Below are 72,089 nucleotides of genomic sequence, written 5' to 3' on the forward strand. Positions count from 1 at the left end.
ATGCCCGGTCAGAGCCATCCATCAATATGTTGACATGAGTAGGTCTAAGGGGGTGACCCTTTCACCAGGTTTTCTTTTTCGATCTACCAATAAAGAGAGGGAAATTGTTAATGCACCAATTACGACAAATGCAGCGAATGCGAGGCTGCAACTTTACTTGCAAAGTTGGATATATTTCAGGGTGAAACCATACATGGATTTCGTAGTTCTTGTGCTATTACATTGGCGCTCTCAGGTACCCCACATGATGAAATTATGCAACATGTCGGATGGAAAAGGCCACAAACAGCATCATACAATACACAACTTTCAAAGGTAATGCTGCCGTCATCGACAGCAAATACTTTGAGCGATGCCTCTTTTGGCGAAATACAGAGGGTATCCACCACATGTAATGAATTGACGGGTGCATCTCAGGCTTTTCCACCCTTGTAATTCATCCTTTCTTTATGACGATCAGAGCTGACCAAACTGTGTTAGATATTAAATGTATATAGAGAGGAAGGAATTTCCTAGATAGAAGTTTGAAATGATTAACCAGTCAAATAAAATGATTCATGAGAAACTGATTCCTGGGCTTGCCTTAGTATGTTTAGTTATGTGTGTTGATGGGTTTGTTTTGATGAGATTTGGAGAGGAAGGCAATGGAATAAGCTAAAAACGTAGGGTGGAAGCAATTGGGCCCTCGCGACCACTCCACAACTATATCCAATGAAACATCACTGCGCAGTGGAGATAGGGAACTGTCAGCCTTATCCGAAGCATTCTTTGTAGTTTTATCGCCCTCGTTCACGCTGAATATTCATAGACGTGGGCACTATACGGTTCTCAGGGCCTAGACCGTATAGTGCCCACGTCAAAATTTGTATGGCCAAAAAATGGAATGTACCTTTTAATGAACAATCTCATTGACAATACAACACAGAAAGCTTTTCTACCTGGTATCAGTGGTTGCATTGAACATTCTCGATGCTTAACAGAAATTGTTGCTGATGCTAGATATAAAAAGAGAACAGTTCATGTAACATTCTTTGACTTAGCAGATGCGTTTGGTTCAGTTAGTCATCAGTTAATCAAACACACTCTTGAAAGGAATGGATTCCCGCCAGCTGTTGTACAATATGTTGATAGATTATACAGTAGACTTTCTGGTTATTTTCAAGGTCCAGGTTGGACGTCTGACCACTTTGCATTTAGAAAGGGCACGTTTCAAGGTGATCCATTTTTTAACCTGTTCTTTTCATTCTCGTGTTCAACCCAATAATACAGTATCTCAAACAATTTGAAAAATCCCATGGTTATGTTCTTAATGATCAAAAAATCATAACCCTTCCATACGCAGATGATTTCATTTTAGTAACAAATAATAAGCGTAAGCATCAGAAATTGATGGATGAGGTTCAGAGGATTACGAAAACAATGAATCTACATTTGAAGCCATCTAAATGTAAGACCCTTTCAATTTGCAGTGGTCAGGCTAAAGCTGTGCCATATTATATTGACGATAGTCAAGTAGCTCTGGTTAAAGACGCTCCCGAAAAATTTATTGGTTCATGGATTACTTATTCAGGTACATCACAAGCGGCTTTCGCCCTAGTAAAAGACAGAATTACCAGTATGTTATCAAATATTGATTCTTCATTAGTAAGACCTGAATATAAGTTGCATGTATATTCCAAGTATATGCTTTCTTCAATTAGGTTTATGTTAACTGTACATGATCTGACAAAATCACAAAGAAGCTTTCTAGATAGTATTACAACTAAATATATCAAAAAAGGTTAAATATTCCTTCTCATGGTGCCACTTCGGCAATTATTTACAGTCAACAGGGGCTTGCCATTCGGCTCATCTCCCAGGTGTACAGTGAATGTCATGCACATACTGTAGCACACTGTCATATCAGGGCAGATGACCGGGTTATGGCAGCCATGAATGCCACAATAGCACGGAAGGAATCTTATAGTAGGAAATCATATGGCAACATTGAAGCTGCTGCCATAGCAACAGATGCTGTTAATGCAGCAACAGGTAGTGAGTGGGACCATGTGAAGGAAAACATCAAACAAATCGTTACAACAAAATATCAGTGTCATTGGATGGATAAAATAAAATCTCTGGTTGTTCAGGGAAAATTCCTGGCGCTTCTTCCAGAAGAAAAGTCTGATATTACATGGAGAAGCATCATCTATAATATGCCAAAAAATCCTCAGCTTCGCAGTCAGAGCAGCTATTGACTGTCTTCCAACGTTCAATAATCTACATAGATGGGGTAAGAAAATTTCCTAAAAGTGTAAACTTTGCGGTAATACCCAAACCCTTCATCATGTTCTGAATGGCTGCAAAATCATGCTTGAACAGAATAGATACACGTGGCGACATAATAATATTCTGAATTATATTTTTCAAATTTGTGCTTCATCAGTTATGGACACATTATCTATTTACGCCGATTTACCAGGTCATACAAAAGGTACCATCCCGCACTATGTTTTATGTACACCTGACCGTCCTGATCTTGTTATTCTGTTCAGTAATGTAAAAAGAATGATCATTTTTGAACTGACAGTACCATTTGAATTTAATATCGAGAGACGTCATAATGACAAATGCATGAAATATTCACATCTTGTTAACTCTTTACAAGCTCAAGGTTATTTGACTGAACTCATTTGTTTTGAAGTCGGGTCGAGAGGACAAATAACGACAGACAATAAACTCAGACTTCTACAACTTCTTAAGGCACTGAAATTAAGTAAACAGCATAAAACCGTGATACGTGATATCAGTAAACTATGCCTTATCTCAAGCTATTGCCTATTTCATGCCAAAGATGAACCATCATGGTGTGAGGCTTCAATATTGTCTTCTTCCAAAAGTGCAACTACTAAATAGCATTGTATAATGTACATTTACCAACCAATCTATATGCTCATCTGTGTTACACAGATTTGCCTTTGTTTTGCGCAGGTTTTTCCTTGTCAAATATTTTATTGTTTGTTTTTTTTTCTTTGGCAAGATGTTATACGTTATGTTCTTCATTGTTATTGTATTGTTTTGTTTGCCCTGCCTCTTGCCAGTTCGAGGAACATTTTGACTTTCTCATGAGGACCTTGGTTTTTTTATGTATCTTCTTTTTATTGATTATGAAATAAAAAGTGATTTATAAAATGGCGATGCTTTGTGTTTGAATCCATCGTAATTGGCGGCTTCACAAAGGTTTCTGTCAGTCACTGTTCGAAAGTGATGAATGAAACACCTGGAGTCTGGGACTGTTTTGCTAAGCGCGCAGATACATTTGTACATTGCAGTGATGAGCACATGGCAGAACGAGACAAGTAAGACTCGAAAGTGAGGCAGGGACAAGAACATAAGGCAGCCAATGAATGAACTGGATTCGAAACAGTAAATATTAATGAGACTTGAGGCCATATAGGCAGCCAATGAATGAACGCAGATGGGACATAGGGACATAAGACCTACCAATCAACGTGAGCGACGCTGGGTTTAGGAAACAAATTTATGTCCTAAATATTATACGTCTAGACCACAGCAAACATATGTAGTGTGCAAATCAGTGCACAATTAGTTGGTCACGGTCCCGGACGAGTTCTGACGTCAGTTCGGCGTTCTTCTGATTTAGTTTGTTACCCTGTGTTTGTAAAAATGCACTGGAATGTATTGGCAGATGTGTTGATCATAGCATGGTGGCCTGGACGTCTAGATGTCGGCCTACCTCTGCCGTTGATCCATGTAATCTTGCTGGGATCATGTACGCCAAATAAATTAAAACAAATCGGATGTGTTGTTTTACGTATTGAACATTTTGATTTCTCTACAGAGTACGATTCAGGGTACGGATACAGATAGTTTTAAATATCCATAGGAACGTCAGACCTATTCGAGTGGGCCTGGGTTAGAAATATCAGAGATTGATATAGACTTGATTTTAGTCGGTCACTGTACAAAACAAAGTCATTTCAGCATAATAGAACACGTTAAGGTAATAAGCGTATGCGCCTCGCAGGTGAAAGACTTTAACTTTTGCTCAAACTTTCCTCAAGTATATCAGAAAAGAATTGTAAAAGTTTAGCATAAGTTTAGCATAACTGTCCCCGAGGCGCATTCTTCCTGAATATCATGCTTATGTGAAACGCTTTAATTTAGATTACATGACTTGTGTGACGTGAGCGCACGTACTGGGTAGAGCATTTGAGCACGCATCGAGTGAAAACGATCGGCAGCAAGTTTCTCCCGGAGTCATAGATCACACTACGTCGCAAATTATTCTACAAAATTGATTCATTAAATTCGTTTGTGTTCACAGACAACATACTAAGTCTGAGGGAGCCGTCATTATTCACTACCGGAGGGGCCAGAGAAATTTAAGCGGAAACTCTCCGAAATTTCAAATACTCTTCCACGGCAACGATGATGAATTTGAGTAACCCCCTCTCTAACACAGAAATTTTGACTGACACCCCTAGAAAAGTAAAATATAGATACAGATATTTGTAAAATTTACAAAAAATACAGCAATAGAAAAGACCTTTCGAATCCTGGTGTGCCCTGCTAGATAATCATTGATAATCTCATTACTGTTGAAAAAGGTGAAACCAAAAAAATTAAATGCAAACTGACAATAAAATATAGATATAAGCTCACGTATCCAACCGTGTAGTATTGTTTCATTTGGATTGGATATATGTCATGGGACAAGCATATCAGTATATCTGTTACAAAAGCAAGCCGTATGCTTGGACTGAGTACATGTGGCCACACCTGTTCCACTAAAATGAAACGCCAACTGTATTTATCCCTTGTCCGTAGTATTCTCGATTATTCATCCCAGTCATGGGCTGTCAGGACTAAGGAATCATTACTACATATTGAAGGTGTCCAAGAGACAGCCACAAAATATATTCCGGGATATCCCCAGGAGATGAATTACAAAGAGCGTATGAATAAATTGAATTTGCTCCCGTTGAGCTACAGGAGAGCATTAAATGACTGTGTCTTTTTGGCTAAAACATTGTTATATATGATTTAAATTTAAGCCAGTTTGTCACATTCAAACCCCCTGACGATACTTCCATGAAGATGCCACTCTTTAAAACAGAATGTTTTCGTCATTCATGTTTTAAAAGAGCTTTTTACTTATGTAGTGTAATACCCTTCCATGGCAAATCTTTAACAAGTGTTAGGTCATAGGAGTCTAATTTATCAAAACATTACACGGGTCTGTTAAACAATAAATTTTATCCTGATAACCCTTGCACTGGGGTGGGAAAGTGCCACTGTAAAAGTTGATGCCTCTGTTAATTTCTCTGGGCTTTTTGTGGTTTTTATAATTTTTGCATAGTTTCTATATTCATATCGTTATATTCTTGAATTTATCTTAATTCATTTGTCTTCTTTGTCTTTTTTGTTTTTCATTTGTATGTGTATCTTGTAAAATTTGTTCTTTGTGGAGGGTTGATTTCAATAGGTGTCAGTCCCCTGTGCAACTCATCCTGACTTCATGTCAAAGCTGAATAAATTAAAAAGAAGAAATAAATCACATGGTTTTCACTAGGATATCTGACTGAGCAGATTTTGAAAGTACAGGCAGGGAGAACACGAGAAAGGCAGAAGGAGAAATTGTCAGAGGGGAGTGGTGTCCCCCTATCTTGCATGGGACATTTTGAGAAATTGATGTGTGCAATGGTGCAGTCTGGTGCAATCTGAGAGGTGTTACGGTTACCATAACAACGACCTATAGGCATCACTAGACTGCACCAATAAGCTTAGCAATTTCTGTGCCAGTTTAAAATGCGAAGCTCTTTCTATCTCCAAAAATAGAAAAAAAAAAAACAAAGCAAAAAATTGACACGGACATATCATCAACCCACTTCAAAATTAGACAAAATAAACGCAATAAACTTCAACATCGCTACATCTCAAAAAAAACCCAAAATTTCTCAGAACACTCAGTCTAACATAACCATTGCATTACGTATGGATCATAAGTACTGGCATTTCTAGCCAACTGAGGAGAGAAACAACAACAAAAAAAAACAACTTCTGTACGCCTACTAATCATACAACAACAAAATTAAACAGACTTCATTAATAAAAACAAAAAAATTCAAAACACTTTAAAGAAAGAGAGATGCCTCATTTGCATACAAGTCCAGTGTATTGACCTCTGAAAAAGGCTGACTTCCGAAGTGTTTGTGCTTAGAAATATTTTACAGCTCAATTACCAGCATGGAGACGAGCAGTCCCTCGAGTCGCTACTAGGTAAAGTGTCAGGAGTAGTGTATACGAGACTCAATTCACATGCAATGACAAAGAACGCCTCAACCGAAAAAGCACTTTGATCGTGGTCAACTTTTTAAAATATTTTCATTGTGTTGCCTATTGTCGAAGACATTTGAAGTAATATTTTCCTTTGTCAAAGACAAAATATTGATTTAATGTCAGAATGGTCAAGGTGATACTTAAACCTTTGTAAGACAAGGACATAATGTGGTATTTATAGTAATTAAAATTCCCTTGCTTCAAACTAAATGACTCTTAATATTCTTTCTTCGTTGTGAAATCGATAAGTTTCAAAGATGTGGTACAAGAGATCAATGATAAGACTATTAAAACCTGTGAAGTACAGTTGGCTTGAGGCCTTGCAGTCCGCCGAAAGAAACACTAAATGTTAGGCCTACATAGTGACAATTCGTTTCGCAATACTTAGGACGGTGAAGGCATTTGCTCACTTCAGTCTAGTAAAGAATTTTTTAGGTTGTGTGTGTGCTGTACAGCACTGATATGCGCGTATAAACCGTTCTCTGCTCGGAAAGTGTGGCTAAAATTTCGCAAGACCGGTAAAATTCAATTCTAAAAATACTCACACGATTTAAATTGACCCAGGTTATTTTAGATGTGTTACACACCCGTACCTATAGGATATTCAATGAATCCCGGTTTATGCCCCGTTTTATTTATCAAACACATTTTCACGAGCTTAAACGATCCATATATCGAGTATTTGTCGTAATATATACTGATGCCCTTAATGCACTATCCTGATTGTTTTTATGTAACTAGCACTGCGGATATTTAGCAGTTAATAACGAAATACGCACGTTCAATCTCATCCCAATAAACGCCATTACTTAATGAATACCATTTCTCATCAAACTATAGACATAAATATATAATATATCGGTCTTAACCCAACACCACATACTCCTTGTTTTATATCAGCATGAGTGTTTTTTGTACTGCATCAAGACTTCGTCTCGTGTCTGACGCATCACAAATGACCAAAAGTGTCTCAAAATTATTGAAGTGCAAGGCACGTTTTGACAGTGGAAGATAACAATTTTTTATTTTCCGACACCGTAGCTACATAAAATATCGTGATACCAGATTTTTTCATTTTTGATATTAAGTCATATAAGATTACCGTCGTATATTAAAGATGGCGTTTTCAAAAGATTTAACGAACCTGTATAAGATTGAAACTTCCTATGGCAGACACCAATGTTAGTCATTATCACATGCACAAGCCAAGTTTGTCATCTCCGAACAAAAAATACGGGATTTATTCTCTGGTCGTTCTACGTCACGACAACCCGCGTCTATGTCATCAATTTTGGTGCGTCGGACCTTTTTTTTGTCGATCTTCGGTGTGCTCGTACACATGTAAACAAACAACATGGCGGCCGATGTTTCTCCCACGATCAAAAGTCATGTAATGAAATCGATATTTTCACAGACTACGACATAACTAATCCGAACAATGTAAACACAAGAGTGTAACGCCTGTATATTCCGAAGGAAATACGTGAATAATTTGCGGAAACAACGAACTCGAAGCTGGTCGCGTATAAGCTTACCGTGGGCCGTGGGTTCCGTACGCATTGCAAACAGGGTCAGGCGCGACGTTTACAGTGTTCGCGTCGTCGAGATTCAGTCGATATTTGTTCGCGAAAAATAGCGTATCTTCGTCTGTGATAAATTTCTAGGACTATGCTATCTTTGAAATAGAGTATAACTTTGCGGAAGGTAGCCTACGTGTAGTCCGAGAGCTGTCATTTGCTCCACACACGAACGAGCGTGAGCGCTATACTAACGCACACGACGGACGACAGGAAATGATTGACAACTTGTGCACGGCGTACTAATATTTATTCCTAAAGTAGTTCAAAAGTTTAAACGCGGAATCGTCATGGAAAACTTATTTTATTTTGCAAAAAATAACGAATTCTTGGCTTGTGCACCGTGTCACCACTCGTCATCGACTCGTGGTGACACGGTCATTACGTCACTCGTATTTTCCTTCGCTGAACGAAGAAAAATATTAGGGAATAATATCTAAAAGTAACGATTTTTTTGATATATCAACAATTATTACAATCTGTCGAAATTAAACTTGCCCAGAATATCAATAAGACATTGGAGGCTTTTGACATGATTTCACGATTCATTGAAAATTTACTTAAAACAGTATGCACACTTATTGACGTATAATGGTGCCGTGTATTTATTTTTTCCCACCTATCGATATACGAATCAAGCAAAAAGGCACCAATGGCTTTTTTAAATTTTTGTACTTAAGGTATTTTTTGATGAAATCCGCGGCTCACTACGCATGACACAATCAATTTGCAAGACTGGCACAAGTTATAATTTCATAGTTACAGAGTCAATCGCGATCAACTACTGAATACATCATAAACTAAGAAAAACTTTCCTGTTCCTTCAGAAGAGGCTTACAGATGTAAGTTATTACAGTGAACCAGCGACAACATCCGACATGTACATGGGCATTCAACAGACATATTTTGCATTAAATTATATTTCTAAACCGTATCAATAACGATTTTAGAACACTTTTGGCAACATCCTTAAATGGACTTAGGACATTTGTTAATGCTAACCGTCAAAACAACATAGACTAACTGCTCACGCACGCGCTCATTCACCATATGTTCACCAAGCTTCACTTGCCATGCAATGTACATATGCTTTATCGTTACCTAGGAACAAAGAGGAAACCAGCTGGCAAGTTCATCTTTCTCGATTGATTTACCATTCGGGCAAACGATCTACCAATACAGAACAACGCATTGAAGGCCTTTCACGGCAACTATCACATATTTACCTAGATTCTATACATACCATCCCAAAGACATACAAGGTAAAACAAAATCACGAAATTCTTAATGGTGTTTTCCTCAAACATTTACACAGTTACAAGTCAATCATGTGCACGGAGCATTCAATGGTAATGTTTTCATTTCTGTCAATAAAGTGTGATGTAAATGGCCTGGCAAGAAACGCAACCCTTACGGCAAAGTTTGTCTTAACTGTTCAAGCAGAGTATTTGTACGATAGTAATTACACATCAGGAATGAGCGCTTCCTATCTCCAAGATAGAAGATAATCAGCGACTCCGTCGTCACACAAGATGGTTGTCTAGCAGAACTTTCAGAAACTGATTTTGTTACTTTTCTATTTGAAATTATATTACTTTATTTTTGAAGTAACCATTTTCGGAAATATCGGACGAATCTATCTTGTTTAATTTGGTTGGAAGATAATTATATCTTCAAATGTCCTCTGTTACTATGGTAACTTTGTAATCTATACCTGGGAACAGTGTGATAGTCCCTGCTTGGACACCCACGTAGGTCTGTCAGCAATCTTCGATGACTCTTGCTTTGCTTTTGTTTTGTTGTCAACTTTTCATCAACGGTACAGTAAAAATGGAAAATGACTTCATAAGCGCATTCTCGATTACTTGTATTACTTTCCAGACGAAAGAAGTCAGGCCTTGTTTGCATACAGACAATGCAATGTTTTCTCTATACTTGTTTGCTGTTTTTCCAGTTTATACAGATTAGGGTCTCTTACTTTTTTTGCTAGAACAACAAACGTGTTAATTTTATGACAAACTAGACTGGAAGATCCGTCGCTCGAGGGCGCTCTCTACACTCGGCCCTCTCATAGAAGAGGGGAGCGCAGACGGATCTTTCAGTCTAATGACAAACCAGATTGAAGCATGTTTCTTTAAACCAATGGGGACATAGAAGCCAATGAGTTCAGTTAACTCACACTCAACATCAAGACAGTTATTCCTATAGACCTAATTGATTGCGGTCTGGTACAGCGTAAACTTATTTTCGTTCTAGCATGGAGGCAGAAGCGAGAGATTGGTTTCATTACGCAATCCTATCAGTCACGATAAAACTAAAAAGTTATCCAATTTTTGAGTCGATCTTTACAGCTTTTAGTAAATTTTGCTCACTGCCGATAAATCTTGAATTAGACGTACCGTTGCCTTACTCACTTCCAATGAATCGCTGTCATTTACATGTAGCATGCAATCAACCAACAAGGGTTATATACAGTTCCTTCGGCGGAGAGACTGTTGTTAGATCACAGTAACTCTACCGTCGTTAGGTATAGAGTAACCGTGAGATGTAGTCTTTTTATCGTGTTTCGCCTAAGGACGTTTGACGGAGTGAATTGACGATCTACGTCATCGCTACTCCAAATTGCGTATGGATCGTGTTTTCTATGAGTGAAAAAAATGTTTTCATGTGTACGGCTTAACTTACAGCGACTCTGACGAAGACACAAATTCAAGCTGTTTTGTTGTCGAGTTTACCACGGTCGAACTGATTAACGACCAGTTGTAGACTTAGTACAAGTTTATGGATAATTAAAAGAGTGCACGATGTAGTAGACTAACTGCAACTGTTTTTCCTGACCGCGATGTGGTGGAGTTGTCTGGCGACATTCCTGGAGAAACTTTCTGCCGATCGCATCCTCTTGGCATGCGCAAATTCACTACCCAGAGTGATCCCGACACGCAGAGACAGTCCCTCCATATGTAATTCTCAGCCCGTGCCTCAGACCGACGCAAATGCCATGCTCAGCACAACTCAGTGAAGACAGGTCGTATTTCGATCACAACTAAAGCGTTTCACTTAAAAAGGCTGCCGTTCTTTGATTTTTGGAAAACCTACCAGTCACCTAGCAAAAAACAAACAAACACAGGTAAAACACAACATAGATCAATCGCATAAACTTTAACTTTCCCATCGGTTTATTGGTCACAAGTATGAAAAATCATCTGTTACATTTACAATGCAGTGTTTCTTGTGCTCTTCATCAAACACGTTGAAAGCAATGGTTGGAACACAAGAAAGTACAACAAGCATCCTTAGAGTTAGGTGACTGTGAGTCTGAACAAAAATTTCATAATAAACAATGACAATAAACACCATACCAGTACATAATGTACCACATCTACAGTGTGATAGTAATCAAATGGTTGTGTTATGAAGATAGATTGTCTCTGGTGTAGATTTATGCATTAGGTGGTCATAGGCACCAGCAAAAATTATTAATGAAAATAACAAGATCTCAATTATGAATACGAAGCATATTTGCGACAAATGCAAAAAAACGAGGATGTTTACGGAGTTTTGACGAAAACAAGAATATATTTGAATTATATTAAGAATGATGAAGGTAGTCAACACTTAATGAAGGAACATGGCAAGTTCGTGTAATGGATTCAATTTTGCAACGTGTCTCAGTGACATTTGCACATTCACTGTATTGATGTTTACGACTGGACGTATAATTTTATCTTAAATCATATCTATCGTATGATCAAAGCCAGTCCTTAACGTTTAATATCCCATTCTTAAATAATACGGGAAAGGGAATTCAAAGGACAACAGAGAAAAATACAACAGACAGGGCAGGAAGACAGAACGACCAAAGACTATAGTCCACGGCATTTAGACAATTGGAGAAGCCTATCTTGGGCGACGGTTCCTGTCAAGCTTGTCTACCTAGAAAGCCTATGTAGTACCAACGAACTCTGAACATGTCGTGTAGTCAATTGAAGATTACCACCAGTACCTCTCAGCAAGCTAAGACAGGCCCATGAGTAAATGCAGGCCAAGACGATATAACTTGATAAACAACACGGGAAAAACGAATAGTAATATTTATTTTGACGACCTGTACACTATGAACTTCAAAATATGTTGGGGTAGAACAAAAATATGCTCTTTCAAAACCTGACAATTCCAAATATTAAACTGTAATTACAATTTTTGCAGTAAGAAGAGTGGGTAGCTTAACAAATCATAACAGCCTTGAGTGCAAATCCTTCCAAGTGTCATATAATACTAGTCCTTAGCACTGTTCTTGTCGAGTTAAATGCCCCATTAGCTGTCTATTTATTCTGAATTCGGTGTATCAACTACTTTTTAGCAGACTTCCAATAGCGCTGATGTCGATGTCAGGTTTGTCACTAAATATAGCTGCATGCGCGACATCGGACACCGCTGCCTGAAATTCGGACAAGCGCGGCTGTTGTCGCAGCCTGTAGTGTGAGCTATAAATCCATATGAATTAGTGTGACTTTTAGTATGTATTATAACACGAGCTGATTTTATTTTCATCGTTCTCGCGGAAAATGCGGACAAATATTTATTTTGCATATTAATGAAAGGAAAATGACGTTCAGTGAAAATGCCAAATATTCTGCTAAGACAGCCAATGCTAAATGGCAATTGCTATTTTTTTGAAAAAGGACTTATAAATAAAATGACCTAATCGTTTGTAGCGGAAAAATGTTCAAAGTATGAGCAACTTCAACTGCCTAACTAATTATTTGGAGCATTCAACAACGAACATTTCACCGGCGGTACCTGCTTGCCCAGGTGCAGATCTAATATCGTGATCAATCGCGGATCTCGGAAAAGCTGATGGAAATTCAGTTCTGTTCCTTAATCGAAATTGAAACAGTCAAGCATTGTTTTCGATCCGTCATATATGGAGACCAAAACAATTCAACTTGTGAAACGGTCGATCGATCTTACGGTACACTGCAGTCCGCTACAACAGGAGGTGCACAGGTACTACGTACAGCGGTGATGATGTACTCCTTTACGATAGGTAGTCTGATTTATATTGAAACGATCGTACGACATTCGCGTTTCTGCAACATTTAAGTAAACTGCTGTGTAACGGCGTTCTGAACGTGTCATTACGGACAAAGGAAGGGCACAACGCGCAGTATATATTCGAGCAGACGATCGATCTGTGTTTGTTTTTCAGATTTCGTCCAAAAACCTACCCGCACGAGGATCGACGGCAAAGTTTAACAAAGAATTTATGTTACGGCGCCTTAATGCTGCATCATAACTTGGTGAAATTGCTTTATTTTTACACAATAACCGACTTGAACCAAGTCTAGGCTAGTTGTGGAAAAACCTTGCACTCTTCTCTGCCATTGCTGATAATGTATACACGATCAGCGTCAGCAGCTAAAACGTTAAACACTTCCTCGAGTTTTAATTATCAAGGAATCTATGTCAAGCCAAAGCGACCGTCAAGGTCAAGTTTTTTCGCATTCAGCAACTGCTGAAAACATATGCAAACGCTGCTATATCCAAACCAATAAAATGAATAAATATTAATGTTAATAATCACGCTTTCCGCATATTTTATCCTTTTTTTTAGCAATATTCCCTTAGTAAGCTATGAGTTCGGGCAGTGGCACTCAATAAGTAAGTGAACCTCACTTACTGTTTCTGAATTAGTGTTCTCATTCTTTTCCATATATGTATACACATCTAAATTCATACTCAGAGAAACACATGCAAACTAGGAACATTAAAAGATCCCTCCGTCTTTACATAAATACCTAGGTACAAACGAGGCAGTGAGACAAACAAGAAAAAACTTTCGTGTTGCTTCGGTTAAAACCACTTTCATGACACTCGTGTTTTGAATTTCTATCAATTCTTATTTAACACGAAGGAACTAATTTGGAATAATTGGATTTTCATATTTTTAAAATTTCTCAAAGTATTAGGTGCTACATAGTTGCATGTTGCAATAATACAAATTACTCATAAAAACAATTTCTGATTCGCCTACAGTTCCTTTGATGTCAAAGTGAATTTCAATTCGAACAAGTATGCCTTTGAGGCAAACGGACTGAGCCTTCACTGTCTAAGTTTTAGAGCCAGGGAATAATTGCACAGAAGCGTTTTCAAACACTATTTTCTTTGCCTTTGCAGGTAAGAGAAAACAGAATAACAGTATACCTTCGAAAAGAAGACCCGGTTACGTGGCGTGCTGGTGGCGAGGGTGTGCTCAAGATTCTTGCCGAATAACAATGCGTACAGTTTATCTGTCCCTCAACAACGGACCCTGCGGATTTCTTAAACAATTTACACCGATCCGAATTGACAAAAGACGCAAGGAAAATTGGAGATACCATGTCTGGTGTTTTAATACCACCAAAACAGTTTGACAAACACCTTACTAGATTTGCACCAGTTACTTATGTTTCAGTTGTGAAAGAAAATATTACCTTTTAAGTGAAGAGATGTTACGCAACTCCAAAATATCATATGAACCCTTTCCAAGGCAGATAACGAAATGCATTGAAACACCCAATTGTTGGGCTGTTACAATGATTAGAATCTGTTCAAACGAAACCTGTTCAAAATGAAAAGCTCGAGGAGGTTCAGAAGTTGTGCGCTAACCTGACCATTCTAACCTGGCACTCAAACTCGCAATTATTGTGAGGGCGCTATTGCATATGACAATGAAGAGTGACAACATTGCACTGCACCGATGGCTGTGCCATCCGATTGGCACGAATTGTAATTTCAACATTATGCGAATTAATTGACAAGTAGTTATGCTGTATCTTTATGTTGGAAGAATTGCATTTAACTAAGCCAGTATTTGTACTAATAAAATCGAAGGTTGTTATTTCACCAGCAGCTGTCTGCCCATTACTCGGAGTAGTAATATCACTAACTGATTGCACTCGTAAAGGAATAGGCTGAAATCTTGTTCAGTGTCATGTGGATATTTACTGTAGTCACAGGGGCTCACTTTCTCATTGTTTGTTATTTGTTTATAAATACAAACTTTGAGTAAATAAAAATATAGCCAATCATGACGATGTAATGTCCTTTGAAATAATGCAATAACAAAACATAAAGTGTACCAAATATGCACTGAAAATGCTCACGTGTTTCATTATATTGCAGTTACGTGTAAATTTGAACCTTTGCCACATGTTTGCAACTTCATTGAAAGTGTTATGATCAACATAATGAATAATACTCAGCTCAGAATAATTCTAAATTCAAGTATATATCCCCGATCGGGAAAGTTTATTAAAATATGCAAGATAGGAATTGACTGAAATGTTCTCATTAAATATGCAAATGAGTATTTGGCTGAAATAAAAATGCTTAATGAATTTCAAAAATGTTATATCATAGTATCTTTAATATACATAGCAAGTTTCATCAATTTTGGTCAAGTCAATTCAAATAAATATCCCTAATTTCAACGTTCATTAAATATGTAAATTAAGAGTTTGATGAAGTAAAAATGTTTAATGACTTTCAATAATGTCAAATCATAGTATCTTCAATATACATACCAAGTTTTGTCAATTTTGATCATGTCAAATCAGATATATATCCCTAATAAGGAAAGTTCATTAAATATGCAAATTGTCCATTATCTTTTATGTCAACCCTTAATATCTTTCACAGCTGATATATCTTAATGTGATAAACGTTTGTAGCGAATCTCATCAAATTCATTAAAGATGCAAATGAGCCCTAAATTAACTTGACAATGTTTAATGTTTCATAGCACAATTAAAGATTTATCAGATCAATATCTGTAGCACGTTTATCAAAATTTGGTGCCGTAATTTCAGAGTTATATACCTAATTACAAAGTTCATAAAATATGCAAATGAACCCTTATTTAACTTCACAAAACTAAATGCTTTACAACAAAGTTAGATGTTTATCGGATCAGTATATGTAATAGTTTTCAACACATTTGATGGAGTTATTTTAGAGTTATATGACCAGCAAATGAGCTATTTATTAACTTGACACTGCTCAATGCTTCTCAGTACGATTGGATATTTATCTGATCACCATCTGTAGCAAGCTTCATCAAATTTTAATGCTGTAATTTTGAGTAATATCACTAATTACAAAGTTCATTAAATATGCAAATGAAGCCTTAATTAACTTTACACAACTAAATGCTTTACAACACAGTTAGATATTTGTCGGATCAGTCTAAGCAGCAGTTTTCATCACATTTGATGCAGTTATCTCGGAGTTATATGACTAATTATCAAACTTCATGGTATATGCAAATGAGCTATTTATTAACTTGAAACTGCTCAATGCATCTCAGTACAATTGGATATTGTTATGTAGGTCATTCCCCCCACACTCATCATGACCTGAGTTCAATTAGTCTAGAACATTCTCAAGGTCACTGCCCTTGATGACCTCACAACCTTGAATTCAATTAGTCATGTTTGGAATGTTCTGGAAAGTTGATTAGTTGTGTAAGGGAGATAATTTTAGAACAGTAATTAGCATGTCAATAAAAGTTCTAGATTGTTCTTATATGCCTTTATAAAAGGGACGTGCTCAGCTTCCAGTCAGACTTTTGGGATTGTGTCTCTTGTGTGTTACTAAACTCCAGCAGTAGTCATTCTCAAGACTTTTCAAGACCTTCACTGCCAACGCTGGATTTATACTGTGGACTTTGTGCAGCTTCAAGCCTGCAAAGACTGTTCATTCATCCAACTGACTGTTACAACTCTGAGACTGGAGCTTTGCCGTCCCAGCTGAGATAAGTAGTCTGTACACTTTTAAAGCTTGTACTCTATCCCTGACTTAGCAATTAGTTTTATTTTTGTAATAAATTTTGTTTAAACGTTAGCTGCTGAGTTCACCCTTTTGTTCGTTTTCTCTGCACGTAACAAATTGGGGGCTCGTCCGGGAGACGAATATTTTGAGCCGTTTGACAACATTTTGCCTACCTTTTCAAAACTACTTTACACTGTGAACTCAGCGAAATTCAATCATGGCGGAATTCAAGCCAGACGAATTTATGGATGACCTCGATCAGGACACATTTAATTCCCTCAGAAAAGACAACCTCATAGCACTGGCAAATTTCCTTAAAGTAGATGTCAAAAGATCTATGCGCAAGCGGAAATACAGTTCAAGATTGCAAAACATTTAGTTAATTCTGGCCATTTTGAGGAGTCTGCCTTAAAAGATTATGAGCCTGAGTCCTCCTTCGAACTCAAAAATTAGAATTAGAAATACAGGCAGATTTGGAGCTTAAGAAATTGGAATTAGAAAAGGAAATGAAAGAAAAAGAATTGCAAATGGAAGAAAGACAGAAAGAAAAAGAAAGGCAGGAAAGATTAGAAATGGAAGAAAGACAGAGAGAAAAAGAATTGCGATTAGAAGAACAGCGATTACAGGTAGAAATAAAACGTTTAGAGCTTGGACAGTCAGGAAAATTCTTCCCTTCAGACAAGTTTGACATCACTAAGCATTTCAGGTTAGTTCCCCCTTTCCAAGAAAGGATGTTGATAAATATTTCCTTCATTTTGAGAAAATTGCTCAGAGTTTGAATTGGCCTAAGGAGTCCTGGTCTATGCTTTTGCAGAGTGCTTTGGTGGGTAAAGCCAGAGAAATTTACATTCAGTTGTCAGTAGAGCAGGCTTCAAATTATGATTCTGTGAAGGAATTAATTCTCAAGGGCTATGATTGGTGCCTGAAGCGTACCGTCAGAAATTCAGGGATTGTGAGAAGGCGAAAGATCAAACTTATGTTGAATTTGCTCGAACAAAAGAACAACTGTTTGATCGTTGGTGTTCTTCGGAAAAGGTCAGTCAGAATTATGACAAATTACGACAGCTTGTTTTGATTGAAGAATTTAAGAGGTGCATTCGGAGTGACATCAAGACGTTTATCAATGAACAAAAAGGCAGATACATTGGAGGTTGCTGCACGTTTGGCCGATGATTATTCATTGACCCACAAATCTTCATTTCTCAGCAAACCATCCCAGTTCTTTTCATACAGAAACAATGCAGGTAAATTTAACTCCTCCTTTTCATCCAAGAATTTCTCAAAGGAGAGTAGGAAATCAAATGACAACAGTTCACAAAATTCAAGTAACACTCCCACATCATCAGATCCCAAGTCTCAATCTCCTTCTGACAAACAGTTTGGTACACTTTCTTGTAATTATTGTAAGAAAGACGGCCATTTAATGTCAGAGTGTTTCAAATTGAGAAGAAAACGTGAAGGTCAAAGTGGTCAAAGTGGATCTAAGCCCACCGGCTTTATTTCTTCATCAACTCAATTAGAGTCTAATAATGTGTGTAACACATTTTCTAAGGTTAAACCCCTCTTATCCCCAATTAATGAGGTCAAGGTCAATTCTTCTCAAGATAGCATTATGGGTATTTTCGAACCATTTATTCATAATGGTTTTATATCACTTTCTAGTGATTTTTCTTCCACTACCCCTGTAAAAATTTTAAGAGATACCGGGGCTTCCCAGTCTCTTTTGTTGGCAGATACCCTGCCGTTTCTGAAAAGTCATTTTCAGGTTCTAAAGTTCTTATTAAGGGGGTAGATTGTAATGACTACATTCCTGTTCCTCTCCATAATGTCTATTTGTCTTCGGACTTTGTTTCTGGACCTGTGACTTTAGGTATTAGGCCTTTTTTGCCTTTCGAAGGGATTCACCTTCTTCTTGGAAACGACCTTGCTGGGGACAAGGTCATCACTAATCCACTTGTGACTGATAATCCTAGTTTAGATCAGGATCCAGAGCCAATTGAACAAGAGATACCCGATTTATTTCCTTCATGTGCCATTACTCGAGCCATGTCAAAGAAAACTTCCGGGAATCAAAATACTCTCAAAAATAATGTCACAGATGTTGACTTAAATGACACCTTTCTCAGTCAGGTGTTTGACACGGATCATTCCGTTATCCCTCGTGGATTTGAAACTTCCAGTAAAACTTCTGCTGACCAAAGTCAGACATTTTCTAGATCAAATCTCATTGCAGAACAACACAAAGACTCAGATATTTTGTCTTTGTTTGACAGGGTAGATGATGAAGGTAAAACTTCAGATAGCTCTGTTTCCTATTATACAAAATCTGGTATTCTCATGCGTAAATGGAGACCTCCAGATGTTTTGGTTGATGACGATTGGGCTATAAAACATCAAATTGTGGTTCCAAAGCCCTATCGTGCTGAAATGTTGCGCCTGGCCCATGAAACGCCCTGGGCTGGTCATTTGGGAGTAAGGAAAATTATCATAAAATTCTCAGTCACTTTTATTGGCCTAATCTCAGGCAGGATGTAACACATTTCTGTAAAACTTGTCACACATGTCAGATGGTAGGAAAGCCAAATCAGACCATTCCAAAGGCCCCTTTACAGCCAATTCCTGCATTTCAAGAACCATTTAGTAGGATACTAATAGACTGTGTTGGGCCCCTACCAAAACAAGATCAGGAAATGAGTACATGCTGACAATATGTGTACATCAACTCGGTTCCCAGAAGCCATACCACTGAGAAATATAAAGACAAAGACTATAGTGAGAGCTTTAGTCAAATTTTTCACTTTATTTGGCCTCCCTAAATGTGTCCAGTCCGATCAAGGCTCCAACTTTATGTCTGGTATTTTTCAACAAGTAATGGATCAGCTAGGCATTAAACAGTATAGGTCATCCGCCTATCATCCAGAAAGTCAGGGTGCTCTTGAGCGATTTCATCAAACTTTGAAAAACATGATTAGGACCTACTGTTTTGACACAGAGAAGCAGTGGGATGAAGGAATTCATTTTCTGCTCTTTGCTGTTAGAGAGTCAATTCAAGAGTCTCTTGGTTTTAGCCCATTTGAGCTTGTATTTGGACATACAGTCCGTGGCCCACTTAAGCTCGTTAAAGAGAAATTCCTATCAGACGATGATGATTGTCTGAATATTTTGCAATATGTGTCAGATTTTCGTACGAAACTCTCTAAAGCATGTGAATTAGCCAGAGTAAATCTTGAGTCATCTCAGCAGTCAATGAAAACCAAATATGATAAAGGCACCTCAAAACGGAAGTTTGAACCAGGTCAAAAAGTTCTTGTTCTACTTCCAATTCCTGGCAAACCACTCCATGCTCGTTACTTTGGGCCATACCTAATTGATAAGAAATTGAGTGATTTAAATTACATCATAATAACACCTGACAGGCGAAAACAAAAACAGCTATGTCACATAAATATGCTTAAGCCATATTTGGATAGGGATAATCCTACTATAACTCAGCCTGTCAGTGCAGTCAGTTCAAACCATTATGAAGATAGTGATACTGAAACTGACTTGAGTGAAAATACTCTAAACTCAAAGCTGGGCTCGGTCAAGCTTCAGAACTCAGAAATCCTGGAGAAGCTGGAGTCTACAAAGTTGGCACACCTCCAGCCAGAACAACAACAACAGGTGAAAGAACTGCTCCACGAATATAAACACCTGTTTCAAGATGTTCCAACGAGGACAAACATCATCTACCACAACGAAGATGTCTGCGACAGTAATCCAGTGGAACAACATCCAGACGGACTGAATCCTGCGAAAGCGGAATATCTCCAGGAGGAAGCCAAGTATTTGCCGAACAATGACTTTATCGAACTCAGTAAAAATAACCGGACTTTGCCGTGCATACTTTATGCCAAATTCAGTGCCATTTCAAGTTTTCCAACAACAAATTGCAAGAAGATAGTCATGGGACATCCTGTTTGCTACTTTTCACGCAAATTTAACAAATCTCAGAGAAACTACTCTACAATTGAAAAAGAGTGTTTATCTTTGACATTAGCTTTACAGCATTTTGAAGTTTATGTTACTTCTTCAAATCAGCCAATAGTGGTTCATATTGATCACAACCCTCTTGTTTTTCTGCAGAAATTTAAAGGCAAAAATCAGAGATTGCTAAGATGGAGTTTAATGTTACAGGAGTTTAATCTTGACATTAGACATATCAAAGGCAGAGACAATTTAATTGCAGACTCTCTCTCTCGTATTAGAGTTTATTGTTGTTCACTTTCAAGAAATTTTATTGTTGTTCACTTTCAAGAAACTTTACTTAAGAGTAAAACAAAATTTGAGTACTTAAATCCATTTCAAGATTACATTTGTAAAAGAAAGATTTTTCTTTGAAAAATTTTCTTTTTTTGAAGAGGGGGTGTGTTATGTAGGTCATTCCCCCCACACTCATCATGACCTGAGTTCAATTAGTCTAGAACATTCTCAAGGTCACTGCCCTTGATGACCTCACAACCTTGAATTCAATTAGTCATGTTTGGAATGTTCTGGAAAGTTGATTAGTTGTGTAAGGGAGATAATTTTAGAACAGTAATTAGCATGTCAATAAAAGTTCTAGATTGTTCTTATATGCCTTTATAAAAGGGACGTGCTCAGCTTCCAGTCAGACTTTGGGATTGTGTCTCTTGTGTGTTACTAAACTCCAGCAGTAGTCATTCTCAAGACTTTTCAAGACCTTCACTGCCAACGCTGGATTTATACTGTGGACTTTCTGCAGCTTCAAGCCTGCAAAGACTGTTCATTCATCCAACTGACTGTTACAACTCTGAGACTGGAGCTTTGCCGTCCCAGCTGAGATAAGTAGTCTGTACACTTTTAAAGCTTGTACTCTATCCCTGACTTAGCAATTAGTGTTATTTTCGTAATAAATTTTGTTTAAACGTTAGCTGCTGAGTTCACCCTTTTGTTCGTTTTCTCTGCACGTAACAATATTTATCAGATCAACATCTTTAGCAAGTTTCATTAAATTTAATGCTGTAATTTTGTAGTAATATTTCTAATTACAAAGTTAATTAAATATGCAAATGAACTCTTAATTTACTCCACACAACTTAATGCTTTACACCACAATTAGATATATGTCTGATCAGTATCTGCAGCAGATTTCATCACATTTGGTACGGTCATTCTGGAGTTATATGACTAATTACAAAATTTCATTAAAATATGCAAATGACCTAATTGTTAACTTGACACTGCCAAATACTTCTCAGTACAATTAGATGTTTATCAGATCAATATCTGTACCTGATTTCACTGACTTGGGTGCCGTAATTTTAGAGTAATATACCTAATTACAAAGTTCATTAAATATGCAAATGAACCCTTAATTAACTTCACACTACTAAATGCTTTACACCACAGTTAGATGTCATTCGGATCTGTATCTGACATTGCCCAATGCTTCTAAGTATAATTAGATGTATATCAGATCAATATTTGTTACAAGTATCATCAAGTTTGGTGCAGGAATTTCAGAGTTATGTCACTAATAACAAAAGTCCATTAAATATGCAAATGAGCAGATAATTGACATGACACTCACAGTATCATGATAATGTTCTGAGATTGTCATCTGTGAGAAGTTTCATGAAATTTTGTGCAGTATTTCTTGATATATGTCTACACTGTCATTACTGTCTCCATAGGGAAACCCCCGAGGGAAACCATTGTATGGAAAAAAAACCGATATTGCATAACTTCATTAATATGCAAGCCACACCAACCAAAATCTAATTAGTTCTTGCAAGTAGCATATGGTACCTCTCTACCAAATCTGACTTGAATCCGTTCAGGCGTTTTTGAGTTATCGTGTAAACAGACAGACACACAGAACACACACACACTAACACACACACACACACACACACACACACACGGACAGACAGACAGACATCGCTATGACATTAGCCCACGTGTTCACACATGTGAGCTAAAAATGAAAGCCAGATTGACAACGCGCACACTCTGCCCAAATTAGCATCATTCTACCAGAACGAAATCTATTCTTACTTTCTCAGGGGACATAAGCCTTGCTACCTTTTTATCCACGCATATAAATTTCAACTCAACTAATCGAAACAACCCCTTCCTCACTACCGGCGACAAGGTACGGATACGGTGTGAACTATCATTAGATACATTCGCATGTAAGCCCTAATTCACCTATTATTCTTTCATACCGCCTAAAACGGGCGAATTTGGACCGGTCTTACAACGTATCGCATTTCAGGTGGGGTGCGTTTTTCTTGGATACCGCTGGAAACCGACTCGTATTTCACAGGAACAATCACGTAACCTGACAGGTGATAGTTGACGTCACAGGTAAGTAGAGTCCTTGCAGAAGAATGACAGGGATATATATATATATATATATATATATATATATATATATATATATATATATATATATATATATATATATATATATATATATATATATATATATATATATATATATATAACACAAATTACTTCGAGGACAAAGTAATGATATCTGTTACTTAAGTTCATGCATCATGCAATCATCATACAGATGATAACAGACAGATGATCATCTGTCTGATGATTGCAGGATGCAGATAGGTATATATATATATATATATATATATATATATTATATATATATATATATATATATATATATATATATATATATATATATATATATATATATATATATATATTGGTGAATGAAAAGTGACCCATGCGGAACGCGAACCCACAAACCCCCGTATACATTACGGATGTTCTACCAACTGAGCTAATGGATCAGTCGGCTCAATGTGAGCGGTCCTGACTACAAGTTGGGGCTTTTGATTCGCTGTGCGTGGATGGCAAGTAAGGCGGATAAACTCATCACCTAACCTTTCAACCTAAGGCTCCCGCAGGATTCTACAGGGCTTCGCACACGAGTCACGAACTTAGGAATCCGTTAATGGTAATGAGGATCAATCAAATGAATGATGCAAAGCTAAAAAGGGGTAAATTTGAAAATGACTCACCATACCAATTTTTTATGAAATACCTCTAGCCTTTCTGTATAGCAGACGTCACACTTTCTGTATAGCAGATACGAAACATATTTGGCATTTTATGTTACTCGTGTAAATTTTGTTACCTGTTTTCGAAAGTTGGTATACGGTGATTACTTTTTACCGTGTGGGGATCTGCTATTTTTTAGTTTCCGCACAAAAATTCCACTTCGCCCTGCCAAGGCCGAAGAAACTGACAGTCCCTTACCGGTTCACGAAAACACTATCCAACGACAGTTAGACTGGTAGTCTCACCACTACCCCACCGTTAATGCTAAGATTACAAACGTCGTCACTGAAAGTGCAAGAAAATTTATACGAGTAACATAAAATGCCCAATATGTTTCGTATCTGCTATACAGAAAGGCTAGAGGTGTCTGATCCCTGTAGTACCTCTCTGTAGAGGTTGTAGGTTGTACACACGATATGGTGAACGAGTTTCAATTTCAACACAACGGTTCTTGTATGGCGATACGAATGTAACATGAGAGAGTTGACTGATACCATAGACCATAAAAAAGACACCCCACCTTTTTAGGATCTGTACTTAAACCATACACTTCTAGCATAAATCTCTCTCCTAAAAATTGTGAAAACTCGATTACTGATAAACACCGGAATTTCAAGCCAATCATTATTTCTGTCGATAAGCTCAATAACCAGAAAAAATATCAAATATGGATCAAAAGTCAAGAAACTCTATCTCACTGAGCGAAAAGTACTAAGCCTGTATGATTCTTTGAGTAAATTTCGAACAGTCTGTCAGAAAACTGGGATCAGTCTATGGTTTTGAACATTGCAAGTTCAGTTGTTTGTTATACACCACTTTGGTTATCGGTTTTGTATCCATGAAGAACAAGTTACAATAATCAGAAGTCGGCTCATTTTCACATTCGTCGATAATTCTCTTCTTGATCTTGCGATACTTAGCAAGATCAGCCTCGAAGTCACCATCGTAGTTCTTAACCTTTTCCCAGAAGGTTTTGTTGAAATGGTTGTACAACTGCATGTCCGCAATGGCTATCTTGTCTATGATGTTCTTCATTTTCCCGGTTATTGACGGAAGTCGATTCTTGTTGACCTTTTGAGGGTAATAAACGATGTCTTCAAATTCCCAACACATCAGTTTTTTCAACAAAATGAGGGACTCATCATAGTACTCATTCAGCAAAACCATATCCAACTCCCTGTCAAGCTGCAGGATGTTAGCATTCAGAAGTTCCAGTTTTGTAGCGCATACACCCAGTCTGTTTGACAAATCATTTCCTTCTCTGAACTCACAGCATTTCTGTTGAATGTTATCCGGGGGTTCTAATGATTGCAGGTAAGCTAAGAAAGGATTAGACTCTGAAGGTGAATTGCGTAAATGTTCAAACTTATTAGAATAGAAGAAATTTGACCTAATTCTAGTGTATGGTGATCTCAATATGGTGATGTATTTTGCATTCTTGACGATTTTTTCCATTTCGGCACGGCGGTAGATGATATGATTTGCTATGAAATCAAAGCCTGTAAAATTCTTGCACTTGTAGCGCACAATATTGTAGCTCTTAGAGGATAAATTATAGCCTATTATATGTGACCCCTGTTGTTGCACAGCTGCAATTAGCCCATTCTTAAGTCCGTATCTAAATAGAATACAAGCAAGCGTACTACTCCCTGTTTTGATCGTTTTGATGTAAATGAACTTTCTGACCGGTTTACACTGTTTTTCTTTCTTCGGTAAGTGCTGATCCGTGCTAAAGGCTTTAAGTTTAAGTTGCTCATTCGGGGTACTGTTTTCCATCTTACTCTTCCCTCTGCAATTGAAAAAAAAAACCCTGATTTTAGCCATGCCATTATTGTATTCAATATTGTATTCAAGTATGTATGTATGTATGTATGTATGTATGTATGTATGTATGTCTGTATGTATGTCTGTCTGTATGTCTGTCTGTCTGTCTGTCTGTCTGCATGTAGGCATGAAAAAATGAATAAAAAATCTTTATCATAGCCCCCACCTCAAGATCCTTTCTAGAAACCGACAGCACTTCATTGAGGCCGCATTCACAATTACTTGGGAGGGGGGAGGGCTGGAGGAATTCAGTTGCGATTTGAAAATTTTAAGCGTAGTAGAGAGGGGAAACTTGGAAGTTTTGCTCTGCGTATAAGGGGGCTGAAAACGTTTTGGTTCCCTTCCGATTTTATGATTTTGTAGGTATTTCAATTAAAACATTAAACAATCTAGAACCGTGCTGCGCATTGCAAAACTGTTATTTCGAGAAAATTCTAAATATGTATGAATGCCATTGAATTTTCACATGAAAACAAGTAGGCTTTGTAACGGGGCAAAAGCTGCAACATGACTGTTGATAATTTTTTAAATATTTCTATGCAATATTTCAAAGACAATTTCTTTCTTTCTCCCTACAGCATGATGAAACATACAATATTCAGTTTGTCAACAGAGCCTGTATATGTAAACACTGTTAGTAATAATTGAATTATAGTCCAGGCTGAAATTCATTTGTCGATGATACAAATGCACAGTACACAAAAAGACTGTGTTGGCAAGCTAAATGCTGGAGAGTTCAACATGCTGTAGGAAGTAGAACAAGAACGCAGTTGTATAAACTGTACAAAAATATTGTCAAAATTATCAAAGTTAATGCAGCTACTGCCTGTTACTGTCATTACATGCAAGCAGTGACTTATGCTTTAAACCTATTCACACAGCCTGAGTATTAATATGCGGCAATCTTATGATGTATTGACATATCGATGTATATGAAATACAAATGACAGCAATATGTGTAAATTACACATGTGTATTGTGTTGATAAATTGAATACTTCAACATCAAATTTAAAACAAGAGATATGAGTTAATATGAAAAGCAATAATCCTGAAAAGTATCAAAATTTTTATGTTTGTAATATTATTCGATCAGGGGTATAGGTCGGATCAGACAGACTTCTAACTATTGTTAGACTTTTGTATTAGGGATTTTTGAATTTTTGAATTCTGGTATATTAGAATAAAGCCATTTATTTCAAGTTCATTCAGTGAATGAAATGGTTACATTTTCATCGTCCAATAAGACAAAAGCAAAATTTTTCAAAAGTAAACATTCTAATATACAAAAATGAAAAATGTGTGAATAAACGATTTTTTTATTTTTGCCATATTTGCCATTATTACAACCAAAATTTCAGAGATTAAAAACTTTATTTGATGGAATATTTCAATTTTTCGGTACTGTCAATTTCGTAAACTTTTATAAGTAGCATCTAGCCATGTGTGTACTTTTTTTAAAAAATTTCTTTGGTAGGTCACATTGCTCAGTTTTTCAGTACCTGAAGTGTTGCAAGTGTAAGCCATACGTACAAGCAAACTGCTATCATGGCTTTTCATAATTAAATTTTATACTGAGACTGTGAGCTTTCTGACTTGTGCATGGTCGTAGGGGCTTTTGCTCGCGTAGGTGTTGCTTTATACTAAACATGAAATAATACACTGAAGCAAATGGTAAAATTAATGATATATCAAATTAATTATTACCGAGAAAAATGTATTACAGTATCTCTGAACTCAATACATGAAACTTTCTGTATAAGCGTACAATATTGTTCAACTCGGCACACTCTTCAAAAGACAATATCTAAACTGATAACAGGCATTTAGTGTGAGTCAACATAAAAAGACTACATAAACCTGTTGACAGAGTTCCAAGCAGATAATTCAACGATGCTATACAGTCATGAACAAACACAACATCACTCGTACAGGCTTCCAACTGCTGGTACTAGATGGCTTTAGTGTTCAGATACACGGCACGGCAATCTTCCTTTGAACTGACAGCAAACTGACTTCTCGGTATCAGCGACTAACATTACAGGATACAGTACTTGAACAAACGTATATACTCAGGTAATAAAGTCAACAGCAAGCAAAAGTCTGTTCTGGAAACACTCGACAAAGATGTTTCTCAACTTTTGCTAATTTGCATAATGCACCTGGCTGAGTTACTCGTTTCTTTGTGTTCGGCAACTTCTCAAAACAACACAACACAGAGAAAGTTTGTCTCTTCCTAAACGTCTCACAATGTCAATGACGGCAGCATAGCGTTCAAAGTGGTGGTATGTTACAAAATGCAACTGTGTTATATCAAGTTATGTAATTACCAAACTAAATGAAACTTTTTCATGAGTTGCAACACAGCATAAACAGGCATCAATGGCACTATATGGGACAGAATCATCGAAGACTTCCTATGGACAATAAATAACCAAAACACTGACATACTTGTTCCAAACTGAAGCATGAATTGCTTAAGCGCTTTAGTTACATATCTTCATGGTCTCAATCACTCAGAGCATACACTGTATTGTGTCACTGCATCCGCCATCTTGTTACTCCACAAACTGAATGAATACACAGACTAAGTATCAAAGTACCATTGGTGGGGCTCTACATGCTATAGAATTTGCATGACAAAGGATGCATTAAATCATGCTCTACACAAGGAATTCACAATTTGCATACTCTCTCATGATCGTCATTTTGAGTGCTCTTCATCGGTTTCAATTGACTAGACTAGATTTGGATTAACTCAAGTCGGCTTAAGACTTATAAATTCAAAAAGTCCTCTGATGCGTTTAAAATGAATCGATTTAAGAACTTGCCTTAGGAATATGACTCTACAAACTGCTAACACCATTATTATACCCACTCTGATATATATATATATATATATATATATATATATATATATATATATATATATATATATATATATATATATATATATATATATATATATATATATATATATATATATATATATATATATATATATATATATATATATATATATATATATATATAACTTTCATGCATCCTGCAATCCTCAGTGCAGGATGCATGAAACTTTAGTAATAAATTTCATAACTTTTTACTTAGCATCGAGCACTGTAATCTCCCACGAGGACATCTGTATACATCTGTATACTTCGAGAATTATATATATATATATATATATATATATATATATATATATATATATATATATATATATATATATATATATATATATATATATATATATATATATATTTGCTATGATACTATGGGGAACCTAAAAAGCTTGATAATATAGATGGGGAATTTGTTTTGAGGATATTGAGGGGGTCTGAATAAAAAAATAAGTTTTCAAGCGCTATTCCTCCAGCCCCCCCCCCCTCAGCATTATTTGTGAGCCCAGCCTAAGCAGTGAACTGATGAAACAACCATCACCATAGTATAAACATCAGAGACCATCTGAACCTACTTGACTGTACCAACTGCTTCCATGATATAACTAGTAGTAGAATCTATGAATACCTCTTGGATGTAATCACTGTTCCCTAACTGATATAAAAACGATTTCATCAACGATGTTAGTTCGAGCGTTACGCATCTTCATTGTGCGTGTGTGTGTGTATGTGTGTTTTATATGTGTCTGTCATTGCAAAAGGAGAATGAATAAGTACTCAATACTCACATTGACATGACTTTGTATTGTGTCGTGAGAGATATATTATCTTCTTGAAGTGAAGTCAACGACCAAACTGTCAGGAAGACGGCCATGGAGCACGATATGATCATCCATACAAACGCTTTTGCTTTTATTTTCTCTCCAGCCATCTTCTATATAATCAAGTAGACGCCCTTTTAAATAGCAATGTAGGATCACTAGAATTAATATGAAAAGTTTAGTTTTACAAATCTACCTTCCGACCTATACAGATGTAGATCGTGGTCAATGTATGTATGTATGTATGTCTGTATGTATGTCTGTCTGTATGTATGTCTGTCTGTATGTATGTATGTATGTCTGTCTGTATGTATGTATGTATGTATGTTTGTATGTATGTAGGTATGTATGTATGTATGTATGTATGTATGTATGTATGTATGTATGCATGCATGTATGTATGTATGTATGTATGCATGCATGCATATATATATATATATATATATATATATATATATATATATATATATATATATATATATATATATATATATATTTATATATGTACACACACACACACAAGCGCAATGATAAAAAACTCAATGACGTATCTACTTCGAATGATTATTCCCATCAAACAAGTACTTCACATGTTCAACAAGCACGGCTCATTTTTTCTCAGTATCCTTCTATATGTCTTCTTTTTTCCTGACATTCATAAAGCCACTGAAAAGTTTTGCATCATGATACGCTTTTATTTTTCCCAAAGTGAACGGTGATAACCCCCGGTTTTTCTCTCCCTGTGTTTTTTCTGATTTTTCCCACTTTTATTTGCCCTATCCCTTTTCGCAAATCACCACAAATATCTAATACAATTTTGAAACGTTATTCTCTCACCCTTCACTTTTTTTCTGATCCTCGAAAATATCTAACCAACCCATTTTTATTTACACCAGTGCAAACCCCATCCCCTCATTTTTTTGATGATACAAACGATTCATTTAATTTTGATCTACCTCTTTTTTTTACCCCAGTGGTTTTTCTCTGGATGTTCCCCACCGCCTTCGCTTTTTCAATATCCCAGAATTTTTTCCGGATGTACCCCTTTTTTATTATCACCAGCAATTTTTTTCTCTATCTACCACAGTACCCTCTCTCTTTTTTATTTAACCCTAGCGATTTATCTTAGATGACCCCCCTTCGTTTATTTAACCCTTAGCTGGCAATTTTTTTCTGGATTCTCACAAATATTTCAAATGATTTTGAAACGATCGGCGCGCCGTACCGGGAAAGCAGACGACAGTTCAGAGGTGCTCGCCTGCATGTTCCATTCCAACCACCGCGCCCATGACACGGCAGCCATAGCATCGTGCCATCGTCATTCTCCGACGCACTTCCAATACGCTACAGAATATATGGTTAATACGCGCTGATAATAACTCTGCCGTGCTCTGGTGGAGAATGACCGGGTGTGAGAGAAAGAATAATTGATTGGGTGAACCAGCGGAATTCGACTGTTTCTATTCCCTTTTGTATATATAATACGTAACCTCATTTCTGATGAGGCTATTATTTCTTTTTAAATCACGATGTAAGCTCTCCAGCGGCAACAACAAAAAATACGACATAGTGTATATGTCAGCTGCATTTCAATTATTTTACGCTTATATACCATTATTTAAGAACAACAGAATTCGTCTGAACCATATCTTGATGGTCATTGTAAATGCCCACTGCATCAACTTCACATTGCTATGATAAAGTTGATTATACCGATCCCTCTATTGCTTAATCTATGATTACATTAACTAAGTACGTTCTTACATTTTTCTTACCGTAAGCCGCTGAATCAGGCACATCCAGCAGGCTTGACAGAAAGGCTGATATTTTACCGCACGATTCATGCGCAGCTCTTCTTTAACAATGGTTGCCTCAGTTTCGCCAGCGTCAGCTGGAAATGCAATATACATAATCGGATCATTTTCCTTCAGTTTTCCAGCGGCCTTTCTGATTCCTTCACTATGTCGTGTGAAGTCGGTCTACGCCGTGTAATGTATGGTGCTTCGTTCGACAACTGAACCTTTTGCTCAAGAACTTGATGGACGTTTCGATATTTTACGACACATTTTCTTTGATGCAGCAACAGCTAATCTGCCATGCTCAGCATTTTACAGGGCTCCCTTTTATTGTCGTAATTGCTCAATATCTATTATCTGTGACAGATCGTTGGATCATAATATCACCTTTATTTTGTATTATCACGTGATTAAAACATAATTGGATACAAGAATTATGTTATATAATACATGCACTATAATGTTGATTACAGTGATCTTGGAATTATCGAGATTGATAATTTTATGTGAAAGCTCCTTTCGTGTTCAAACTAGTGTACGATCTTGAAAATACTGATCATTATCCACATGCTGGGAGATCACTTTTTACAAAATTTAAATAGGGTGTTCTGCTGTTACAATCGAATCAGTTTATTTTAATACGCAACCGAAGGGAAATACTGTCATATGCGGACGCTGTTGCGAGTAAAGTAACGAACTCCTTGCCATAGCTGTGGCTAGCTCTGCACTTCTGATATGAAATAATACAGACCAAAATTGAAATTTTCAGTTACATGTACCAACTTGCCTTCAGACTTAGAAAATCATATTTGTAGATCTCCCTTGAAGAGAATGTTCATTCGATGCTGATTTCGATACGGTCCATGGCACAATTACAGCGTACATTCACTGTGTTTCGGGAGCATTGACTCAATATCTGCACCACGCATGTAAATAGGCACAAAAATATAGGACAGCATGAAATAGATATCCACAGTTGCAGTATGATACCGAAATGGCAAAGAAAATCTTTACAACTTATTTGAGTATATGACCCCATTACTATTCAGGAATTCCTTATGATGTGTACAGCTGATTGTTCATAATATATCTGTGCAAATGATCTGCGACCCGTTTACACTCCGTTTTGACCATTTAGGTTAGAGTAATGTGTTATGATTACAAGGGATTGCCATACATTAAACGGCACTCGGTTGTTATTTATTATTGAGCATTCTTAATTCTAGGACAGCTGTTCTCTTCATTTTCTAAGCTAACAATTTACGGTGTGTGACATTTACGACACGCTGGCGCAATACACATATGCTATCATTTAAGTATACTCTCTCTCTCTCTCTCTCTCTCTCTCTCTCTCTCTCTCTCTCTCTCTCTCTCTCTCTCTCTCTCTCTCTCTCTCTCTCTCTCTCTCTCTCTCTCTCTCTCCCTCCCCCCGGCTATTGCAATTGACTTGGTTCGAAGAAAACTGCAAACACAATTGGAACTATTTTGTGATTATAAGATCTTGAGCATTTTGTTATAATCTATTTAAAAATCATCAATCTAACAGTGTTTTTGTATGAAGGCGGGGTAAATTTCATAAATTATTTTTAATTGCACAATCATCAAATACATCTCGAACAAATTTTACATTTTTGTCTAGCTTTTCGCTCGCTTAGGAAAGGAGAACCCATTAAACGTAACTGATTTGTCAATTTTGTTTAGTTTAAGTCAAAATACAAATTCCCTTTTCAAGGTTGATTTGTAGCCATTTACTGTTCTCACCAAACGATGCATGATAAAATTTTAAATTTTCGATGGAAAAATGGCCTTCTACCTCTACCGAAATTAGTTCTGCTGTAGTGTATGTTTTTTTGGTGATCTGTCTTTCAAATGATTTGGTAGATGTTAAGAAAATGTCTTGTACATTTATTTATTTCATATCCAAGGAAATGAGACCTGGTAAATTTGATTAAACTACCCTTTTCTTGTGAGTGTGCTAATTAATGCTGGAAAATTTTACAAAATCACTGAATTATTTCAGCTCTTCTATTGAAAATGAACTATTTTTGGTAGATGCAAAGAAATGTAATCAATATCATCTGTCTGTTGAAACCTTAAAATATTTACGGCGGAAACCAACAGTTTTGTCTGGAATTTTTAGGGACTGTGCAGAGATGTCTTTGCAGCTTTCAGGGACCACTCCGAGGAGACCCTAAATCTTTTAGAGACCACATTGACTTGACCTTGAATCTTTTAGGGACCACCCAGATGAGTCCTTGAAACTTTTAGGGACCACCCAGATGTGACCCTAAATCTTTCAAGGACTATCCTGGTGTGACCTTGAAACTTTCAGGGACCACCAAGATGAGTCCTTGAAACTTTCAGGGACCACCCAGATGAGTCCTTGAAACTTTCAGGGACCACCCAGATGTGACCCTGAATCTTTCAAGGATTATCCTGGTGTGACCTTGAAACTTTCAGGGACCACCCGGATGAGTCCTTGAAACTTTCAGGGACCATCCAGATGAGACCCTGAATCTTTCAAGGACTATCCTGATGTGACCTTCGCTCATCAGCTAGTGCATTCACAAGCATTACTCGGTAAAGCTGACAGGCAGAGGAAAGATTTGGTCCAACTTCCTGCACATAAGCGTCAATATTCAGCACCTCGAAGTTAAGATTATGTAATGGCTTAACCCGGCGTCCTCATGGCTCCAATGTGTGACTGGTTGACCGGCGCTGAAACACGTCATTGCGTATTAATCACGCGACGAGATCTACAAGACATGTTCTCCCTGACATAAATGTGATGAACTGGGCAATGGCTGAACCTTCAGTCGATTTAAACGAGCGTCTTGACGATTAATGGCAATGTACTCGTTTGTTGAATATGCTGTCCAAACCGACGCGACGCTGGTAAACAATTTGCATGATGGCATATTCCATTTTAACCTACAGGGACACCAAGGGCGCATCGCGCGATTGTGTAAGGTCCCGGGTAAGGTACATGTTGCTCTTTTATGCTGTCAAGTTTTCCCACCGTTTAAAATACTGTGGTTGTGTGTTACAGTCTTCATGATTAATTTGGAGATGTAGTCAATGATGCTTTTCTCGTTAAGCGAGACACTGAATCGTACACCAAATAATATGGTCCTTGATAATTAACATAATAAAGGTCACGGGTCACATTGTTGTGAGACTCTGCATTGTTTCAAGTCGATTGTGTAAACGACGCGACGTTCGAACGAATTTTGTCCACTGCACTAATTCCTTCGTCGGGAAAGGTTACCGATTCTGAATGTAGGACGTCCATTACCTCAATTATTTAATGACAGGACTACATGGAAAGCAATCGAATACTGGATATCGCCGATGAATTTGACGTATGTTACCAAGGTCCTTTGTGGAGTGACAGTGCTGTTCCCGATCTCGACAATGATGTCAGCAACTGTGATCGTAGCGTGAACATGACTAAGTCTATGAGTCCTTGAATCTTTCAAGGACCAATTGAGGTGTCCCTGAATCTTTCGAGGACTATCCTAATGTGACTGTGAAACTTTCAAAGACCTCGAGTCCTTGAAGCATTCAGGGACCACACTGATATGTCCCTGGATCTTTTAGAGACCACTCTAAAGTGACCTTGAAACTTTCAAGGACCACCCGGATGAGTCCTTGAAACATTCAGGGACCACCCGGATGAGTCCTTGAAACTTTCAGGGACCAACCTGAGGTGTCCCCGAATCTTTCAAGGACTATCCTAATGTGACCTTGAAACTTTCAGGGACCACCCACATGAGTCCTTGAAACTTTCGGGGACCACCCTGATGTGTCCCTTAATCTTTTTAGGGGATCACTTAGATATGATCCCTAAACATTATTTGAAATAGTAAAGAACCAATCAGATATGATCCCGAAACCTTCAAATGCATCCAGGTCCTCTAAACAATACAGCAATCATCAAGTTTTGACCTTTAATCTTGACATTTTCAAGAATGTGTATCAATGAGATGAAATATCCTTTAAAAATTGTCAAAAAGGATAAATTTACAATTTTTGAATAGCAGATGGCTTTAAATACCACAATTTTTTAAACTACTTTAACATTTAGTTCGATAATTACAGTTTTGATATTTTCACTAGGAAAATTGATAATTACTAAATGCTTTGAGTAAACCCTCTCTTAGAGAGCATATTCTGTGACTTTTACTGTTCATCTAATAATCACAAAATAGTTCCAATTGTGTTTGCAGCAAACAGGCGGGGTTTGCCAACAGATGAGATTGAAGAGCTAAGCTTATTATCGATGTGATGATATTTGTGTTGAGTTTAGCGGTCGGAACGTAGATATTTTCGTCTTCGTCATCGTGAATCATACCATCATTACAATCATGGACAACAAAAAGCAGCATTAGCTAAAACGTTTCACCGTGTAACTTAATTCTTGGTCATGAGTTCCAGTAATTGTGTTATAAATTTATCATTGTCTTTTAAAATGAGCTCCTCGTCTAATCACCGACATACCCATGCATTAAAACCCAGCTTATTAGATTTCTGTAGGATCAACGAATTTTGTTATAACAAGGGTACAGGACACAGCATAAAAACGGAAATAATGACAAACAGAAAACATATAATATACGTGGAAACGAACAAAGGCGTTGAAACAAAAGTTTAAAAGTGGTATACATGCTTGACGGTCGATGTGTGCCTAAGGCTTCCAGGTTTTGTAGCAAAGTAGGATTCTTTATCAAAATCTGATTTCTAGAGGTCCATTTAGGGCATCTTACCATCATCATCATCAATAACACTGTTTTGGTTTGTCATTCTCAGGAGCGATGCGGTGGCGTCCACTTCATCGTCGGAATTCGGCACGGCAGCCTCATTTATCACACTGCTGTGAGCAGGGGTAGGCAAACTGCGAGGCAAGCGAGCTGCTTCCAGTTGTTCTAACTGAGGGTTGATAATAGAAACGGGTAAATATTTATCTCGTGCTCACCATATAAATATTTTTTTTTTTTGCTTTTACAAAATGCCCCTCACGGCCTTTAATAAACAAGGACGCGTAAACTGAAAAATATTGCAGCGTGGTGCGGCTTTGCGGCTGACTTTGGGACCGTTATGATTGTTGACGCTCAGTCGAATGAAACCAAGAGGATGCCAGTGGTTGCTCCTCCTCTAAGGTGTGCTTAAATGTTTCCAGGTGTTTACCGATCCTTGACATCAAAACAGACTCTCCGATTACAAATACGGCCTGAATGACTAACATAACAGTGGTAACTGATGTGCTGAAGTAATGTTAGTAAATGACATGCGTTGCTTGATGTTGGACACCTGCAAGAATTCAAGAGTTCGAGACAGTAATTTTCTATTTTTGTTGTGGTCTAATCACAGGGAACCGTGAATGGATAACAGTAAACAAGTAAATAGAAAATGAAAATAGAATGTAAAGAATAGAACAACTTAGGATAAACAAAAGCAAACAAGTAAAAAAGCAAAAAAACAACCGACCGCTCACCTTGCTATGGAATGGTCCTCCATTCTGTATATTACGTTACAGTAGTCAAAGATTTATTACCTTTAAAGTGAAAGATTGTGACACAACTTTAAAATATCAGGTGAAACTTTTCCATGGCAGATAACGAAATGCATCAAAGCATCCAATTGTTGAGCTGTTACAATGCATAGAATCCTCTCAAACGAAAACTGTTGAAAATGAAAAACTCGAGGTTCAGAAGTTGTGTGCTAACCTGACCATGCTGAACACGCACTCAAGCTCGTGATTATCGTGAGGGCGCTATTGCGTATGACAAGGGATAATGACAGCACTGCACTGCGTCTATGGCTCTGCCATCCGATTGGCATGTATTACATTATATTATGCGAACTTATCATACATGCTATGCCTGTATCGACATTCTCCTAATGTTTGGACGGTACTGATATGGACCCGTATTTCAACTAGTTAAAATACGAATTATATTTTCATTGTAACCGAACTACTTACAGCTACAAAGCAAATTTTTCTGGTTTGCCGGCCAGCTAAATTCAAGCCAAAAATAAACCGGCTTGTTTGTCAGTAAACGGATTGTTTCGAGTTGTGAATTTTGGCTTAGTTTTGGCTTTCTGGCATGCCAACTCTGGTTTCTGTGAATGCCAGTTTGGTTTTTGATACGGCATATATACATGCCAAGTAAAGATCACTTCAGCTTGTCAGTAAGCCAGTTAGTACTTAACAAAGGTTTACAGGCAATCCACTATTATATGAACATGGCTTGCTAGCAAGCCATGTTTAAGATACTGTGGCTTGCCCATATACCAGATTATGCTGAACAATGGCTAATTTATAAACCTATATCACACTTCTCTGGCTCAATGGTAAGCCAATTCTGGTTCCATCTGGTTTAAAGATAAGCCAATATAAGTGCAATGTGGCTTGCCAACCAACCAATTTCTGACTAATTCTGGTTTACAGGTAAGCCACTTTTAGGATTCCTCTGGTTTACCAACAAGCCATTACAAGCTGGCTTGCAGGCATGACACTCTAGGGCTTTTGTATGGCTTGCTGAAAAAAACAGTTCAATATAAACCATAATGGGGGAAAAATTATTTCTGACCATTCTTCAAATTAAAATTGGATTTCATCAAATTTTGCAGATACAGGGGAGGATTTTCATCTAATGGAATGGCCTATTGGGTCCTCTGTGTGATTGGGCTACATGAAGCAGGACTGTAAAACATCTGAAACACAAAAAACAGCTGAAGTAGTTAGAAATCCTGCAAGCTACATTAAAAAATAAAAACAACAACAATCATCAATATGATTTTCAGACTAACATTTATTGCAATTTACAAGAAATGAAACAGTAATTGTTGCAACATAATTAAATCTAACACTTGCAAGGGAATATTCACTAAAAATGACATTCTTATGAATGCTACTTGTCAAATCAAATTGATAACATAATTTGATGTTATAAAGTTTACCTCATGCATCTGATGCACAATTGCTAGCTGTTTCACTGGGAAATCCCCTGCACACTGAACACCACTCATAACTGTCAGCCCATTTACTTCACATCTCAGCTTTGTCAAGCCAGATATACTCTATAAATCGACATGTTTGAAACCCTACATAACTAAGCAAACCTAGCACAACATTGTCTCTTTCCATGCTGCAGAGTATAACACCTTCAAGAAACAACACAAACTGCTTGCTCCTTCATAGGCGAGCACACCTAAACAGGGCTGCTGCTTTGCATCTCGTCCACAGAATGTGAGTTTCAAGCATCCTGGAATATAAAAGATGTAAACATTCAAAATTTAAGGTACAAGATTAGCTACTGGTAAAACACTCAGGGCCAAGCTACTAGTACAATGAGGGCAAGGCCTAGCTACTGGTATCTTTAGGGAATTTGTACAAGTGTATTGGAAATGTTCATTGGTAGCATTCTAACAGTCATCTTCTTAAACACATATTTGACTGCAGGAACACAATTATCAAGTCTTTCTTGGTGCATCAATAATGTGACATGACTGCTCAGGGCAAGTCTCTCAGCATGACAAAGATGGCTCTTACAAGTTATTGTCCATGTCATAGGCTTGCTGCAACAGTGCACAGGCAAAAACTGTGTAAGACTATGGTTTGAATGTCATAATAACGATTTTTAATTCCAGAATATCAAAATGAATTTATTACAAGGCAAGATGCCGGTATATCAGAGTCACAGTGCAGTGTCCTTTTGAGACTTGCAAAGCTAGAAGTTGGAAAGACCTTTGAGAGAGCATTTTATCTCTCTGGCTATGCAACAGTCATCATTGATGATATACTTTACATGTATGATGTAGTTTGAAATAAGTAAATGACGCTCCATTAACTGTAACTTTTGGCTACTTCTTCAGTATTTTAGTACTGTTTATCGACTACAGTTTCTTGGCCTACTTTCCACAGCGTATTAAAATTCCAAGTGTTATGTTTGTAAACACAAACTGTATATTTGATCATTTTTATAATTGACAAATGAATTCTTGTCCGGCCCTAAATGAAATTTTCAACAATAACAATGCTAAATGTACATAATGTACTGAGTAGCTAAACATTGGGGATTTCATCATGCTTCAATGACTTGATTGGGAAACTTGACAAGAAGAACAAAAATGCTGGAAGAAAGCCCCTAAGTTGTGGCTAATGGAGATCAGAACAACAGAACTAAGCCATAATCTACCAAGTAAACATATGATTCATGTTAATGGGAGTGTGATTGATGGCCATATTTGCCTTGAAACAAATTGACAAATGCAGATTTGGCATGGCCATGTACAACATCCTAACACAGCTTTGAGGAGCACATCTGTGTACTACCTATGTACTTGACAACACTGTAGCAGGGGTAATTTTTACACAGCCCTGATATAGGAATGTGTGCTGTAGGTATGTAATGTGCCTAGCACTATATGTATGTACCAGAAGTGCTGTTCACCTCTCTGTACCAGGGCCGGTGTTCAGCATTTGATGCACAGTGATGAACATATCCGCATACCAGCCCTGTTGACATTTTTAGCCCCTTTTCACCCTGGTCACACAAAAGCTTACCTCCCTGTACCAGCCTTATTGTAAACACACAGTGCAATTGTACCTATGCAGACATTCATGTACCATTTATGTTGGAATTTCCCCATTACAGACCTGTACACGTTGCTTCTACAGGGTTGATTTGGAAGCACATGTTCAAGGTCATTTTTTTAAACCAATGTTGCATGTACTATTTGCAAAACTATTGTACTGGACTGTTGACACACTAGGTACATGGATGTGAAATGCAGCTGTGCTAGTTATTTTTCTGACTGTGCTATACTGGGGATATTATTTTAATAGCTGGTAGTCTCTAGCTTCTCAGGGCTGATACAGCTGTGTGTACATCCCTGAACCAGCCCTCAGAAGGTAACAGGGTTGTGAGAGTTTTCCAGTGTAGGTTTACACTGAATCTGACAGAAATCAAATCCGGTATGTTGAAAGCTCCATCAGCTGTAACTTTTGGCAATGTTCAAGTAATTTTGTGTAAAAACTGCAGTTTCTTGTTCTACTTCTTAAGGCATGATGAGTGTCAAACATACATTATCAACCCAGTTCATATGTGTATGTTTAGCATTATTATTGTTGAAAATCAAACTTCAGGAATAGAATTCATTTGTCAACAATGACCATGGTTGTTAAACATGTACACAGTACATTGTCAAGTAGAATATTGGTATTCAAGAGGCTGTTATACGGCTATGGAAACTGCAGTTTGTACACACAACAATGAAGATTGAAAATTGCTAAAACTTGCAGCTAATGTGCCTTTACTAGTTTGCACTAAATCACAGTAACAAATGTTTTCAACAAGCAATACTTACGTCACAACCGTAAGAATTTATGCAACTGCAGTTTTTCCACCAAAGACAATCTTGAGAACCCAAAAAGTTTGATGCCTGTTTTACAGTAAGGAAAATGGTAAATTGTGTTAATTCTACTACTACTCAATATCATAAACCAGGTGCATGCAAAAGGCTCCCTTCATATGATGGATTATTATACACCTGCGTCTGTAAACTATGGAGTTTCTTTGTACTGAATGTTTCGGTATCAGAGGATGCGGAGTCCAATAACTTTGTGGCAGAGTACAATAACTTTTGGTGTTATTGGACGCTATTTGATATTTGCCCTCAAAAATACTTTACGTCTGCACAGGGAAAAAGGAGAGATGATTTTAAATTTTTAACAAAAGTATACTTCTAAACATTCAGTACTTCACAACGTTACTAGTGGTGAATCAAAACCCTGTGAATTAGAGTTAAATTATGCTGCTGACCTACAATTTCTATCATATACACTGCGCTGCGCAGGTTTGAAATTTCGTTCTGTGCACCTAGCTGACACGCTGAATGCGTTATCAGTTTGCTTGCGATTGCTCAGTGTATTACGCCACGGGCATCCCAAAAACGCTTTAATTTTGACTTTTTTTGTAGTGAAATTGGACTGAAAAAGGTGTATAACAAACATGTTATTCACAAAATACCGGGATTTATGTCCTCTTACACTTCGGTATTGTCCGAGAAGCGTAGTGTGGATGACAACACCTCCACTGCATGATGTACTCGGACATAAATCCCAGTATTTTGTGAATAACCTTAAATTATAACAATAATATATGTAAACGTGTACATCTGTCATGGGACCATGACAAAGATACGTCACAGATATGTAATAACAGCTTAAATTTGTACAAAACCCAAATTGTTAGTGTAAAACGTGGAAACATGAGGAACATTTATGCCTGACATGATTATTATCGCTGCACATTTGTAATCCTTGGTTAAATTTGCGGAGCTGAAGGCATTTTCTGTATCCAGTATATCATGTCCTGGACAATCTGTTGAAAAAGAAACAAATAATTATCTATTACTGGTAAGTGGAAGTCAATGGTCAACATTTGTACATGAAGTTATTTGCTGAAAATGAATCACTTTAGTATGTACCTGTCTTGAATGACAAGATGGTTCACAAGATTTGTGTAAGCAATGATGTTGAAGGACCTTAGTTAAAATCAAGCTGTGGAAACATAAATTTGCCTTGAATAATAGAATCAACCATTACATCATTTTGGACAAATGATCTGTGAGGTATATTTGTCTGTATTTAATCAACTAAGTTGCCAGTTTGAGGTTATTATCAACATAAGCAAGAAATATCATCCATGAAACAGTCTGTGTTTGTTATTGAACGATTGGCATGAGGATACATCTAAACAATGGCAAGTCAGTTTGCCTGAAGATCATACTGAAAGGTAGCTAAAACAAATGTGCAGTTTTATTAAATGCACAGAGGACTACGGACGATGCTACACATCCACCTCTTAGAAAAGCTCCTTGTCGCTAACAGCGGAGCTAAGTAAACGAATTTGAATATTCACCGAGCAAGGACGATTTGGGGGAAATTCGAAAATACAAGTAAATGTTAAGTTGGGAACACATTCATTTTATTTTTATTTTTCATCATGTCGCAGTCATGCAAAGCCATACAAACACGATAACATAAAAAAGGGACACACACACCAGACACACACATCAGTTCAGTCTCATAAAATGAAATTGAAGGCCAATTTGTTACATCATTGGCAATGATCATTGATATGAATATATGCACTAGCTTACTATACTAGCACTAGCTGCAAAATTGTAGCACTACGGTGAGGCGGTCGTTGAGTTTTGGTGTTTGTGATCTCGCTCACCAGTAAGCGCTACAATGCCGACGGCCCTGTAGAGTTCCAAATAACTGGACAAGGCGTGTTGATGTGAAATGCTACATATTTGCTGCATTTGGTCGTACCGATTTATCACTGCTGAAGACTAAACACCATACTACACTAACCTTGTCGTTCCTTGGGTTTGGAATTTGTTCAAATACATCGATCGCGTTCCATAAATATTGAGAGTGGGGCATCAGTGCATCCGTGTTTCAAACGGGAGCGGCCTGTACCTGAAGTTGGTGATGGCGGCTCCCAGAAATGTTTTCGCTTTTCTGAATGGCATCGACGTGTTTGAACAAATTCAAGCCCGGTTTAAATAAATGACTTTGCACATCTTACACTGAATATAACAGGGAATAAAACAAATACGTACAGTACGCTTACATGCCTTCAATTTCAGATGTCGCTTCGTTTTTACTAGTACAGGCTCCATGGTTAAACCATGGAGGTAGCAGAGACGTATGAACGCAAATAATAGTTATCGCTTTATAACCAGTTCTTCCGAAGTCATCCTCGTCATTGATGGAAGCCATTACTGTCGACTGTTGTGTGAGAAATTTTGTAGGTAGTACGGAATGAAATCGTAGGACGATCGTAGTATACCATCTTGGCTGCGCTGCCAGGCCACTTATCAATTAGAAGTTTGCCGCGCAATCTGTGCTCAGAGAAGGAATTAATACGCCACTCCCTTAAAGTGAAAGGTGAGGATTCCACTAGCGAGCGGTCACTTTAAGAGTACGATCAATCAGCAAGTACTATATGTCACGAAGATATAATATCTATAACGGAGTTAACATAGGCTCGGCAAATCATTGTGTAAAATTGAACCATGTTCAAGCGTAATGTTACAAAGGGGGAACCGTACCGTGGGTGAAAGGTTACAGAACGACCGCGACCGTTGACCGTTATTATTGACACACGCTCGCGTCCAGTCTCACAATATCATCAGCTGTGCTAGCATGCTATGGCTTGCATATTTTTGGCACAATTCAGGGGCATGGAATATCCATTTCAAACATGTCTTTATTAATGAAATACATCGGAATCGTCCAAGGATCAAGGCTGTGGCTTTGAAAAAAATTCAGGATATGCCAACAATAGTGTTGATCGCGATTTCAGGCTTGTTACTATAAGCTTGGGCCTAGCTGTACACGAGCGACAATCGCTGCCTGAAATTCGACCAAAGTTTGTTGTTGCAATGTTAGTCTAAGCCATAAATTATTGTAGCTTTTATTTTCGATGTTCTGTGAAAACGCGGATCATCCGACGCATAGGCCCTACATTTATTTTTGCATACGGCTAGATTTCAATCGGGTTCGAACCCACAACATACAGCATCAGTCGCCTGGCGGAGATGCAAGTTAATGAAAAAAAAAATTGCGTCATTTGCGATCAACGATATTTCAGTATTGTCAGTAATTCCATCAATTTATTGTTTTGATATTTATAAGCTTATGCCTACATACTTGAAGCAAGTCCATGTCTTCTGTTCAATTGAAAACTTCACAAAATTGTATCGTACTACAAAATTAAACAGAATTCAGCTTGGATGCTCATCGTCCTCACTGTTATCAATGTAGTGACGTGATGTACAATTCTGGTTAAGATATTAACCAGTGACTGTTATGACAATGGCTTGAAAATAAGCCGATTAATTTCAAGTGCTTGAATGGTTTAAATTTAAACCATGCTAACAAAGTTGCCACTGGTGGTTGGCTTAAAGATGAGCAAATGACATTGTCGGTATAAAAACAAACCAACGACGCCAGTGGCTCAAATTTAAACCAAAAACTTATATTCTGAGGGGCTTAAAAAGAAGCCATTCAGCTTAAATTCATGCCATGACTGGCTTGATAATACGCCACTTATGTATTGGTATGAATACATGCCATTTATACTCTGTGTGGTGGCGTGACTTCAAACCAAAATATCTTGGTGGATTTCGGGCAAACCGAAATATTTGAAACATATACACACTGGTTCACCTACAAGCCACTTACAAACCAAGTGGTCATATTTCAAGCCAGAAGAATTTGCAGTGTAGGCATACGCGTGGCCTTTGCCGGTATGTTAATATACATGTAAAACAGTTGAGCGAATAAGACTTGTGACACTCCGAAACGTCATTGTGATTATTATAATAGTGGGGTCGGAAGGAAGGGTTCCCATGCACCCCATGGATGTATTTTTTAACCTACATTTTTGTAATCCTTAGGTTCTATATTTAATGAATTTTGATGTTCCCAAAATCAAATCGTGTCCCATGGGGTTCATTTGGCGCCATCTTTGCCGCCATCTTGGCCGCCATCTTGGATTTCAACAACGGGGTAGGGGTCACGTATTTACCGCTCGACGGAAAAAGAAACAATAAAATACTATAAACTTACATTTTTAGAAAGCCCAGATCATGACGTTTCATTGATATGTAAGTTAATAGGGATAAATTAATATTCGAACGTCGATTAGACTTAATATCGGCCATTGACCGTAAATCGTAAAATTTGCTAAATTTCACACCCAATAATTAAGTTCCCGTTCCTCCGAACAATTTTTAACATGGTATTTATTTATTTTTTCGAAGAACTGAGTGCAATAAACAAGAAAAACAACATTAAAGGTATGTGTCTTGAGATTTAGTGGGTGCTTGAGCTTGTTTTCTTATTACGCGGTATACCATATATCCGTGTGTAACATAAGGGGTAGGGGTAATGTTTCCCTTTCTGTTTCGAACCATGAATGATGAAACCATACAAATGTTACATTTTTTGAAAGTGCTGCATCAGACCTTTTTAAAAATATATAGATTTATGGGGGAAAGTTGCATATTTGAAAGTTACAAAGCTTATGCCTTTCAGTTAGTGTCAATTTTAAGTAATTTTTTAAAACAAAATTATAATATAAGGGTAGGGGTAATGTTTCCCGTTCTGCCTCGAACCATGAAATATTAAACCATATAAATGTTATACTGTTTGAAAGCTCGGATATAGGCCTTTCCAAACATGTATAGTTTTATCAGATATGTTGCACATTTAAAAGTTACGAAGCTTATGACTTTCAGTTTGTGTCAATTTTATGTGATTTTTTAAAACAAATTATAATATAAGAGGTAAGGGTAATGTTTCCCGTTCTGCCTCGGAACCATGAATTATAAAAAACCATATAAATGTTATACTGTTTGAAAGCTCTGAAATAGGCCTTCCATTCATGTATCGTTTTATCGGGAAAAATTGCATATTTGAAAGTTACAAAGCTTCAGCCTTTCAGTTTGTGTCAATTTTAAGTGATTTTTTAAACAAAATTATAACATAAGGGGTAGGGGTAATGTTTCCCGTTCTACCTCGAACCATGAAATATGAAACCATATGAATGTTATACTGTTTGAAAGCTCGGATATAGGCCTTTCTAAACATGTATAGTTTTATCGGGAAAAATGCATATTTGAAAGAACAAAGCTTAGGCCTTTCAGTTTGTGTCAATATTAAGTGATTGTTTTGAACAATATGTACAAAACAGTTAGTCTGTTGGCCAGGTATCGAAATCATCCCCTCTAAGGCATTTTACCCACCATGATTTTCTGTTAGCTAGTATTCTCAGCTGTCATAATCTGCTTGTTTTCCATTTAACTGATGGTGTTTAAGAGTGTAACGACTTATTTTGTATGGGGCTGTCACGCCCTCAGTAGCAAAATAGGAATGGGTTAGGGGTAATATAATCACCGCTTGTCGGAAACAAAAACAACAAAGTACCATAAACAATACATTCTTAGAAAGCCCAGATAATCCCCTTAATATTGGTATAAACCTTAATGGGGATAAATCAATATTCAAACATCGATTAGGTTTTATATCGGACATGAAATGTAAATTGTAAAATTTGCTTAATTTCAAACCCAACAATTAAGTTCTTGTTCCTCCAAACAATTTTTTACAAGTTATTTATATATTGTATTAAAAAACTTTATGCAATAATGAAGAAAAACAATGTTGAAAGTGTGTATCTTGGGATTTAGGAGCATGCAAAATATGTAGTATGTCACATACCTCGCTGTAATAGACTTATGGTTTGCTTTGCATTGAGGAAGAGAATCCTAACAAGAGTTAACCGTAGCTTCTAGCTAATTTTTGTTTCTTGTGCTTCGTGTGTTGTTTGTGGAGTCCCTGTGGAATTGTGTTTGAATTTATTTTTCTGAGTTTTTTCGTCGTATTATGTATCGGAGTCTCATTATCAGTATGAATTCATTTGTGTCTTCTAGGAGATTGATTCTTTTTGGACCTTTTGATGTTGAAATTAATTTTAAGCCTTTGCAAAGAGCGTTCATTTCTATAATTGTTTGATTTGTGTGAAGAAATATTCTTAGTAAATCCATTTTTTGTTGGTCACTGTGTTTCGTTTATGTTTGGTATGTTGTGTTTGAGATATTTTGTTTGTCATTTTGTGCATTTATTTTTGCTTTTTACTTTTATTACGCTTTCTGTTTCTGAGTTTTTAACACAATTTCATGTGTGATTATATTTGCCACTGTGTTTCGGTAGTGCTATTTAAACCGGTGTGTGGGATATAAAAAGCCCCCAACTCATTGAAAAGTCATAATGGCGCTTGAGTGACAACTGGCAATAGCTAGGTAGACCGCTCCCTTTAAATCAGTAGAAACGATTCTCAAACAAAAATTATTAGCAAACACCTAGGCCAAACAGTTATCCGCAAAGTTTCACAAGTTTTTTAAAACTACGACGACTTGGGGAGACATCGATATCGCTTCTGAACAAAACTGTAGGCAGGGAATGATATCAAAAACAACCTTCAAATCGTGATTTTAGCCTCCATGATCAATTTAATTATAGTCAGTCGAAGAGATCTACGTTTTTAACAACTTCCAAATCTACAGTCGAACTTGACGGAACCAAACAGTTGGTTATGATGTATATGCTGGCCACGAAAACGGCCGTTTTTACACGTGGAAGTGACATGTCGTGTTCGGAGAGCTGGTAAGGTATTGACATACTAATTGCTACGAAAATAAACATAACTCGTGATGAGTTGTCGATGTCACCCGCCAAGCAACCGAGCAGCCGACCGTTATCGCTATTACAGGTATCGTGGTACAAGAGATTCAAGGTAGTATCGACCCGTACGTAATGTTCCGAACTTCCTTTATTTTCTGATTTTAATAGCGATCGGTCATGACGTCGCCGTTTACTTATTTCCTACCATTTTCCTGACATGTTCCTCCTTCCATGCTCAGGTGGATACAGTTTAGTCAATATTCATCGGTAATTCACCATACGAAATTGCCAATTTCGGGTTATTTGTAATTTTTCCATAAGTTTTTTACTTTTTTGATAATTATTCGACTTTGTACGGCGCCAATATTCCGTATGTACATGGCGGTCAGTAGCCGAATCATTCACATAATGAACGTTGATATTGCCAGAAACTTCGGTAAATTCATTCAAGCAAACTCTTGTGTGATTAACTTGAAAGTTTTCCTTTCTTTCTTACTTCGAGTATTTGCCGTGGCATAACTGGAACGAACCACGAAACGAAGGCTGTACGTATCTATATTAGTCCGAGCCTGAGCGTGATCTGAGAGCAAACAGATCCGCAGATAATGCGAACGATCGCAACCGTTACCAACAGACTCATAATGCAGAGCCATGCCCCAAAACGCCCAACCGAACTTCCCGTAGGAAACGTGCAGATCTTCATTTAGCTGCAGCAGATCGGTTTCAGAGCTGTGACAGCTCAAACCAGCTTTAATGCAGATCTGCACAGAGCGTTTGGAGCTGTCATTTGTCTGCTGCAGATCCAAGTGTCTCTGGAAGACGAAATGCAGACTTGTGCAGCTCTTGGCCGATCGGTCAACAGCCGTTATGCAGCTCAAAATCGTTCGAAGTAAAACTTTGTGGACACTACAATTGTCACAGCTCTATGGCAGCTCGAAACAGTTCACTGGCAGCAAAACATGAGCCAGTCAAGGTATATATAAGGGTAGGCACCACCGTAGTTGAGTTTTCGTTTCTAGTAGAGTGAAGTTATAAGGACGGTCAGGTATTTAATGAGTTCAGTCCATTTTCAAATTAAAATTTGCGTGCGTCGGTTTTGCGATCTCGGCTCAGAAAATTGATCGAGTACGCGTGTACGTGTACATGTAGTCTATCAGCGTAATCCTATGGGCACACATATAAAAACGCCCGGAAAGTCCTGTGCATCAATGAGAAGTTGCCTTATAATTATCAACGTGTCTTCCTCAGAATCATTGTTCATTCGATGTTAAGCTGTGCTCCGTTTTACCTTTGATATTTGTAGATCCGAGCACCGCTACTTTTGCTACTCCCCACAGGTCCGAACATCAAATTATAGACCCTTGAGAAAAACGTGTACGTTGCATGTTGTTGTTGTTGGTTAGGCTGCATCACGCATGATGACGTCATTTATCATGTGAAAAGTTGTCCGCGATTGGTCAGATTCGCTAAATGACCCAGGTCACGCAGGTCAAAGTGTTAGCGGCAAGACACATCGACCGTTAATCTATACGTATTGAAATAGCTTCAGCGTTACTCTGTCATGTTTCTTTGCTAAACTTTGGATGAAATTTCGCCGAAAACAGTATCCAAACTTTGATAAAATGGTAGCAAATTGAACGAGTATACTTGACGACATATTCAACGTACCAATAGGTCTCGCCGTCAGGAGAAATGAGGTCAAACCATGGATATATTGCCTGCAATTGCAAACGGCATTGCAAACCGCATACCGATCCCAATGATACTATAGGTAAGTTACTTTGACATATCTCCTTCATATGCGTTTTTTATTTGTACAGACTTTTCTGAAGATTACATTCGGTATAATATCGAGGATATCTAGTTGCTTCAAAGTTCAAGCCAGGCATCAGTAAAACTGCCAATTTGCGATTGTACGGTTCAAGAAGACAGGGTGCTGAAATAATATACACAGTCAATCCAACACAATTGTAATCAATAAAATTGCCGATTTTCGATCACCATGTAATCAGTGTTTCATCTAGGCTTTTGATCTGCTTCATGAAAATGCTGTTGAAACAATATACCACGCGTAAATTTTCCGTACGCTGATTTTGCATATGAAAGCCTGCCAGTTGAGAGTTACGTGTACGTTCACAAAGTTCATTGCCCTAGCCCGATACGGTTTCTGTGTCACATTATCTCTGTACGATTGAGAAAAGGAGACAAACTGAAGTTTTTATGCATTGTATGGATGTCCATAACATTCTGAAAATAATTCTGACAGCAAAATCGACACGAACAATCGGACTTTATTGTCACAGAAACGTGTTCAGTGCAGATGGCATGCAATGAAAGTCACAAGCAAACTGTGGTGTCAATGGCCCACACAATGGGTCCTGTTTTTGAATTCAGTGAACAGACAAACTTATTTTTCGGGGCAAATAAACCCGCACAAGTTACAAGTTAAAGCCCCCACTCAATTATCAGATTTATCTAATATAAATATTATTTCCTTGATAAAATATTCCATGGAAAACAAAAGAATGACAAACTGTTAATGGGCTGTTGACACATTCGCTAATGCTAGAACCAGGGATTGAGAAGGGCGCCTTTAAGTTCCCCCAAATTTTAAAATCCCCTCGAAAATTCCAGTGGAAGGGGACCAATCCCCCCACCCTGGTGTAGTATCCTAGATGAAACACTGTGTACCGGTAATATGGTTCAGTCTTTGCCAGCCTGCAGCCTTGCTTCACTTTCTTTTTCATCGGCTTATTGATAAGTTCGCTAATGTAAATTCTCACTGGATTTTAAAAGCTACATGAACCTTTTGTCTGCACTTAAGCAATGTAAATCATATATTTTCACATTTCAGTAACTTGTGTTTCTCATTCTGCTATCATTTCAGAGTTCATCTGTGACTGGTATTAAGGCTTCACGTTGAAGGAAAACTTCACAGTTTTACACTATAAAAGTATCAAAAACGCGAGCGATTAAATTTAGAGCGTAGCCCTACATGTAGCATTGTGTCGTTTCAGCATGGAAATCCCTTGGTTTGAGTGAGTAAACAGAATTTGTAAACATGTTTGCTGCGAAGTGATTTTACATAAAGTAACACTTTTATTTCCCATGGTCCATCTGGGTGAATTGTATCTATTTAAATTACACCCTCGCGATTCTTCTTTCTCATTAAATGCCAAAACAAATGTGTATTGCTTGATATATAGTTTGATGTCCTTTCCATATAGAGGATCTCAATTTCATTACTACTACCTGTATTTGTTCAAAGCTTCCTATATTTATTCTATACATCAGAATAACTTTTGTTGGAATTGATAAGTACTGGAAATATTTGAATAAAACTACAAGAACTTTGATCTATTTTACAATGCTGAGATTAACTCTTCACAATTTCTCAGAAGAAGTTTGATCAGAGTTCGCGTTTACGCAAAAATCGTGCGTATTTACGCATTGAAATTGACTCTCTACGCATTTTTCTCATCGTAATGCGTTTTCTATACGCAAAGAATAACACCGAAAGCACTCTCCACGACTAAGCTTAGGCGACAACCAGACGAAATTTGTTGCAACACATTTCTGTCAATCACTCATTTTGTGTGGAAAGTTTCGGATTCTCTGGGCGTTGTCTGAAAAATCGGCATCGTAGTCCACACGTTATCACGTTAGGCACGTTATCATGTCAGCTGTGCCTATGAATTACATTGCTAATTTTCAGGCGAACGATAGTTTCTGAAAGTGAGTGATTGACAGAAATGTTGCGACAAATTATATAAGTGCCAACCGTGCATTATGTTCGCGTCTCGCTGTTCCCAAATTTTGATCAAGCGCACATGCAGCATGGCATCGAAGCAGACAAATCTGTTTTCTTTCAACTTTGCTCTACGAGGCCGTGAAAAAAATGATTCATCGGTAGAGCTCGTCGGAATCCCGATAAATTTTGAACACTGCAGAAGTGTCTGGATGGTAACTGGTCGTTCAGGCACCAAGTCGTTTCGGCCCAAGTCGTTTCGGCCTCTCACTTTCCGGCCCAAGTCACTTCGGCACTGCAACCCAAGACGTTTCGGCATCTGTGTTTCGATTTTTTTTTCAAACTATTCAGTAATTGACTGATCCGTCACATTCGTAAGCGTGACCTTTGCGTTCTGACCAGTACTTTATGTGCATTTTGTGTGAATTTTGCCGTGCTGTTTCGTCACCGCTTTCAAACTTTTGCCGTGTCGGCGGCTATTGATATCGATAAACTTGTGTCACAGATTTGAAAATGATATGAAGTTTTTTCTTACGGTCTCTTCCCATGTTCTCACAAATATTAAAGCATGTACGTGAATGTTAGTTGACACTGTACTTTTTAGAACTTTGATTTGTAAGATTACGCTCCAGCACTAGTTCCCACAGGTAGCCTTCAGCGGTGCCGAAACGTCTAGGGTTGCGGTGCCGAAACGTCGGACAAAGGGCCTGAAATTCGAAGGCCGAAACGTCTTGGGCCGAAACGACTTGGTGCCGAAACGTCCAGAAACCGTCTGGATAAGCTGCCATAACTCTAACTTTTGGGTTGCCCGATGTGTTTTGACGGTCGCATGTCTAACCTTCGCTTTTATGTTTCAACATTGTTCAAGTTGTTTGTTAAACTGTTTACATTAAAATTATGATACATCATACAATCCGAATATGTTGTGTAGGTTTATTCAACGGCACATTGTATTTTGCAGTCAGTTTTTTCATCAATCGAGTGCGGAAGTGAAATTACGCACTCAAATCCAGCCATTACGCAATTTTAGCAGAGTAATGCGTATGCCGTACGCGAGGAGAAAAAAGTCACCGCGAACACTGTTTGATTCATCAAACAATGCTGAGGTAAACATCTCACAATATCTCCAACATCAGTTGTTCATGACAGTAAACTTGGACTAGTTTGTACTAGTTTTGATATAACATTATGCTAGCTTCATAAAGGTTTTAGACTTTTTTCCTTTGTTGTATTCAGTGTAATTTTTCCCGTAACCTTTAGTAATAAATGAGTGTTTCTTCATCCTACATCAGGTGTTATCTTTTTTTACTCACATGTGAGCTAGTTCACTGGTATGGTAACTTGATGAGGTGTGTCACATTTATCTAACAGGGTGATGAGGATCTCCAGCTGCTTGTGTTGTATTGTTGTGAGCCATTGAAGTGAGCATGACATGAGGTAGAAATAAATATATTTTTGTGTGTACAAATAAAATATGACCCATTACATGCAGTATGATAATGGTGAATGAGCAATGTCCATTTTGAGCTGTTATATGTCTTCAAGTGGTCTAGTATGAGCTGCTGTATGTCTGCAGGTCAAAAGTCATGGGCTGAAAGTTGTCTGCAATGAGCTGTGGCATGTCTGCAGGTCAAAAGTCATGGGCTGAAAGTTGTCTGCTATGAGCTGCTGTATGTCTGCAGGTCAAAAGTCACGGTCTGCATTTGAGCTGTCATGTGTATGTCATTGATCTGCATACCATGCCCCATGAGCTGCAATTTGCAGCTCAAAGCTAATTATATATGCACAAAATCAGACCATTTGCAGATATCTGCAAGTGATCTGTTACAGCCGAGCTGCGAAGATCTGCAACAGCCATCTGGCAGGTCTGCAGGTTTGGTAAGGGTTGGCACTAATCATGATCCCAGTCCATTTCGAGCCGGGCTTTAAGGGAAGTGCGGTGGCCTTTGAAAGACCCTTTGGTTTGGTTTTGTACCGTAGTATAGGAAGAAAACTCGACCTATCGTCGTTGCTGTGAATGTTTGTGTTGTTTTTAGCCTCTTTTTTGCCTATTTGAAGAATCTTTGCAGCCTTCCATCCTGCGTTCTGTGTAGCGAGTGTCTTCGATCTCTCTCTTAAGTTTGTGATGTACAACTGTCTTGTGTCCCGGTGCTTTATTGGGTGCAGAGATAAATAGTTAGAGATCAGGGTGTTAAATTGGTTGCCACAGTGTCTTTCCAGGTGTTGCCACTTTTGAAGGAATGCAGCACTCGTTATTTTGGCCTGGTAAGTATTCTTTAAGGTGTACCTGTAGGCTACGTGGTACTGAATAGGGGCCACTTAGGTTTCAACACATTCGATACTCTTGTATCCCCGTTGTATGAGTAACTGGGATCGGAAATGGGAATTGTGTAAGAATGTCCTCTCTGTGGAGTATAATGTGTGAAGCCGTTGTCTAGCTCGCTTGACTCTGATGATTATGTTGACTTCTTTTTTCTCAGCTGCTGATGGCTGATCTAACTCGACAGATAGATCAATCTAGTCTATCTGATTCGATTATGCTGGTGGGAATGGTATCTTCAACCATTGACCCTAAAACGTCCGTTTTTAGGGTCTATGCTTCAAAGACGCCAGAGTCTAACATTGGTTAAATGTCATCCATGATAAGAAACTAATGATAGATTCACTCACAAGGCTTTTTAAACATTGAGGTATCAATGAGAATATAAGCCTTTTTAGTCGTTTTGTGAGGTTTGTCTCGCCTTCTTATTGCTTGGTGTAATGAGTGTTTGTTCGCCTTCTGTTTTCTATTTATATGCGTAATTTGAATGCGTTCTGTGACATTTGGCTTTTCGGGTTTTAGTTCAAGAATTATTTTGCTATTGAATTTTAGTACCAAGTCGAAAATGTCATCCTCATTGGGAGTATAGTGTTCTGCGTTGTAAAATAATTTCAACAAATTGGTTATTGTAATGTTCAAACTAGGTTTAAAACTGTCAATCATAAGCTACGCCCTCTATGACATCACCCACTACTTGCCATAGCAATTATTGAAATATTATGGGTTGTTCCCGCCAAGTGGTTGGGTCCACGCGCACAAAATAAAGTACAAGTTCATATCAACACACCCAGTTGGTTCCAGTGTTTTATTTCACTCCCAACATTACAAATGGCGACGAGGATGGGATGGAAGGAATTATGAACACTTCAAGAAACCACAAGTAAATTAAGTGAGTACCAGATTCTCGATCTACAACGCTGAGACAAGTTGAATGCCGTTTACCTGCCCTCATCGATACCGTCACTGAAGTTTGAACAATATCGTTCTATTATCTACCGTTACCAACAGCATCGTCTCTGATCAATATGGCTCTAAATCTACCCGTATTTCCCGAATTGGATCTCCGTCCACGTGAAACTGCTCCCACCCGTTTTGAGAAATATACTAAGCGACTGAATAATCTGTTTGCTGCCATGAATGTCACCGAACCCGGGCGAAAGAAAGCTATGTTACTGCACTATGTTGGTGAAGAAACCTGCAATGTATTTGACACGCTAACCTTACCAGAACCAACCGCCGGCACAGATGTATACCAGGTAGCAGTAGAAGCATTTTCTAATCACCTTGAGCCACAGAAGTGTATCGACCGCCATGTTTATGTGTTCAGAAAAGAAGTACAGAAATCGGACGAAAATGTCTCAGAGTTTTATACACATCTACAGTTAATGGCGCGCAAATGTGAGTTTGAGGACGTCAACGTCGAGATCAAACGTCAAATCATTCAAGGCACTACATCAGTACGTCTCCGACGGAAAGCCATCGAACAAAGTCTTGACTTAACCAATCTCCTGAAAACTGCTAGAGCAATGGAAACCGCTGATGATCAAACCAGTGAAATCGAGAAACAGCAATCCAACGCAGTAAGTTACAAATCTACTAAATATCGTAACGAACGCAAAACGGACATGAAACCGACACCTAGACACAGTAACCAAAGTAAACAGTGTGGATTATGAGGTGGAAGATACCCACACAAAAGAGAGTGCCCAGCAAAAGGAAAACGCTGCCATAAATGTGACAAAGTCAACCACTTTGCCAAAGTTTGCCGTGGTAAACAAAAAACCAGTATCACTACCAAGCCAATAAGTAAACATCATGCCAGAGCAGTCAGTGACCAGAACTCGTCAGATCCTGCTACACCAGCCGAAAGCTTTGAAGTAAATGGCAACAGAGAATATTCGTTTGGAGGAGAGGTGAGAGAATCACAAATTAACAAACCAATATTCAAAGTCAGTATCCATGGTACCCCTATCTCCATAATGGCTGACTCCGGTGCATCAGTGAACATCTTGAATTACAAAGACTATATGAGAATTAGACAAGCACCACAGCTTTCAACCAGTACTACCAAAAAAAAAAGTGTATCCATGTATGACAGAAAGCCCGTTAAATCTAAGTGGCGAGTTCCAAGCGAAAGTTACCAGTAATCATGGCTCATCAACAGAAACATTCCATGTAGTAAAGGGCACATCAACCTCCATCCTAAGTTGGAAAGCATCACAGCGATTACACCTCATCAAAGTTGTCAACACAGTAGACAATCAACCACCTGATCGACTGCCTGAAACACTTGACAGTTTCCCAAGTTTGACCACAGGCATAGGTGAATGTAAATGTGAACCAGTACACATACATATCGACGAAAACGTCAAACCAACCGCTCAACCACACAGACGCATTCCTTTCCATGTGAGAAAACAAGTGGAAAAAAAACTTGATCAGCTGGAAAGAGATGATATCATTGAACGAGCACAAGGTCTGACACCATGGGTCTCACCAATAGTTGTAGTCCCGAAACCACACAAACCAGACGAAATTAGAATATGTGTTGACATGCGTTCAGTCAACAAAGCGATCATCCGTGAACGGCACGTGATCCCTACAATCGATGACGTAGTATCAGATCTCAACGGTTGCACTGTTTTCAGTAAGATCGACCTCAACCAAGGCTACCATCAAATTCCGTTACACACTGACTCGAGACATTTGACCACATTCTCGACACATACCGGACTGTATCGATACAAACGTCTCAACTTTGGTCTATCCTGTGCTGCTGAAATATTTCAGAAGATCGTCAGCGATGCAATCTGCGGAATACCACGAGTTAAGAATATCAGCGATGACATCTACATAGGTGGCATTGACCAAGCCAACCATGATAAACACCTAGAGCAAGTATTCAGACGACTACACGACAATCGCTTCACAATCAACCTACCTAAATGTATATTTCGTGCATCGAGTATGCTGTTCTTCGGACATTCATTCTCAAGCAAAGGCATATTGCCAGACCCGAAGAAAGTTGAAGCGCTGCAAAACGTTGCTGCACCGACCAATGTAACCAAAGTACGCAGTTTGCTTAGTTCTGCCGCATTAAGCTCACGGTTCATCAAGGACTTCGCATTAATCACCCGTCCATTTCAATTACTTACCCGTGACAGTGCTGAATGGCAATGGACTGAAAAGGAACAATCATCGTTCGAATCGCTCAAATCAGCACTGTCAACGAAGACAACTCTTGGATACTTCAACCCAATGAAGTCAACTACGTTATATGTCGACAGTAGTCCAATCGGACTAGGCGCAGTCTTAACCCAGAAAGACGAAACTACAGGAGAAGTTACACCGTTATACTTCAGTAGTTATCCGCTTACCGCTACTGAGAGTAGATATCCGCAAATCGACCGCGAAGCATTTTCAATATATTAGTCTATTAAGAGATTTCATCTATATCTCTATGGTAAAGAGTTCACAGTTGTCACCGACCACAAACCTCTAGTCCCGCTGTTCAATAACCCAACGTCTAAACCGACTGCCCGAATCGAAAGATGGCTAATGGACTTGCAACAATATAAGTTTGTTGTAGAATACCAACCAGGAAAGTCCAACCCAGCAGATTATGCATCACGTCACCCAGTTCAATCTGACTTTACCGATATAACTGAAGAGTACATATCGTACATAGCAGAAAACGCAGTACCGAAAGCAATCACGCTGCAAGAAATCGAAACCGCAACTGCGAATGATCCAACCTTGCAAGCTGTAATGTCCGCCATCAGATCAGGACAGTGGCACAAAGCCACACACAGTGTTTCCGTATCTGAGCTATCCCGTTATGAACGCGTAAAAGATGAGCTCACCTGTACTGACGCCATAGTACTGAAATCAAATCGCATAGTAATACCAGCCTCATTGCAAGATCGAACTGTAAACATCGCACATGAAGCACATCTCGGTATCGTAAAGACTAAAGCACTCATGCGGGAGAAAGTTTGGTTTCCGTGTCTAGACAAAATGGTTGAAACCAAAATCAAATCCTGCCTACCATGTCAAATAGTTACTCCAAGCTATATCCGCGAACCGCTCCACATGTCTGTATTACCGGACAATCCATTTGACGAAATCAGTATGGACTTTGCACACCCTGAAGGAGAAACGCTACTTATAGTAATCGACGACTATTCACGTTTCCCGTTTGTCGAACCAGTTACCTCAACCGCCGCACGTTGTGTCATACCAAAGCTTCATAGCCTGTTCGCTACCTTTGGATTACCTGGCACAGCCAAATCTGACAATGGTCCACCATTCAACGGCGAAGAATTTGGCAGATTCGCTAGTGTATTAGGCTTCAAACACCGCAAAGTTACCCCTCCTTGGCCCAGAGCCAATGGAGAAGTGGAAAGATTCGTCAAAACACTAAAAAAGTGCCTCAAAGCATCGAAAATGGAAGGAAAGAATTGGAAAAAAGAATTGCAAGTCTTCCTGCACAACTACCGTACAACGCCTCATGCAACCACAGGCATACCACCCGCGACACTGTTCTTGAAGCGCATCGTACGCAACAAGCTTCCGCAGATGAATGACATCGACCCAGTATCTGAAATCGTACGCAAATATGACTCACTGCAGAAACAGAAAATCAAGATCCGTGCCGACAGCAAGTCTAACGTCAAACCAGCTGACATCGAACCAGGTGATAAAGTACTCATGAAACGACCGTTCAACAAAGCGAAAGGCTCTACCGCGTATGAACCTACTCCGATGACTGTTACAAGTAAGAAAGGCACAATGATCACAGCTGAGAATGACGAGCATGCAGTCACGCGAAACTCATCGTTCTACAAAAAGCTACATAAGTCGACGCCTGAAAATTACCCAAGTAACGACGCGTATGACAACCTGTGTGAGTATGAACCAAAACTTGCAAACACATCGCCGTCACCAACAAATGTACCCAAACCGGACAGTATGAAAGATAACAACAAGGAGACTGTAATAAGTCCTCAACCCCAAGGCATACCAGCCAGTGATGATTACTCACTGAAGTCTGCGCCTACCTTGCGCAGATCAACCAGAAGACGCATTCCGCGCAAGATACTTGATTTGTAAATGACTGTTACCATTACCGCAGTGTTTGATATCCGTTGCGTTGCTATTGTTGAACACGTTGAACTTTTATGAACTCTTATTAGTGAACTTTAACAGTTACATAACGATTTATTTGAATTTGGGTTACCTGAAAGTTATAGTTCAATTCACTTGTTATAAATGTTTGTTGATCAATGAACAATAATCCCCATATCATGCTACCAGATCAGTTAAGTACAATAGAGACTCTTTGTATCTACAAGGAAGGGGATGTAATGTTCAAACTAGGTTTAAAACTGTCAATCATAAGCTACGCCCTCTATGACATCACCCACTACTTGCCATAGCAATTATTGAAATATTATGGGTTGTTCCCGTCAAGTGGTTGGGTCCACGCGCACAAAATAAAGTACAAGTTCATATCAACACACCCAGTCGGTTCCAGTGTTTTATTTCACTCCCAACATTACAGTTATGATCTCTTGTTTTCTGGTACGGAAGGTAAAGTGTTGTCGATCCATCTATCTTAGTATGGAGACGCTATATTGTTGATTAATGGTGATTGGTTTTGAGCGATAAAAAATTCCCGTGTGGTATTAAAAGTAAAACTATTAATAGTGAGCTCTGATTTGCCCAGACGGACACGTGACTGTGCAGATATTTACGATATACTGTAAAGTTGGCCATTCCTATCTCCAAATTGTTTTTATTCTCATCACAAGTTTCAATATACTGATATAATATAGCGATAAACAACCCCTATAAGTTGGGTACACCACTCGAGCTGGGTTTTGACCATATAGAGTATTTCCTATGTTCCTTTTAACAAGTAAATGTCAGTAAAGTAACACAAACTTTTGAGTTTAGGCATTGTCACTGCATAATTTTTGAGTTTACCCCCTCAAGCCATATCTTGTTGGAAAAAACTGCGTTAGTGTTTCAGAGATATGATATTTATGTGGCTTCCTTATTCGCTGCGTTTGGTAGGAGAGAAAACATTACCTATACCCCTATCCCTTAAATGTATATTATAGAGGGGTGTACAGAATACCATATATTAGGAAAACAATCGACGCACCCCTTATATCATAATTTTGTTTAAAAAATCACTTAAAATTGTTACAAACTGAAAGGCTTAAGCTTTGTAACTTTCAAATATGCAATTTTTCCCGATAAAACGATACATGGCTGCAAAGGCCTATTTCAGAGCTTTCAAACAGTATAACATTTATATGGTTTCATAATTCATGGTTCGAGGCAGAATGGGAAACATTACCCCTACCCCTTATATTATAATTTTGTTTAAAAAAATCACTTAAAATTGACACAAACTGAAAGGCATAAGCTTTGTTACTTTCAAATATGCGACTTTTCCCAATAAAACTATACATGTTTGGAAAGGCCTATATCCGAGCTTTCAAACAGTATAACATTTATATGGTTTCATAATTCAAGATTCGAGGCAGAAAGGAAAACGTTACCCCTACCCCATATGTTGTAATTTCGTTCTTAAAAAATCACTAAAAATCGACACAAACTGAAAGGTTTAAACCTTGTAACTTTTAAATATCCAATTTTTCCCCATAAATCTATATATTTTTAGAAAAGGTCTGATGCAGCACTTTCAAAAAATGTAACATTTGTATGATTTCATCATTCATGGTTCGAAACAGAAAGGGAAACATTACCCCTACCCCTTATGTTACACACGGATATGTGGCATACCGCGTAATAAGAAAACAAGCTCAAGCACCCACTTAATCTCAAGACACATACTTTTAATGTTGTTTTTCTTGTTTATTGCACTCAGTTCTTCGAAAAAATAAATAAATACCTTGTTAAAAATTGTTCGGAGGAACGGGAACTTAATTATTGGGTGTGAAATTTAGCAAATTTTACGATTTACGGTCAATGGCCGATATTAAGTCTAATCGACGTTCGAATATTAATTTATCCCTATTAAGTTATATATCAATGAAAACGCCATGATCTGGGCTTTCTAAAAATGTAAAGTTTATAGTATTTTATTGTTTCTGTTTCCGTCTAGCGGTAAATACGTGACCCCTACCCCGTTGTTGAAATCCAAGATTACGGCCAAGATGGTGGCAAAGATGGCGCCAAATGAACCCCATGGGACACGATTTGATTTTGGGAACATCAAAATTCATTAAATATAGACCCTAAGGATTAAAAAAATGTATGTTAAAAAAATACATCCATGGGGTGCATGGGAACCCTACCTTCCGACTAGACTGAAGTAGGTTCTTACATTTTTCTTACCGTAAGCCGCTGAATCAGGCACGTCCGACAGGCTTGACAGAAAGGCTGATATTTTACCATACGATTCATGCGCAGCTCTTTTTTAACAATTGTTGCCTCAGTTTCGCCAGCGTCAGCTGGAAATTCAATGTACATAATCCGATCACTTTCCTTCAGTTTTCCAGCGGCCTTTCTGATTCCTTCACTACGTCGTGTGAAGTTGGTCTACGCCGTCTAATGTATGGTGCTGAGTTCGACAACTGAACCTCAATTGGCTAAAGAACTTGATGGACCTTTCGATATTTTACGACACATTTCCTTTGATGCAGCAGCTGTTCAAATCTGCCATGATAAGCATTTTAAAGGGCTCCCTTTTAGGCTTGCGGGAGTTGATCAATTGGCGGATTAAAAAGGACTCCGACTAAGTATAGTATACATTTTCAACAAACATTTCAGTAAGAAACTTTAAGAAGAAAAAGTTACATCAAGAATACCGTTAGTTTCACCACTCCTGTGAAACCCTTATTTCGAAAACATTGTGCAAAAAAGTTCTCTTTGTAATTGAAAGTAACATGCAGATATGTCCAAATGCTACTCCGCATACTAGCTATGATTAATTGGAATACATATACATAACAAACAAAAATGAAGTTGTTGCGACATCTGGCGCAAAGTTTGAAGGTATTTTAGGGTGTCAACAAATTTGCCCGGATTCCTGTTCTTAATTTTGATTTACTGGTTGTAAATGTCGTAATTGCTCAATATTTGTTATGTGTGACAGATGGTTGGATCATTAATTATATTACCTTTATTTTCTATGATCACGAATTTCAAACATAATTGGACACAAGAAATATGTTATAAAATACATGAACTCTAATTTTGATTACAGTGGTCTTGGAATTATCGAGATTGATATTTTTATGTGCAAGAACCTTTCGTGTTCAAACTAATGTACGATCTTGAAAATGCTGATCATTATCAACATGGTGTAAGATCAATTTTTACAAAACTTGAATAGGGTGTTCTGCTGTTAAAATTGAATCGGTTTATTTGGATACGCATCCGAAGGGAAATACTGTCATGCTGTAGCTAGTAATGTAACGAACTCCTTGCAATATAGCTGTGGGTATTTTCTATAGTTTTGGTGTGAAATAAGGTAGCCCAAAATTCAAATTTTCAGTTACGTATACCCACTTGCCTCGAGACTTCGAAAATCATAATTTTAGACCTCCCTTGAGGAGAATGTTCATTCGATGCTGATTTCGATAGGGTCCATGGCACAGTTACAACGATATCAATAAATGCTGAAAAGCGTATTGACTCACTATCTGCATCACGTATGTAAATAAGCAAAAGGAAAAAAAAAGACTGCGAGAAATAGATATCAACGGTTACAGTATACCTAAATGGCCAATAAAACCTATACGACTCATTCGAGTATAGGTGCCCATAACTATTCAGAAATTCCTTATGATATATACAACTGACATTTTATAATACATATATGTATCTGTGCAAATGGTCTGCCACCCGCTTACATTCCGTTTTGATCATTTACCAGAGATTTCCAGGGACTGCCAAGCATTTAGTGATAAACTATTTTTGAGCATTTCAAAATTCAGGACAGCTGTTTTCTTCATTTTCTAAGCTAACTGTTTTCAGTATATGGCATTTACGACAGTGTTTATATCGGTCGTAGGGGTGCCTAGCCACTTTAGAGCGCCGTTCCGACGACTACGGCCCTTTATATATCAGGAGTATCAGGACACGTCACCATGTACTCTCTCTCTCTCTCTCTCTCTCTCTCTCTCCCACTCTCTCTCTCTCTCTCTCTCTCTCTCTCTCTCTCTCTCTCTCTCTCTCTCCTCTCTCTCTCTCTCTCTCTCTCTCTCTCTCTCTCTCTCTCTCAGGGTTGCTGGAAACATGTTTTTACAATTTCATCTATATACAAAGTTGTTTCGTCAGCTGCTGGACTCACTCGTCAGGAGACTGGTGTGAATACAACAATGTGTTATTATTTTATAACGCTCTGCTTTAGCATCGAGCACTGTAATTTCCCACGAGGACATCTGTATACCTCGATCGATACATAATTATATATATATATATATATATATATATATATATATATTTATTTATTTATATAAACAAGTTCCTGTTGAAACATTTCCAATTACAATGAGTAAATTAAACAAAAATATCGTTGTGGAAACATCTGGCGCAAAAGATTTGCTCAGGTTCCTGTTCTTAATTTTGATATAAGCTTAATGGTTTTGACTGTCGTAATTGCTCAATAATTGTTATCAGTGATAGTTGGTTGGATCATTATATCATCTTTATTTTGTATTACCACGTGATTTAAACCCTAACGGTATACAAGAATTAGGTTATAAAATATATGCAATCCTAATTACAGTGATCTTTGAATTATCGAGATGGATTCTTTTGTGTGAAAGTTCCTTCCGTGTTCAAACTAGTGTACAACCTGGAAACTATTGATCATTATCCACATGGTTCGAGATCACTGTTGACAAATTTTAAAAAGGGTATTTTACTGTTAAAATTCAATTTTGAATCAGCATATTTTAACATGCAACAGAGGGAAATACTGTCACATGTGGATGCTATGGCGAGTAAAGTAACGAACTCCTTGCCATAGCTTTAAGTATTTTCTACACTTTTGATATGAAATAATACGGACCAAAATTGAAATTTTCAAGTACGTCTGCCCACTTGCCTTGAGACTTAGAAAATCATATTTGTAGACCTTCCTTGATGGAAATGATCATTCGATGCTGATTTCGATAGGGTCCATGGCACAGTTACAACGATATCAATAAATGCTGAAAAGCGTATTGACTCAATATCTGCATCACGCATGTAAATAAGCAAAAGGAAAAAAAAAGACTGCGAGAAATAGATATCAACGGTTACAGTATACCTAAATGGCCAATAAAACCTATACGACTCATTCGAGTATAGGTGCCCATAACTATTCAGAAATTCCTTATGATATATACAACTAACATTTCATAATACATATATGTATCTGTGCAAATGGTCTGCCACCCGCTTACATTCCGTTTTGATCATTTACCAGAGATTTCCAGGGATTGCCAAGCATTTAGTGATAAACTATTTTTGAGCATTTCAAAATTCAGGACAGCTGTTTTCTTCATTTTCTAAGCTAACTGTTTTCAGTATATGGCATTTTACGACATGCTGGCTATAACCTAAAGGGAAGTGGTCGTCAGAACTGCGCATGTGCAACTTTTTGTTTACAAACAATGTCTTTCATGCACTATATCTAGATGCATCAAAACAAAATGGCTGCGATATTTAAATTTGACGATTTACATTAAGACAAACATGTTTTAACTTTCATCGATCGCCAAAGTAGCTTGGAAACAGTGTTTATATCGGTCGTAGGGGTGCCTAGCCAATTTAGAGCGCCGTTCCGACGACTACGGCCCTTTAAATATCAGGAGTATCAGGACACGTCACCATGTACTCTCTCTCTCTCTCTCTCTCTCTCTCTCTCTCTCGGGGTTGCTGGAAACATGTTTTTACAATTTCATCTGTATACAAAGTTGTTTCGTCAGCTGCTGGACTCACTCGTCAGGAGACTGGTGTGAATACAACAATGTGTTATTATTTTATAACGCTCTGCTTTAGCATAGAGCACTGTAATTTCCCACGAGGACATCTGTATACTTCGATCGATACATAATCTCTCTCTCTCTCTCTCTCTCTCTCTCTCTCTCTCTCTCTCTCTCTATATATATATATATATATATATATATTTATATATTTATATATATATTTATATATTTATATAAATAATATATATATATATATATATATATATATATATATATATATATATATATATATATATATATTATTATTTATTTATATAAACAAGTTCCTGTTGAAACATTTCCAATTACAAAGAACAATTTCAATTTTGAATCAGCATATTTTAACATGCAAAAGAAGGGAAATACTGTCACATGTGGATGCTTTAGCGAGTAAAGTAACGAACTCCTTGCCATACCTTTGAGTATTTTCTACACTTTTGATATGAAATAATACGGACCTAAATTGAAATTTTCAAGTACGTATGCCCACTTGCCTTGAGACTTAGAAAATCATATTTGTAGACCTCCCTTGGTGGAAATGTTCATTCGATGCTGATTTTGATACGGTGCATGGCACAGTTACACCGATATCAATAAATGCTAATAAGCAAAAATATAGGACAGCATAAAATAGATAGATACAGATGCATTATGATGTCAAAATGGCCTAAAAACCTTTACAACCTATTTGATTATAAGTCCCCATAATTATTCAGGAATTCCTTATGATGTGCACAGCTGACTGTTCATAATGTCTGTTTGCAAATGGTCTGCTGCCTGTTTACATTCCGTTTTGATCATTTAGGATAGAGAAATATACTGGGATTACCAGGGATTGCCATACATTAAACGGCACTTGTTTATAATTTGTTTTTGAGCATTCTTAAATTCAGGACAGCTGTTCTAATTTACAGTGTGTGACATTTACGACATGCTGACGCAATACACATATAGGCTATTATTATTATTATTATTATTATTATTATTATTATTATTATATTATTATTAACATATTTTATTCACAGCACCGAACCAACAAGTAGATAATAATAGCAAAAGTACCAAACAATATATCAACCGTTACAGCTACTAACACTATAATCTTGCAGCATAATTTTGCAAATTACTGTTTAACAGCTAATGCCATGAAAAACACTTGCTTATAAAGCCTCCTTGCAATGATAAGGTGGTACATTTTTTAAACAAGAAATACACAAGGCATGTTTGCATTTTGTAGTAATCCTGATGCAAAGATTTCTTTAGGTTTTACGTAACTTACAGTTTTACCAGCTGACACTACAGGTATAAAGAGTGTTGCATGTTTTGTTTGACTTATGATAGGCTAAGAAAAATTTAAAAGATGATGATGTTCGACCTTTTTGTCTGTATGGCTTGATTGCCGAGAAAGACGTGTAAAAATGAGAAGCTTTTAAAGAACAAGGTAACTTTCATTCTCTTACTTTCAAATGACTTTGAATGGCAGAGGTAATCTGCTTACAATTCCAACTTCAATTAAACACGTTAGACTGGCGAGAATCAGAATGAATCAGAATGAATGGGGAGTCTTAATGATTCTCGCCAGTGAATTTCAATTCTCACTGTACTTGGTGAGAATTTCCATTCTCACCGGTGAGAATTAGTTCTCACACTTGATTCTCGCCAAGGAGTGCATTTCTCACCAATCTCAAGTGGAGATTAAAATTTTCTCACCGACAGCGGTGAGAATAAGAACAGATTCTCACCGATTGCGAGAAAGCGTCATTTTCTCGCTCTAGTCTCGCAATTTTTCTCTATAGTGTGATATTTAAGTTATAGCGAGCATGTCATATGCCATATGCCGCAACGTGTTAGCTTAGAAAATGAAGTGAACAGCTGTGAATTTTGGAATGCTCCAAAATAGATTATTACCGAGTGCCGTTTATTAAATGTTTGGCAATCCCTGGAAACCCTGTTGAATGATCAAAACGGAGTGTAAACGGGTGGCAGACAATTTGCACAGGATGAATTATGAACAGTCAGCCATCCATACATCATAAGGAATTAAATAGTTATGGGGCGTATACTCGAATGAATTGTAAATGTTTTATCGGCCAATTTTGTATACTGTAACTGTTGATGTCCATTTCAGCGGTCCTATATTTTTTGCTTATTTACATGCGTGATGCATATATTGCGTCAATGCTCCCGAAATACAATGACATACACTTTTCAGTATTTTTTGATATCGGTGTAATTATGCCACGAACCGTATCGAATTCAGCATCGAATGAACATTCTCTTCAAGGGGTTTTACAAATATGATTTTCTAAGTCTCGAGGCAAGTGGCTAATCGGAAATTTCAATTTTTGTCCGTATCATTTCGTATCAAAAGTATAGAAAATAATTAAAGCTATGGCAAGGAGTTCGTTACAGCAACCACATACGACAGACAGTATTTCCCTTCTGTTGCATGTTAAATTATACTGATTCAAAATTGAGTTTTAACAGCAGAACACCCTTTTTAAAATTTGTCAGCAGTGATCTCACCCCATTGGATATTTTAATATTTTGAGATTCGTTTATTACGTTTCAAGGCCTCCGGCCCATATGCAAGGGGGTTACAGAAGTTTTAAATATATGAGATAACAAAATAAATATCCTAGAATAACATACAAAATAGTAGACAATACATAAATATATACAGTACTATAATAGTGTTTCAATCATGAATAACAAGATGTGAGAGAGCTATCGTTCTCTGCTTAAAAGCTTTGTTTACAAAAATACAAAGACTCAGCAGCTCATCAGTTTTAGATGAGTTGAACAAATTTATGAAAGTTCGGTTGCTCAAAGTAAGCACGTGGTAAGTATTGTTTTCTAAGATCTGTGTAAAGTGATCATTCCAGAAGAAAGTGATATTCATCTTCTACATCTCTCTGTGAGCATTATTTACAAAATCTTAAAGTCACATCCATATTATACCTTCTCCCTTCCTCTATTGCTAGAGGAAGGGTAGAACAGCGAAAACAAGCAAGCATTTGTACAAAGATACGAGTACATAGTAACTCAGACTTACGGTATTTCTCAGGTTCGAGCAAACTTTTAAATTGCATGTATGTACGGAGTTTTGGTTACAAAGAAAGTGTACCATTCCAAAGTTGTCTGAAAACATCTGAAAGTCTAGTATCAAAAAAGTGACAGAAACTGCTGTTTATTGCCTATCTCCTGCACAAGCCAAGCGTAACCGAAACCATATGAAAATAGAACATTCTTTATATATAGGTTGCCAACGTATGCCGACCCAAGCTATCAAGATTAAAAAACATGGTGTACGTATGTCTTGGAAGTCGGTCTTGAGGCATCTCAAGTAGTTTAACCCAATAGAGAATGCAACGCTTTTATAGTGTAAAAGTGAACAGGGAATCACCCGCATTCACCAAACACAGCTTCATTTGCTGTAATGCCTGGTACACCTAAACTACACCATTTTCTGTGTACATTGTCCAACTCATCATACTAAGTAAAACCCCAGATTTCAGAACCATAACATAATATTATACAGTGATTATAGGCAATATCATGACATCGATAACTTTAAAATAAGAATACAAATCAAAATGACCTAGCTTCCATCTAGCAATGGATAACAGATTCAGCGATTTACTGGCTTGGTTTGCTAGATTGTGGGAGGCTTTGGCCCAGTTGTTACGGGATGAAAAAGGTAAATCCAGGTATTTGTAATATGAAACAACACAGAAAGGACTTGTATCAAAATGTCAATTTTCCCATCGTAATCTGCGACCGCCATTGCTGAAAGTCATAACTTTAGTTTTGTCTACATTAACTTGCATACGCCATTTGATACAGAACTTATGTAATATGTCAATTAAATGTTACAAATTCCTGGCAGAATGTACAAAAATTGCTATAAAGCAGAGCAAAAACGTCATACAAATTTGTGTAAATTGAACACAAAATTGACCAGATGACATAAGCATAGAATTCAATTCATCAATGACAAAATTCAACAATACCGTACTTAAAATGCACCCTTGTCTGACACAAGCTGGGCAGTCAAAGTACTCTGATGTGATATTGCCTGCTCTGACACATGATTTGATGTCTCTGTATATAGAATATAAAATACAATGCATTTTACCTTTGACTCCCAGCATCTTAAGCTTATACACTAACAGAATTCACTCGATCACAAACGCCTTCGAAAAATCGACAAAAGGCAGTACAGTTTCCTCGTTTTATGCTTAAATATTTCTGTACAATGGCAAAGAACAAATAAGTTATCCGTAGTACTGTTTTTTCCCGGAAACTGGCTTGGCAATCTGAGAGGATGTTTGAAATATCAGACCATTTGACAAGTCGCTCATTTAAAAAAATCGATGTGAAAATCTTTCCTAGTGTATTAAGTAGGGAAATATCCGTGTAGTTGATGACGTCATGTTTTGAACCTTGTTTTTGAATAGTGGAATTATTGCGCTTGACCATTCACTAGGAAAAATTCCAGAGTCACAACCGAAGTGAAATAGTGATACAAGTGCAGGTAAAATTATTGCTGCAGAGCAGCTATAATGCCATCGGGTATCCCGTCTGGCCCGGGAGCTTTGCCAGATTTAAGTCTCTTCAGAAAAGACAATACTTCACTCTCTGAAATAGGATCATTAAGTATGTTGCTGATAACATCTTCCGAGTCATCACTCGAGGAAAATTGCTTAATTTCACCTTCTATTGAACGTAAAAATTCAACATCACCTGAATTAACATCGTAGCAATCTTTGTACAAAGTACTTAAAAGTAATCATACCAAGTCTGGATACTAATGTCATTAGGTAGGGTTTCCCCTTCTACCAATAACAGTATTCAAAACTTTCCAAAATTCTCCCGAATCGTGTGACGCCTCTAGCAGGCGGTTTCTAGTGGCATTTTGATAATTTAACTTGCTAGCCTTACAGCTCTGTTTGAAAGATATCTTTGCTGCCTCATAATAATTTTCAAGTAAATCCATTGTGCCAAACTGTCTGAATAATTTCAAATTGTGATACATAGTGCGTTTGGCTTGTTGACATGACACATCAAACCATGCAGGCTGTTTGAAATCGTTACGAGGAGTACTCAGCTGACGCCCATCGGCGCCTGCAACTTGTAAAGCCTCGATAATCTTCGAGATAGCAAAGCTGTAATATACTCATTCAAACGGTTTTTTACAAAAGGGGAAGACATGTAATCTATGAGTCTCTTACGAAAGTACTTAATACTGGAATCGACAACGCAGTTTGTTCAGACTTATTTAAAAATGCACGCGTTGTCCCTGTTTATAATGTCAATGGTAGTTTAACAGAAATATCCAATTACAGACCTATTTCTATTTTACCAGCTATTTCTAAAGTCATTGAAACTCATGTTCACTGTACTTTGTATAAGTATTGTCTGATAAAGGTGCCCTTTCACGATACTCAGTTTAGGTTGCGAAAGAACCACTCTTGTCAAACTGCAGTGAAACGTTTTTGTGATGAGTTACTTGAAAACATTGATGGTGGCCGGCTTTCAGGTGTTTTGTGTTTTGACCTCTCTAAAGCACTCAATCTTGTTAATCACGATGTAATACTTAGGACATTTCTTTAAGGATATATATATATATATATATATATATATATATATATATATATATATATATATATATATATATATATATATATATATATATATATATATATATATATGTATATATATATATGATCAAGATAATGGTACATATATTTTATATATATTTAGCAAAATATTGTTGTGCAACAACTATCAATCCCAACAAAAATTCCACCATCTGCGTACATGGCTATGGGTACCAGTTGTATTCATTCACGGTTGTCTAGTCTCCTGACGATTGAGTCCAGCGTCTCACGAAACAACGTTGTAGATATGAAATTGTTGAAAACATTTCCCAGAGAGAGAGAGAGAGAGAGAGAGAGAGAGAGAGAGAGAGAGAGAGAGAGAGAGAGAGAGAGAGAGAGAGAGAGAGATGGAGAGGATGGAGTTCAAACTTCTTTTTTGCCATGAATACGTTCTGATTAATTTTGCCACGAATACGTTCTGATTAATTGGACACATCTGCACTTACGTGTTACTTTCAAATTACAACATGTTTTCGAAATAAGGGTTTCACGCGAGGGGTGAAACTAACAATATTCTTGATGTAACTTTCCCTTCTTCAAGTTATTTACTGAATTGATTGTTGAAAATGTATACTATACTTAGTCGGAGTCCCTTTCAATCATCCAATAGATTAAATATCACAAGCCTAAAAGGGAGCCATGTCAAGTGCTGATCATTGCCGATTTCAACAGCTGTTGCATCAGTGTGTCGTAAAATATCGAAACGTCCGCCAAGTTCTTTAGCCAAAGGTTCAATTGTCGAAAGAAGCACTATACATTACACGGTGTAGACCAGCTTCACACAATGTACGGAAGGAATCAGAAAGGCCGCTGGAAAACGGAAGGTAAATGATCGGATTATGTATATTGCATTTCCAGCTGACGCTGGCGATGCTTAGGCAACCATTGTTAAAGGAGAGCTGCGCATGAATAGTACTGTGAACAGTCAGACTTTCTGTCCAGCCTGTCGGACGTGCCTGGTTCAGCGGCTTACGGTAAGAAAAATGTAACAACCCACTTTGTTACTGTAATCATATATTAAGCAGTATGGGGATCGGTATAATCAAATTTATCATAGCAAGGCCAAGTTGATGTGGTGGGCATTGACAATAACCATCAAATGATGGTTCAGACGATCTCAATGATCATATGCACATGCCAAGTTTGGCATCTCTTGACAAAAAAAAATGGAATTTGTTCTTTGCCCTTTCTAAGTCACGACAAACCTGCGTCTAGGTCATCAATTTTGGTGCGTCTGAGCTTTTGTTGAACTTTTTCTGGGGAAACTTTTTCTGAGGTAAATTCCTGTATAACTTCGCGGAAGGTATGTGTGGACCGAGTGATCGTCGGGAATTTGCCACGCACACGAACGTGAGCGCTGTTAATTATTGAAAGCCTATTGTGATGCATATTTGTCATACGGCGATGGGTATTACTTGCATGACACTGTGCATTTCTTACCTTGTCATTGGCATTTGTTCTGTTGTACTATTGTACTGTGTATTTCTCGTATTGTGATGTGCATATATTTCACTGTGATGGTTATTTATTGATTGATTGATTTATTGATTTATTTATCTATTCATTAATTTATTTGTTAATTTATTTATTTATTTGTTTATTTATTTATTTATTTACACTTTTATTGAGCGGCCGAGTTACTTGTACAGTAATATTCATCGGGGCTCAAGCAAAATTACAATAATTACATCTACAATGGAATACTCATCTTTACATTATCTTTCAAGTCACATTTAAAGGTGTACAGAGTAGTTTGTTTGATTTCAAATGGTAACGCATTCAACACTTTTACAGCACGGTATTGAAAGCTAACTTGACCATATTTTGAGGAGCATCTAGGTACATAAAAATCCTGGCGAGAAGTAGACCGTGTACGATGACCTTGTACATCACTTTGAACGGTAAACAAATCAGATAAATACTGTGGACCATACCCTT

At 37.6% G+C, this 72,089-nt stretch overlaps 1 protein-coding gene and 1 long non-coding RNA gene across 2 annotated transcripts; both read right to left on the minus strand.

Annotated features, from left to right (window-relative positions):
* Positions 1-24,590: 24,590 nt before the first annotated feature.
* On the minus strand, positions 24,591-25,274 carry LOC139141297 (galactosylceramide sulfotransferase-like). The gene has a single exon (XM_070710923.1). The coding sequence runs from the start codon at positions 25,272-25,274 to the stop codon at positions 24,591-24,593; it is 684 nt and encodes a 227-aa protein (XP_070567024.1).
* Positions 25,275-25,513: 239 nt separating this feature from the next.
* Positions 25,514-31,244, minus strand: LOC139139669 (uncharacterized). Its single transcript, XR_011553860.1, has 3 exons — positions 31,139-31,244; positions 29,331-29,497; positions 25,514-25,608 (listed from the first exon to the last, which is right to left on the minus strand). It is a non-coding gene; the product is annotated as an uncharacterized lncRNA (long non-coding RNA).
* Positions 31,245-72,089: the final 40,845 nt, after the last annotated feature.

This window comes from Ptychodera flava, chromosome 9 (assembly GCF_041260155.1).
Source record: "Ptychodera flava strain L36383 chromosome 9, AS_Pfla_20210202, whole genome shotgun sequence".
NCBI classification, from domain to species: domain Eukaryota; kingdom Metazoa; phylum Hemichordata; class Enteropneusta; family Ptychoderidae; genus Ptychodera; species Ptychodera flava.

Excerpts from the sequence above, each read along its gene's own strand:
- LOC139141297 (XM_070710923.1), bottom strand. The coding sequence starts at position 25,274 with ATGGAAAAAATCGTCAAGAATGCAAAATACATCACCATATTGAGATCA.